The 72,089-nt window shown below is 36.2% G+C and overlaps 1 protein-coding gene across 1 annotated transcript; it reads left to right on the plus strand.

Annotated features, from left to right (window-relative positions):
* The first annotated feature begins 27,286 nt into the window (after positions 1 to 27,286).
* LOC103724200 lies at positions 27,287 to 36,465 on the plus strand. The gene is made up of 4 exons (XM_039133893.1): positions 27,287 to 27,465; positions 27,660 to 27,756; positions 30,996 to 31,176; positions 32,939 to 36,465. The coding sequence occupies exons 2-4, from the start codon at positions 27,667 to 27,669 to the stop codon at positions 33,142 to 33,144; spliced, it is 477 nt and encodes a 158-aa protein (XP_038989821.1). The 5' UTR covers positions 27,287 to 27,465; positions 27,660 to 27,666; the 3' UTR covers positions 33,145 to 36,465.
* Positions 36,466 to 72,089: the final 35,624 nt, after the last annotated feature.

Consider the following 72,089-nt stretch of genomic DNA (forward strand, 5'->3'; position numbering starts at 1 on the left):
AGGACCGGCTTCTGTTCCGCAGACGTGGGTGAATCTCTTAAGAAGATCTAATCCGGATTTTGGGAAGCTGGTGAGCTGGGAGTTGATCACGTTTGGCTTGATCCTTGGAAGCTTGTCCACGGATGCTGAGAAGTTGATCGCGAATGAGAGGAATCCGGACAAGAAGAAGGCTGGATTCGGCTGAGAGTGGTTCCGAAACAGAGGAATCCATGAAGCTCGGTGATATCTTGGGAGGATACTTGATTTATTCCATGGCTGAAGCAGGGGAAGCTGTTTCAAATTGCGGTGGTATGCTGCGAACGGGCTTCTTCAACGTGGATGAGATTCTGCCAATCCGGAAAACTTTGGGTTAGATATGCAGTTGAGCAGCTGAGAACGGCTGGGAACAGAGGATTATGCAAGACGCGGGCGTATGAGAGGATCTCGGAGGCTGGGATCTATCCGGAGAGATGTTGGATTGGTTCGGGAGGTAGGATGATATGGAATACGATCTGGTGATGCGGAACAGGGGAACTGGGACGCAATCCATGAAGATGGAAGCCGAGATTTGCTAGGAGGAATGGTTGTTGGCTCACGGAAGAAGGGGAAGATGGTTCTGAAGGTTAGATAGGATTTATCTTGGGCGGATAAGCTCGGGGAAGATAGGAACAGGGGATTCTTCCGTGGTCAATGGAATTAATCCATATGGGAGGGAATTTGGATTCGGTTGATAGTTGAGATGAAGCTTGCTTGGAACTCATTCGTGGATGATGACAGGAAGGCTGGGAACTAGCGGAATCTAGTTGGGATAATTGGTCGGTTTGGGAGGAAGGATTGCTGGGATTTGTGTTCATCCTGTGGGCAAAATCTAACGGAGCAGGGGATGAGAGTTGGTTCCGAAGCAGGAGATAAGCTTGTAATCCGAGATGCAGGGGATTTGATGCGGTCGTGGGATGAAGATAGATCACAAACGCAATCCGGAGAGAGAATCAACATGGAGGAGATGAGCTGGACTCTGCTCTGTTCCGAAGGCTGTGGACTTTGGAAAACAGGAGCTGGGAAGGACGTGGAGGAAAGCTTTGGGAGTTATCCGTGGGTGGTTGAAGTTCATTCGGTTTGGTTCTGAAGCAGAGACTTATCCATGAAGTTGGTCCGAATGGGATGTGAGGAAAAAAACTCCAGATGAGCATGGGACGTTGGCATGTTGACACGGAGAAATCCAGAAGAAGGAATCTACTCTTTGGACATGGGAGGGAAGGAACAGGGGAGATTGGGAATGGCTGAAGACACGTGGAACTTTTAGGAAAACTTTGAATGACTAATTGCGGATGTGATAAGGACTCAAATAATATAATGTGGGAGTTATGGGAGTGAAGTTTCAAACATAAAAGGTTGAACTCGATTGGATGTGAAAGGAATTGGGCTGAATCGGAAATCTGAGAGGGTCTGATTCACGGGGTGCATACGACTTTGTTGCCCAAGGTGACAAGCCAAGAGGGAGGGGGGTGAATTGATTTCTCTAAATTTTTACTATCTTAATTGACTCAATTGATAAGTGAGTGAAGTTAAGACAATACACAATGCAAACACACAAGAAGTATAGTGGTTCGGTGCTCTCCTAAGCACCTACATCCACTCCCCAAACGACCCCTTGGGAATTCACTATAATCTCGCGGATTATAGTTGGATTGCTTTCCGGGCTCACAATCCAAAAACCTTTACACTTTGGTTTTCCGGGATCACCAAAAACCTATGTTGGTTTTACGGGCTCACCAACGAACCTTCATAATTGGTTTTACGGGTTCATCAATAAACCTACACCGTTGGTTTTACAGGCTTACCAACAAACCTTTACAAGGTGATTAAAAAGAAAAAGAAAGTTGAAACTCCTAGATGAGCAAATATAACAATTATAAGCTACAAGGAAGAGTTTAGAATATAGTTATCGCTTGATAAGACTTCTCTCTTCCTTGTCAAGATTGCTTCACTCTTTTCAAAGATTGATGGAGCTCTTAATGTTGCTTAGAATCTGCTTTACCACTTTCTTTTGACTCTTGAGTGAAGCACTTGGATGAAGAAGATTAGGGCACTTGTCTTTCTTGTGTAAGCTTTGATATTTTGCAAAAGGATGCTTTCTCTAATGAATAGTATCATTTTAAATAGTTTCTCTCATCCATTGGACACCCTCCATTAGTTAGATTTCAAAAACTAGCCGTTACTTACTGTTGGGAGGACAAAAGTACTTCTGCAGAACTAGCCGTTATGCTTCTGCCCGTGCTGGGGTCGACCGAAACATTCCTGGGGTCGACTCAAATCACTGTTCATCAAACTTGGGGTTGACTCAACTTTCACTGGGGTCGACCCAACTTTCACTGGGGTCGACTCATGCTACATTGGGGTCGGCCCTCTCAGGAAGCACAGAACCTTATATTTCAGCCATTTTTCACTGGGGTCGACTCAACTCTTTTTGGATCGACTCAAGGTACAGTGGGGTCGACTCAAGTTTCATTGGGGTCGACCCTCTCAGGGATTCCAGAGACCCAGTTTTGAATGACACAACCTTGAGATCGACTCATGTTCAGTTGGGGTCGACTCAAGTTACATTGGGGTCGACCCTCTCAGAGATTCCAGAGACTTGTTTTCTTGAGGCTTGAAGATGGAGTCGACTCAAGCAAGCTTGGGGTCGACTCAACTAATGTTCATTCGTGCCATTTTTGCAGAAGTGTGCCTGATGGTTCCATGATGTGCCGGGGTCGACTCCATCAACCTTGAGGTCGACTCATTCCACACTTTGCTGCAAGTTAAGATTAGATTTATCCGTATAATCAATGAAATATACTTCAAGCAATTTTGAATGTATGCCATGATATTGCTACATACTCTTAATAATGAAAATTACTATTGTCCCCTTAAGAGTACGTTTCACTTAAAACTTAGCCGAATTAGAATTTAGAATTCACTATCTCTTTTTTATCGTAAATTTTATCTCATTATTAATCATTGAAAGACATCTTGATCTCATTCTTTTAATGTACCGAGAGTGTCGAACTCAGTAATGATGTATCAAATTAACCTGTAGTATTTAATTAGATATTTCCTTAATGATTGTGTTAATCATCAAAATACCACTATCATCCTCAATCTCTCCCTTTTTGATGATTACAAAATATTGAGTATGAGCAGATTGATACTTAACTTAAAATCAGTTTTGGAAGAGCTCAAGTTGCTGAATTTCAGCTTTTCAAATTTGAGAGTGAAGTCTCCCCCTTTTTCATCCAAATATTGCCAATTTGAACTTTTGATTTTCTCCCCCTTTCTTTTATATTTGGTTAAAGATAAAACTTTAAAAATTTGAGATAAAGCAAGAGTTTCAGATTATGTATCGAGGTATGAGAGGTATGTGCCAAATTCTGAAATTTGATTGAGAGTTTAGACTTTAACATTTTCATTGTTACATATCACTCCCCCTTAAGTGTATATTATCTCCTATTATAATTTTCAACCTTGTTTGTCAACTTATTGCAACTTCTTTCTTTCCTTGCTTCTCCCCCTTTTTGTTGTCATCAAATAGGTGCATGGCAATAGATAAGTAGACGCAGTAAATAATAAACAGTCAAGTTTTACTGATCAACATGGAACATTATAGTGCATTAACGCCAAAAATACAATGTTCTTCAATCAAAGTGCAAAGTACATGAACAACACAAAATACATATGAGAACTAGATAAATTCTAGGCACTAATCATAATGCTAACATCAGCCTAGGGGGTATCTAATGGTTGTGATCTAGTCCTCATCCTCCCAGCATAAGTGGCGAGGGAAGGTCGAACCTAATGGGACTGAGTCTGGCGTAGACCTCGCTGAGCTGGATGACTCTGTACCGAAACCTCTGACTCAGCTGCTCGGGGCACAGAGGGACCATGAGCCTCTCTCTCTCTGTAATGCTCCTACCTGCTCTCTGAGATCGCTAATCTCAGCAGTCATGATGTCCATCCTGCTCATCAACCCGTCAGAGATGGTCCTCGCCCGAGCTGACACAAGCTCAGTCATCCTACTCCAAAAATCCTCTGTGCACCCCGTGGGTACACATGACGATGAAGGTCCAGCCTCTAAAGGTGCTGTAGGATGATCCGCAGGTACCTCAGCCTCAGAGATGGGGTCTCCAATCTCTGGCACATCACTCTCTGGTGCATTATCCTCTGGTGCATGTATCCCTGCTCCTGCACACACCCACTGCCCGTTTACCTTCTCATAACCCATGCGAATTAGGGACCGTGCAGTGTAAGTTTCAGTGAATAGCAGATGCTTGGAGATCTCTCCCTCCACAAATATATCATGCTGTCGGAAGACCAGGGTGAGTATCATACCATAGGGCAGGAAAACTCTTGACTTACATATAGCCTCTCTCATTTGCCTGATCATCATAGCTGGGAGGTTCAAGGGAATGCCCTGAATAACGTGCTCCATAATGACCAAATCTCTCTTAGATATATGATCAAATCTCTCACTTTTCGAAAACAGAATCCGACCTATGAAGTTGTGCAACAACCTCATCTCAGCTGATAGGGAGCTCACTATCACATTCTCGGAATAGTCAAAATCATCGTTCTCAAAGATCAACTGTAGAGCTCTCAACTTGCTTTCCGGCCTTTCTGGAGTTGCACCTTCGTAGGGAAGATGAAGCAACTCACTCAAACTTTCTTCCGAAACCCTAACCCTTACACCTCGGACCTCAGATACAAGCCCTCCCATTCCAACTTTTAGGAAGGCATAGAACTCACAAACCAAGCCCGGGTGGGTCACCAAATCTAGGGAGCAAAGATACTCTCATCCCTGCCTTCGGATCCAATCCCCCAACCGGAGTCCTTCTTGATCCAAAAATTCGGAGTGGATCCTTCTCCCTGTGGTTACCGGTCTTCCCGCATATTTAGCAAGTTGAATTGAAGGGGAGGGAGGTGGAGGAGGCTCTGCACGTGTCTCACCTTGTGGAGGCACTGTAAACGAGTCCCTAGCATGCCTCTCAACAATGGTTGGCCGTGAGACTCTCCAGGATCGCTTAGCAATGGCTCGCTTGGGTCCCATTCCTTCCAAGATCTTGATCTAACGGCTTGGAGAAGCAATCTAGCACTATTTGGAGATGATTGGAAGAGATTGGAAAGTGGGAAATAGGGTTTTAGGAAGAGGACAAGATGAAATAGTACCCTAAAATAGCTCACGGGTCCCTCTTTAAAAACAGGGTCCCGCCGTTGGGTCGACCCCAGATTTTTCTTGGGTCGACTCAACGTCGAGCCGACCCCATTCTGGCTCGGGTCGGCCCCAGTTCAGAAAATTTTCTTTCTCTTTCTTTTCTTTTAAAAATTCTTCCTTGCCTCCAATCCTTACAAATTCTTTATGGGACACTGATATATGAGTAAGGAATCTATAGATGACTAGTTTGACTAATGTTTCATGGGTTTTTTGAAATGGGAGGAGAGTATCACGAGACAACTTGCTCCTTTTTATATCTCCTCAATCAAAAGGATCACATATGCCTAATTCCCTCCTAAGCATGCAAAATCTATCTTCACTTAAAGATTTTGTGAATATGTCTGCTAATTGTTTCTCAGTAAATACATGCTCAATACATATGTTCCCATTTTGCACATGATCTCTAATAAAATGATATCTTATTTCAATGTGTTTGGCTTTAGAGTGCTGAACCGGAATTTTAGTAAAATTAATGGCACTAGTATTATCACACTTTATAGGAATGTTGTCTAGTTTAATTCCATAGTCCTCTAGTTGTTGCTTGAGCCATAGTACTTGAGCACAACAACTCCCGACAGCTATATATTCGGCCTCAGCCGTTGACAGTGCTACCGAATTCTGCTTTTTGCTAAACCATGATACTAAGTTATTTCCTAAAAATTGACATGTTCCACTAGTGCTCTTCCTATCTAATTTGCAACCAGCAAAATCTGCATCAGAGTATGCAAGTAAATCTAGATAGGAGTCTCTAGAGTACCATAAACCTATGTTTGTAGTTGCTCTCAAATATCTAAGGATTTTTTTGACAGCACTTAGATGTGACTCCTTAGGATCTGATTGGTATCTAGCACATATTCCCACACTAAACACAATGTCTGGCCTACTAGCAGTAAGGTAAAGCAAAGATCCAATTAAGCCTCTATAAAGCTTTATATCTATACTTTTCCCTTTTTCATCTTTGTCTAGCTTACTAGTGGGATTCATTGGGGTGCCTATTTCCTTGTGATTTTCATTCCCAAACTTCTTTAATATTTTCTTTGTGTACTTAGTTTGATGAATGAAGATACCTTCCTTAGTTTGCTTGATTTGTAATCCGAGAAAGAAATTTAGTTCTTCCATCATACTCATCCCGAATTCTCCTTGCATTAATTTAGCAAACTCTTTGCATAGATTATCATTAGTGGCACCAAAAATTATGTCATCTACGTATATTTGAACTACTAGCAGATTTTTGTCTTTTCTTTTGAGAAAAAGTGTTTTATCTACATTTCTCCTACTGAAATCATTGTTCAGTAGAAATTTGCTTAGTCGATCATACCAAGCCCTAGATACTTGTTTCAATCCATATAATGCCTTATGTAATCTAAACACATGATTTGGCAATTCATGATTCTCAAAATCGGAAGGTTGCTCTACATATACTTCTTCCTCTATAGAACCATTTAAGAAGGCGCTTTTTACATCCATTTGATACAATGTGAAATCCATGAAGCATGCAAAGTTTAGAAGCAATCTAATAGCTTCTAATCTGGCTACGGGAGCAAATGTTTCCTCAAAATCTATCCCTTCTTCTTGATTGTATCCCTTAGCTACAAATCTAGCTTTATTTCTTATAACTATCCCATTTTCATCTAATTTATTTCTAAAGATCCATTTTGTTCCAATTACTGAGTTATGCTTTGGTCTCTCAGTTAATGTCCATACATTACTTCTTTTAAATTAATTTAATTCTTCTTGTATAGCATTTATCCAATTTATGTCTTTTTCAGCTTCTTCATAAGTCTTAGGTTCTAATTGTGAAACAAAAGTAAGATAATCATTTAAATTTCTAAGAGAGGATCGAGTTCTTACCCCTTGAGATGGATCACCAATGATTAAGTCTTGAGGGTGTCCATGTGCATACCTCCATTCCTTTGGCAAGTCTTGAGATTGTGGTAGCACGCATTCATTTTTCTTTTCTTGATTTGGCACGTCATCAAGATTCAATTTTTCAAAGTCAATAATTCCTGCATCATCATCAAGAATATTTTCTCTCCTAGGAGATTCACTATCAGACTCATCAAATATGATATTAACTGACTCTTCAACTACAAGAGTTCTTTTGTTGAATACTTTGTATGCACTGCTAGATGTAGAGTATCCTAAGAAGATACCTTCATCAGACTTGGCATCAAACTTACTTAGATCCTCCTTGCCATTATTTAAAATGAAACATCTACATCCAAATACTTTAAGATATTTAGCAGTTGGTTTCTTATTCTTCCAAAGTTCATAAGGAGTTTTCTTGGTTATAGGTCGTATTAAAACCCGATTTAGAATATGGCAAGCAATACTTATAGCTTCAGCCCAAAAGTACTTTGGAAGATTTGACTCGCACAACATTGTGCATGCCATTTCTGCCAAGGTCCTAATTTTTCTTTCAACAACCCCATTTTGTTGAAGCGTTCTAGGTGCTGAAAATTGATGTGAGATACCATTTTCATTACAAAATTCTTCAAAGTGTTGATTTTCGAATTCAGTTTCATGATCACTTCGAATTGCTATTAAGGTGAGCTTCTTTTCAGTTATGATGTTTTTATAGTATTTCAAGAATGCTAAAAATGCTTCATTCTTATGTGCAATAAATGAAACCCATGTATATCTTGAAAAATCATCTACTATAACCAGTACATACTTCTTCCCTCCTAGACTTACGGTTCTAGTGGATCCAAATAGATCCATGTGTATGAGTTCAAAAGGTCTAGTGGTTGATACTATATTCTTTGATTTGAATGATGTTTTTGTTTGCTTTCCTAATGAGCATGGTCTACAGATTTTGTCCTTTTCAAAGATCAATTTTGGCACATCCTTTATCAAATTCTTTTTGACTAGTTTTGATATTAAGTCCATACTAGCATGTCCTAGTCTACGATGCCAAAGCCAACTTATTTCATTTTTTCTTTCTTCATTAGTAATTAAACATAATCCATTTTTCTTGCCTAACTCATGAAGATCTACCATGTAAATATTTCTCAGCCTTTGTCCTATAAGTACAATGCTATTATCTTTAGCATTTGTGATTATGCATACTGAAGCTTCAAATGTGACTTTAAGACCTTTATCACAAAATTGACTTATACTAAGTAGGTTATGTTTCAGACCATTAACTAATAAAACATTTTCTATAAAGGTGGATGGAGTAATGTAAATTTTATCCTTTCCAATGATAAGTCCTTTTTCATTGTCTCCATAGGTTACCACTCCACCCTTCTTAGATTCCAAGATGAAAAATTGTTCTATGTCATCTGTCATGTATCTTGAACAGCCGCTATCTAGATACCATCATTTATCCATCTTATTAGCTACAAGACACTCCTGCAATCAAGATCAAGAATATGCTTTAGGTACCTAAACTATGTTGGGTCCTTTAGGGTTAGTACTTGATGTTCCTTTTGGAATCCAAATTTTTTTGGATTTTAGCTTATAATTATTACTCAATTTGTTGTAGCTAGACTTTCTATAGTTACACTTATATGCTTTATGTCCTAATTTATTGCAGCAATGACAAGTTATATTTTCATTTTTGGCTTTCACAAATATATTCTTTAAGTATTTTTGTTTTCTATTTGTTTTATATCCCAATCCAGCTTTATCGTATACAGCTTTTTGACTATCAAGAATCATATTTAATTTGGTTGAGCTAAGTGTAAATTTGTCCACTAAGGATTTATATTTTTTAGCATCTTCTTTTAACTTGACATTTTCAGCAATTTGACTTTTGGTTTCATTTGTAAATCTCCTACTTAATGTTTCATAGTCATTAGATAGTTTTTGCTTTTCTTGGATAAGATATTGATTTTCATCTTTTAGAACTTTATTTTTATTGATTAATTTCTTGTGTTCTTCCTTGAGTTCTAAAAATGCATCATGTAATTCTTCAACAGTAAAATCACATTCAAGTTCAGAATCTACCTCATCGTCATTGGCCATATGACAGATTTGGGCCGTCTCTTGTTGATCTTCCTCTTCCAAACTTGACTCCTCACTTTCACTCCATTCAGCCATGAAGTTCTTCTTCTTAAGTTTTCTTGCCATCCACTTCAATTCCGGACAATCTATCTTGAAATGCCCGGGCTTGTTACACTCATAGCAAATTAATGTTTTCTTTTCCTTTTCTTTGTCCTTACCCTTTTATTTGCTTGAGCTATCTTTGAGGAAGGGCTTTATTTTATGAAATTTCTTCTTTCCTCTCATGAACTTTCTGAATTTTCTTCCAAGCATAGCCATTCCTTCTTCATCATATTCCTCCTCATCATCAGATTCTTCTGATTCAGTTTTCTGTTTTGGAGTAGTAGACTTCAAGGCAATGGTCTTTCTTTTCTTGACCTCATCTTCTGAATTTTGCCTCATGGTCAACTCATGGGTCATGAGTGATCCTAGAAGTTCTTCTAATTGTAGTGTATTGAGGTCCTTTGCTTCTTTAATTGTTGTTACTTTGGCCTTCCAAACTCTTGGTAGAGACCTGAGAATTTTTCGCACTAAATCAGAGTTAGTATAAGACTTTCCTAAACTCTTTAGCCCATTTATGATTTCTGTGAATCGAGTAAACATTTCAGTTATGGACTCAGTGGACTCTATTTTAAACAACTCATACTTATGAACTAATATATTTATTTTTGACTCCTTGACTTGATTAGTTCCTTCATGTGTGACCTCCAGTTTATCCCAAATTTCTTTCACGGAGATACATGTAGATATTCTATTGAATTCACATATATCTAGTGAGCAGTAAAGTACATTAATTGCTTTTGCATTTAGTTGTGCTAGTCTTCTATCACTCTCATTCCAATCCATTTTTGGTTTTGGAATGATAGCGCCCTCTATACTGATTGTGAATGTGTGTGGTTCTCTAATTATAATATACCACAATTTATAGTCTAGAGCTTGAATGAATATCCTCATCCTAGCTTTCCAGTATGTGTAATTAGTGTCATTAAACAGAGGAGGTCTATTTGTGGATTGCCCCTCGCTCATAGAACATCCTACTTGGGTTGTCATGATCTTTGTCTCTTGATTGTGAGATCAACAAATACTATGTGAGCACATCGCTTTGATACCACTTGTTGCCCAAGGTGACAAGCCAAGAGGGGGGGTGAATTGGTTTCTCTAAATTTTTACTATCTTAATTGAGTCAATTGATGTGTGAATGAAGTTAAGACAATACCCAATGCAAACACACAAGAAGTATAGTAGTTTGGTGCTCTCCTAAGCACCTACGTCCACTCCCCAAGCGACCCCTTGAAAATTCACTATAATTCCGCAGATTACAGTTGGATTATTTTCCGGGCTCACAATCCAAAAATCTTTATATTTTGGTTTTTCGGAATCACCAAAAACCTATGTTGGTTTTACGGGTTCACCAACGAACCTTCACAATTGGTTTTACGGGTTCACCAATAAACCTACACCGTTGGTTTTACGGGTTCACCAATAAACTTTTACAAGGTGATTAAAAAGAAGAAGAAAGTTGAAACTCCTAGATGAGCAAATATAACAATTATAAGCTACAAGGAAGAGTTTAGAATATAGTTATCGCTTGATGAGACTTCTCTCTTTTTTGTCAAGATTGCTTCACTCTTCAAGGATTGATGGAGCTCTTAATGTTGCTTAGAATCTGCTTTACCACTTTCTTTTGACTCTTGAGTGAAGCACTTGGATGAAGAAGATTAGGGCACTTGTCTTTCTTGTGTAAGCTTTGATATTTTGCAAAAGGATGCTTTCTCTGATGAATAGTGTCACTTTAAATAGTGTTGCCCAAGGTGACAACCCAAGAGGGGGGGTGAATTGGGTTTTCTAAAAATTATGTTCCCTAATTTTTACTTTGAATAGAATGCAGCGGAATAATAAGATGTTATTTACTTAAGCTCTAGGCAATTACAAGTAAAGCAGTGGAAGATTAAGCTAGAGCAATTATACTATGGCTTTAGGGTGCAATTGATCTAACATTAACTTATAGTTGTATGATCAATTTTAATCTATGTGTATGGTAAGAATGGAGTGGAAGCTAAGCAAATCACTTATAACTCTATAGAAACAAATCTAGAGATATTACACAATCAAGCATGAATGGAAGGCATGAAATACAAGAGATAAAGCATCACAAACACAAAGATGTATAGTAGTTCGGTGCACCCCAGCACCTACATCCACTCCCCAAGACCTCTTGGGAATTTCACTATAATCCCTTAGATTACAGTCGGTTGTTTTACAAGCTCACAACCCAACTTGTTGTTTTGCGAGATCACAACGAACTCGGTCGGTTTTCACAGGCTCACCGACTAGAACCAACCGATTGTTTTCACGGGCTCACAATCCAACCCAGTTGGTTTTCCCAAAGGCTCACCAACCACAACCTTACAATGATTGTTTTCCGGGTTCACAATCAACCCGGTTGGTTTTCCCCAAAGGCTCACCAACCACAACCTTACAACGTTGGTTTTTCCCTTTGGCTCACCAACAAACCTTAACCCCTTGATTCAATCCCTTGATTGAATCAAGTTACAAGATATTAGAACAAGAGTTTAAATCAAATACAAGCTTCTCAAATAAGCAAATATAGCAAATGTAAATAAGTAAAGAAAAGAGAAGAAGCCCTCAAACTAATTTGTAGATGGAGGAACTCGGCTTCTTCTTCACTTGCCCCCTCTTCTGATTTTGCACGAAGTAGAGGATCTCCGAGGCAGCACACGGATGGAGAGGAAGCTTTGGGATTCACTTGGATGCTCTTCTTCTCTCTATTTTACTTTGAATGGCCCTTTTGTGCTTATGGAAGATTTTCCTTGTAATCTCTTTCAAATCTCTTCCCTAAATGTTTTCTCCCACTTCCATACCTTCTCCCCTAGCTCTCCTCTTGATTTTATAGCTTTAGAGGGAGTCCCAACAAAAATCTAGCCGTTAGAGACAAAAATAGAGCCGTTGGAATCAAGAAAAAACTAGCCGTTATGCCTCCCAGCGTGCTCGAGTCGACTCGGCTGAAGTAGGAGTCGACTCGGCTGAAACAGGAGTTGATCTGTGAATAGTAGTCTGCCGGCACTGTAGCTGGGAGTCGACTCCTGAAGTTGGGAGTCGACTCCTGAAGTTGGAAGTCGACTCGAGATCACTGTAGCGCAGAAAATCAACTCTCTGTCTTTTTGTTTGTTCTCAGTCGGAGTCGACTCGTAGAGTCCCGGAGTCGACTCGAGCACTGTTCCTTGAAACTCTAGAGTGCCAGAGTCGACTCGAAACTTCCAGGAGTCGACTCGAGGACTATTCTTTTGAATTTTTCTTTGAATTTGCTCCTTCAACTTGAATTCTTTGAACTTGAAGCTTGGGCCAATGAATTGTAGCTTTCTTCCAACTTTTCTTGAGAACTTTGGAGGCCTTCTTGTATTCTTCCAACTTGCTATGTTCCTTGCAAAATAAATATCTTTCTCCTTGCAACACAAACATTAGTATTTATACTTCAAGGTTTTGTGATCATCAAAATCAATCTTTGAATCAATCTTTGGGTCATCAGTCTCCCCCTTTTTGATGATGACAAAACTTGGAGTATATGCAATATAAAAGATATTGTTTTCTAGAAGTAATACATAGCAAAGTTGCATGAAGTAGAAAACATATATATTTAAGAAACATACTTCATGATAATGCTTTAGATTTAATCAACTTAAGATAATCAATATATGTCAATTCCAGCTGATTTGTATTCAATTCAAAACATAAAGCATTATGCTCACTTAAGATAATCAATATATGTCAATTCCAGCTGATTTGTATTCAATTCAAAACATAAAGCATTATGAGCATATACTTAGATATTTCTCCCCCTTTTTGACAACATCAAAAAGATAAGAAAACATTAAGCATAAAGATCAGATACTCATATATTTCTTTTCCTTATTGTACTCTGATTTGAATGTTAAATTATTGCAAGGATATGAATCATATAACGCAAGGCAATAATATTGGAATCAGATTAATGAGCACAGATCAGAGCCAATTAAGATAATTTCATAACAGAATACATTAAATGTGATTTCAAGAAGTTTTCTAATTTGATACCACAGATAGTTTTCTATTCAAGTGTAGGTGGAATCTTCCTTAGGTTAATCCAAGAAGTACTACAAATGATATTCAAAGAAAACACGGGTGGAAATCTAACCTCTCTTCAATAATAAGTATGAAAGCTTGTTCATTTAAGACCTTTTGCCCAATCTATTAAGTATTTTATCAAACATGAGAGCAATTTTAGTTAATTTTCAGAGTAAAAGATCAAAACTTATATATTTGAGAGACATATCATCATGTTGGATCATTAATTTTTAATGTCTTCAAAGTTCTTTTATTCCTTTAGAAAATAAGCACAATTTGATACATATATAAAAATATGAATTGGCACAGAATTGACGTTCTAAAGAGCAAGCTAATTAGGACTTATTAGTGAATTTCAAAATAAATTTTCTAAGAGATACTCAAGACCATTCAACACGTTATTCTCCCCCTTTGTCATTAAGTTAAAGGCTCTTAAGATCAACTTGCAATTTGGTTCATGATTTATGCATAAGATATACTAACCAAATAACACGCCTCAAGGTGTATCATAAAGGTTTTCAGATTTAAATTTCAGATGATACATATTGGAGAGTATTAGGATCACTTTTCATTTAGTATTCTTTCTCTCTCCTTTATAAATTTATGCAATTAAGTTCCATCAGACCTCTCCTTCTGAAATTTTCTTTCTCCCCCTCAATTGATCATTCCATCTAAGAGTTTTAAAATTTGAAGATAATGTTCAATAAAATCGTCAATCTCAAAAATATATTTTCTATAAGTTTCAGCTTATTTTCACAAGACTCAAGGTTTGAGATAAGACAACCTTTATAGAACTCATCTCAAGGTAATTAAAGCATGTCTTGCAATATAAGAAGGTTCATCAAAATCAATCCATAAAGTGCAAGGTATGCATCAAATTGAAGTGACTTTAGGATAAGATACTGAATATCTAAAGCTCCCCCTTAAAAGATGCATTCTTCTTTAATCTTTCTTTTCTTTTGTCGAATTTCAGATTTTAATGATAAACGTGAATAGAGCTGAAACTTTATGATATCAAGAATGTAGAGTGATCTAGAAATATTCACAATTTATAGTAATCACTCTTTTTAATCTTTTAAGAACAAGTTATGCTTTCTCCTAATCTTAGAGAAAATGTATGAAAATATTAATCAAAAGTAATTCATTTGAAGCTTAGTTTCTTTCAAAAGCATTTACATTTTCTTTCTTTTAGATCATTCACTCTATTGATGAAAGTCTTTAATGATATAGGAGAGAAAAAACATATAGATGATCATGGAAGTATATGTATTTATAGAACTCAATTTCTTAATCACAATTTTTCAGCAATGTATACATGAAACTCAATAAATTTTTAAATATTAAAATAAAGTCATATATTTTAAAAATATTTACTTGCAATCAAGATCATTGAAAGACACATCATTTAGACCAATATTGGTACATTTTAATGATAAGAAAAGATATGTTTCGGATGCGTATCGGAGCAATCAAAATAAATTCTGTTTTTCTTACATTAACATTTTATTTAGTAATCATATGGAGTTTGAGCTTTTATACAAAATCAAATTCTGAATTTCATAAAGATTTTCAATAGAGGCCTTTTAAGTCATAATTTGAGATATGTATCTTTCACATTGTGGCTCATCTTAAATTATTATGATTGAAAAATACATATTTCAATACCATTAAAGCACTTTCAGAATCTTTGTGTTTAATTTTGAGTTTCGATACAAAATAAAGGATATTTTAACAAGTATTAGGACATTATGTATCAAAGTTAGGCGAGTAGAAAGGTAGATCAAAATCAATTTATTTTCCCTAAATAGAGATATTCTTCTCTTCTCCTTTCTACAATTTTATTTAGCTTTCAGATTTTAACAATGATTGTGAATGACAAATCTGAAATTTCTTTTCAATAAAACTAAACAAAAGATGTTATGTAGCAATTCATGCATTCAATCAAATTGTCCAAGTATGAAACATTACAATATATTGAGAACCCATAAATCAAGACATCATACTATATGCAAAATATATTAAGTGTTAAGTCATGCATTAAAATAATAATAACAAGCATGTCAAGGATCAAAGTCAATTCTTTTCAAATACACTCCCCCTATTTAAATATCATCTTGCATTGACTTCATCCTTATGGTGTGTTTCCAAGTGACTAATAATTAGACTTGATTCTTCTTATATATTTTCATTTACTTTGTCTTTCATTTTCAACTTTCTTATGCTTTATATTCTATTTGCTCCCTATCCAGTGGAGTTGGGAAGGGGCACGAGGTACTACCACTAGCCTCCCTCTTGTGCCGTCCCTAATATGCCCTACACCGAATAGTTGGGTCAAATAGTGCCGGGTACTACCACTAGCCTCCCCATTGGCACCATCCCTATGATGAGCAATATAGAAGGATTAAAATGTTTGCTTCGAATTCTCCCTGTTTAAGTGTAATTAATTATGGATTTTATCCCTTCCAAATGTGCCAAATATATTATGCTTGTTTTGCTTTTTCTTAAGATTGGAGTATTTGCCTTTACTTAGATTTTACTTCTCTTGAATAATATCCATTTTCTTTTCTTTATCTCTCTCTCTTTTTGTTATTCTCAAGTAATTTACATGAAAGAGCAGAATAAAGAAATAATCTTATGTATCATATAAATGTATATCATGCAAACAACATATTCATTATGCTCAAGGATTCATAACTTCTCACAAGTTATTTTAATTCAAAATTTTAAGCATTTACTTGTATATTTCATGGTTATGATATAGGCAAAGAATTATTTTAGTTTAGGCAAACCATGAAACAATTTCTAAGAGCATAAGTCAATCAATATGTATAGAGCCATGATATCAAAAGTTAATAATTAAAGAACTTAATCATGCCATAATAAGACTTAAGTTGTTGACTTTGCTCAAGAAGTATCTAGAATTACCAATCCATTCTGCATTCTTCAGTCAAATACCTACTAGATTTCTTATGTATGAACCTTTGGCTGAAGAAGGTCCTCTCTCTTGTTTGCAAGTGAATGTTTATTGTATCTTACATGGAGATATCCTTCAAGTTGAGATCTCTCATTTTCTTGCTCAAGGATCCTGCATTATTAACAAACTCATTTTCTTTCTTGAAAGAAAGTCATTGGTTTCTTCAAGATACAAAACATTCATCCAACATATTTTTTTTTAACTAGATGACTCAATATAAGATATGACAATAGTTGAATATTGAGTCACTTTACGCTAGAGATTGCCTAAATATAAGCAAGCACATATCACTTGAACTAAAGAGATAGTTTCATTAACCAAGATGGTTCAAGGACAAGTATGTGAGGCAATAGGAAGTTTTATCAAGGTCAAATCAATTTCTCAAAAACGATTTAGTTTAGATTTTATTTGCTTAAGATAATTATTAATAAGACATGCTAGCTAAGTTTTAATCAACTTATCTTAAACAGTTGTTTCTATCAAAATTCAGATTATGATTTATTTGTTATCAATAAAATATGATTCATTAAACTTAGATTGAAGGCTTGCACAAGTGCACATAATGAGCATACAATCTGGTCTACTAGCTGTATGATAAAATAATTATTCTATCATGCTTCACTACAGCTTTAAAATAATAGATCTACTTTGCTCATCCTTTTCAAATTCTACAAGATGGGGTTATAGACATACCTTCTTCATGCCAATCTTCTATAAGAGTTTTCTTGTGGACTAACTTTGGTCAATGAAGATCCCCTTTCTTGTTTGTCTTAATTTGGAGTTTGAGAGAAGATGTTAATTCATTCATCATACGTATTTCAAACTCACCTTACATGAGCTCAGTAAAATCTTCATATAACTCTTCATTAGTAGAACCAAAAATGATGTCATCAATGCATATTTTGAGCAAATAAGATATCACAAATTCTTCTTTTTGATGTGTAGATTTATCACTATTACTTTCTATCAAAAAGGTTACTTAAGCTTTTATATTATGCTTTTGATGCTTGTTCCAAATTATATATTGCTTTATCATATTTGTAATGAGTGTTTTCAAATATGGTGGTTATTTAACATATATCTTCTTTAATAAAGTAAGCATATAGGAGTCCATTCTACACACTCATTTGATAGAATATAAAGCTCATAAAGCAATCAAATAATAATGGTGATCTTTACTTCTAATCATGCAAGAATCAAGATCTATTTCATCTTCTAAGCAAACAATTTTTCTTCATTAAATGTATTTCTGAAAAACTCAATTTGGTTATAATTATTAACAAGTTTTTAGATTGTTATATGTAAAAGATTAACCATATACATATATAATTTAATTTTAGTATTTTGATAATAAATCAGTAGTCTCATAAAGAATAAGATACCTTGATATTTTTGCACCTAAAAACTTTTCATTGAATACTCTATATGCATTGCTTGATGAATGATATCCAAGGGTAGACATATCTCTATCAGATTTGGCATTATTTTCATAAGAGTATATTAAGCATAACATGTACGACTGAAAAATGTGAAAGATATGCAATGGTTCATTTTTCATTTTTTCAGAAGATCAAAAGGAGTTTTCATCAAAAAATAGATCTAATAGAAATCATATGTATGACAAGCAGTGATGATAGCTTTTTTTTTTAAAATTATTTAAGTAGATGACTATCATACACAATTGTCTTTTTATTTCTTCAAGAATTCTATTAATCCTATTTTACTTATGGTGTCCTTGGTGCTGAAACAATTGTATTCAATATTATTTTCTATGCACAACTTGATAAAAAATTGGTTTTCAAGACTATCCCATGATACTTTTGCAAACCTTTTTCATTTGAACCCTTTTTGTGAGTTTGTGCCAATGCAGAAAATATTTCAATTTACGTGCCAAGAACAAAGCCAGTGTAAGCTTTTGAAAACTTAGTATTGGAAACAACATCATTAGATTTAGAAATTGATTTTGTTTGTTTCCTTAGTTAACATGCATAGCAAGCTTTGACCTTTTAGAAGATAATCTAAGTAAGGCAATGACAAGGTCTTTTGAGATTAAGTACATACTAGCATGAGTTGATTTTATATGCCAAAGATGGTTTCTTTAATCTTGGTATTCATAGTACATATATTCAAAAGCATACCAAGTACACATTATCATTTAAACAATAATGCCATGGATAAAAACTCTCAATCAAGCATATAGAGAATTCATAGAGTTATTCTTAATAAATTGTTTAATCATTTAGCAACTTATCCAATAGTGAGTAAAGTATACTATAAAATGAAATGATTTGATTATATTTCCAAAAGTATTTTCTATATCACAAAATTGATCAATACTAGCAATTCATATCAAATATTAAAGCAAAAATAATGATGAGATGCAAGGATTACTGATTTCATTATTATTATTATTTCATTTAAAATTACTTTTCATAAGTATGTTTTAAGTTTCATTTTTTTTGACGTGTGTCTAGAACACCCATTTGTATGAAAGTTCTATTTGTTCCATGGGTATCTTGGCACACCTATGTCTACATCCTCATATTTTTATTTTGGGTACCCAAGCTTGCTTGGGTCCTTGAGAGTCAGGACATATGGTTCCTTTTGGAACCCAAATTTGTTTAATTGTAATAACTTTACTACTTGATTTAATTATGTTAGAACGATAGGTAAAGTTGTTATGTCCATTCTTTTCATGTTCGAAATATGTTATCTTATTTAATGGTTTGCTTGATAAATTCAAAACATTTTTCTTTAGGGATTCATTGCTAAGTGAAGGAATCAAGCCAAATTTTGATTTATCAAAATCAGCATGTTGGCTTTCAAACATCATTTTTAATCTTTCTGAACTTACAGTGAACTTGTTAATAAGAGATTTCAGTTGGTTAACTTCTTTACTCAAGTTTTGGTTTGTTTTGATTAAGCTATGATTTTTCTGAATCAATTCTTCTGAATTTAACCTTAAGCTTTTATTTTCAGAATTTAGTTTGTCTTGTATTTCAGCAATAGAATTTCTTTCTTTTGAAATTTGCAAATTTAGCTTTTTAAGATTTTTATTTTTCATAGCTAATTTTCTACATTCACCATACAAATCATGGAAAGCATTTAAAAGTTCATCATAAGAAAATTCTTCATGAAATTCACTAGATTCAGATTTTACTTTATTTTCTAGTGCCATAAAACATAAGTTAGTTACCTCTTGTAGTTCATTGTTGCTTCTAGCTTTCTTGCTTTTTATCTCTTTCTTCCTTTCTTCTTGCTTCCTCTTCTTCTTTGACTTTAGGAAGCTTTTGAATTTTCTTGCTGTTATTTCTTCCTCGAGTCGACTCGAGTTTACTTGGAGTCGACTCGACTGACTTGAGAGTCGACTCGAGATCTTCGGAAGACGTCTCGTTCTCAGAGGCCTAAAAGATGATTCTCTGTCTTTTGAATTGTTCTGCCTCGGAGTCGACTCGGGCCTTGTCGGAGTCGACTCGGCTAACTTGGGAGTCGACTCGGAACTACTTGGAGTCGACTCGTTCACAGGGTCTTCAAGACTGTGTCTCTGCCTTTCAGACTGTTCTTCTCTAGGAGTCGACTCGGACAAACTGGGAGTCGACTCGGCTACTGTGGAGGATTCTGCAATCTCATTGTTAGTATGCAATTGAAGCACATGTGAGCTAATCTGAGATTTATCATAAATATTTTCTAAAGTATCCCAGATCTCCTTAGCAGATAAGCATGCAGAAATTTCATTAAACTTCGTTTCATGAATAGCACAATATAATATGTTCATAGCATTAGCATTCAATTGTGCTAAGTCCTTTTCATTAATAGTTTGAGAGAGTGTGTGAAGGTCATTTATTATGATTTTCCATAAATAATAGTTTTGTGATTGAATAAAAATGCGCATGCGTGCTTTCCAATATGTGTAGTCTATGCCATTAAACAGTGGAGGCCTATCAATTAACTGTCCCTCTCCTAGAAAACTATCTATTTGAGTTGTCATGATCTTTGGCTCTTGATCGTGAGATCAACAATTAATCTTGAGCACCTGCTCGGATACCACTTGTTGCCCAAGGTGACAACCCAAGAGGGGGGGTGAATTGGGTTTTCTAAAAATTATGTTCCCTAATTTTTACTTTGAATAGAATGCAGCGGAATAATAAGATGTTATTTACTTAAGCTCTAGGCAATTACAAGTAAAGCAGTGGAAGATTAAGCTAGAGCAATTATACTATGGCTTTAGGGTGCAATTGATCTAACATTAACTTATAGTTGTATGATCAATTTTAATCTATGTGTATGGTAAGAATGGAGTGGAAGCTAAGCAAATCACTTATAACTCTATAGAAACAAATCTAGAGATATTACACAATCAAGCATGAATGGAAGGCATGAAATACAAGAGATAAAGCATCACAAACACAAAGATGTATAGTGGTTCGGTGCACCCCAGCACCTACATCCACTCCCCAAGACCTCTTGGGAATTTCACTATAATCCCTTAGATTACAGTCGGTTGTTTTACAAGCTCACAACCCAACTTGTTGTTTTGCGAGATCACAACGAACTCGGTCGGTTTTCACAGGCTCACCGACTAGAACCAACCGATTGTTTTCATGGGCTCACAATCCAACCCAGTTGGTTTTCCCAAAGGCTCACCAACCACAACCTTACAATGATTGTTTTCCGGGTTCACAATCAACCCGGTTGGTTTTCCCCAAAGGCTCACCAACCACAACCTTACAACGTTGGTTTTTCCCTTTGGCTCACCAACAAACCTTAACCCCTTGATTCAATCCCTTGATTGAATCAAGTTACAAGATATTAGAACAAGAGTTTAAATCAAATACAAGCTTCTCAAATAAGCAAATATAGCAAATGTAAATAAGTAAAGAAAAGAGAAGAAGCCCTCAAACTAATTTGTAGATGGAGGAACTCGGCTTCTTCTTCACTTGCCCCCTCTTCTGATTTTGCACGAAGTAGAGGATCTCCGAGGCAGCACACGGATGGAGAGGAAGCTTTGGGATTCACTTGGATGCTCTTCTTCTCTCTATTTTACTTTGAATGGCCCTTTTGTGCTTATGGAAGATTTTCCTTGTAATCTCTTTCAAATCTCTTCCCTAAATGTTTTCTCCCACTTCCATACCTTCTCCCCTAGCTCTCCTCTTGATTTTATAGCTTTAGAGGGAGTCCCAACAAAAATCTAGCCGTTAGAGACAAAAATAGAGCCGTTGGAATCAAGAAAAAACTAGCCGTTATGCCTCCCAGCGTGCTCGAGTCGACTCGGCTGAAGTAGGAGTCGACTCGGCTGAAACAGGAGTTGATCTGTGAATAGTAGTCTGCCGGCACTGTAGCTGGGAGTCGACTCCTGAAGTTGGGAGTCGACTCGAGATCACTGTAGCGCAGAAAATCAACTCTCTGTCTTTTTGTTTGTTCTCAGTCGGAGTCGACTCGTAGAGTCCCGGAGTCGACTCGAGCACTGTTCCTTGAAACTCTAGAGTGCCAGAGTCGACTCGAAACTTCCAGGAGTCGACTCGAGGACTATTCTTTTGAATTTTTCTTTGAATTTGCTCCTTCAACTTGAATTCTTTGAACTTGAAGCTTGGGCCAATGAATTGTAGCTTTCTTCCAACTTTTCTTGAGAACTTTGGAGGCCTTCTTGTATTCTTCCAACTTGCTATGTTCCTTGCAAAATAAATATCTTTCTCCTTGCAACACAAACATTAGTATTTATACTTCAAGGTTTTGTGATCATCAAAATCAATCTTTGAATCAATCTTTGGGTCATCAAATAGTTTTCCTCATCCATTGGACACCCCCATTAGTTAGATTTCAAAAACTAGCCGTTACTTACTGTTGGGAGGATAAAAAGTACTTCTGCAGAACTAGCCGTTATGCTTCTGCCCGTGCTGGGGTCGACCCAAACTTTCCTGGGGTCGACTCAAACCACTGTTCATCAGACTTGGGGTCGACTCAACTTTCACTAGGGTCGACCCAACTTTCACTGGGGTCGACTCATGCTACATTGGGGTCGGCCCTCTCAGGAAATACAGAACCTTATATTTCAGCCGTTTTTCACTGAGGTTGACTCAACTCTTTTTGGGTCAACTCAAGGTACAGTGGGGTCGACTCAAGTTCCATTGGGGTCGACCCTCTCAGGGATTTCAGAGACCCAGTTTTGAATGACACAACCTTGGGGTCGACTCATGTTCTGTTGGGGTCGACTCAAGGTGGGGTCGACTCAAGTTACATTGGGGTCGACCCTCTTAGAGATTCCAGAGACTTGTTTTCTTGAGGCTTGAGAATGGGGTCGACTCAAGCAAGCTTGGGGTCGACTCAACTACTGTTCATTCATGCCATTTTTGCAGAAGTGTGCCTGATGGTTCCATGATGTGCCGAGGTCGACTCCATCAACCTTGAGGTCGACTCATTCCACACTTTGCTGCAACTTAAGGTTAGATTTATCCGTATAATCAATGAAATATACTTCAAGCAATTTTGAATGTATGCCATGATATTGCTACATACTCTTAACAATGGAAATTACTATTGTCCCCTTAAGAGTATGTTTCACTTGAAACTTTGCCGAATTAGAATTTAGAATTCACTATCTCTTTTTTTATCGTAAATTTATCTCATTATTAATAATTGAAATACATCTTGATCTCATTCTTTTAATGTACCGAGAGTGTCAAACTCAGTAATGATGTATCAAATTAACCTGTAGTATTTAATTAGATATTCCCTTAATGGTTGTGTTAATCATCAAAATACCACTATCATCCTCAAACTTGGGTTCAGAGATCATTTTAAATGAATTTGACTGGACCTGCACACATTAGACTCAATCAGTAAATAAATAAGTAAAACTCGAATTACCTTTAATAATTTATTAAAATGCAATGATGAAGATAACACATTTTTTTGGTTAAATTTATAAAATATGTGAATTAAAATAATGATAAGTGCTATGAAAAATAGTTAAATATATACATTATTTAGCACTTATCAGTCTCTAACGGCTAGATCTTTGCTCCCACGCTATCCAAAGTTATAAAATCAAGGAGAGAGCAAGGAGAGAAGGTAAGCAAGAGGGAGAGAACACATAGGGAAGAGATCTCAAAGAGATTTCAAGACAAACCTTCCAAAAGCACAAAAGGGCCATTCAAAGCAAAAGAGAGAGAAGAAGAGCATCTGAGTGAATTCCAATGCTTCCTCTCCAACTGTGTGCTGCCTCAGTGATCCTCTACCTCGTGCGAAATCAGAAGAGGGTCAAGTAAAGAAGAAGCCGAGTTCCTTCATTTGCAAAACTTGGTTGAGGGCTTCTTCTCTTTACTCTATTTGTTTATATTGTTATATCTGCTTGTTTAAGAAGCTTGTATTTGCTTTAAACTCTTGTTTTAATATTTTGTAACTTGATTCAATCAAGGGATTGAATCAAGGGGTCAAGGTTTGTTGGTGAGCCAAAAGAAAAACCAACGGTGTAAGGTTGTGGTTGGTGAACTGGAAAAAACCAACTGGATTTGATTGTGAATCTGGAAAAACAATCGAGTGGTTCTAGTCGGTGAGCCTGTGAAAATCAACCGAGTTCGTTGTGATCTCATGAAAACAACAAGTTAGGTTGTGAGCTTGTAAAATAACCGGTTGTAATCTGAGGGATTATAGTGAAATTCTCAAGAGATCTTGGGGAGTGGATGTAGGTGCTGGGGTGCACCGAACCACTATATGTTTGTTGTGTTTGTGATGCTTTCTTTCATTGTTTAATTACCTCACTTACTTACTTAGATAAATATCTAATTGAATTGCTTGCTTAACTCTTATCCGCGCATCCTTTAGTTGCAAGTATATTCAAATTGTTTAATCAAGTTTCATTTAATAAAACTGCATTAAGATACACTGTTTTGAAATGCTTGCTTGGGAAAATCTAGACTAATTGTTTATTGAGTCCGCTGCTTAATAGTTTTAATTTTGATCAGATTAGAATCAAACTGTTGCTAAGTTTAAATTCCACTGTGCATCTATACAACTTAGTTTAATTAATTGAAAAAGTTTAGAAGTAGTTGAAAAGTTTTAAAAGACCTAATTCATCCCTCCTCTTGGATTGTATCTACTGAGCAACAATATGAAATCCTCAAAGAACTACAATTTGATAAGCAATCATTTCTCTGCATTAAAATGCAATCACTCAATAAGTCAAACTAATAAACCTACTTTATGAGGCCTACAGAAGAAGTAGTTTCTAGTCCTGACATATTCTTTGGTAGGATTTGATGAGGTATTAAACATTTAGGTCGGACTCGAGTTCAAAAAAAATCTAAACTTGACCTCAAATAGTGTCGGGTTAGGGTTGATCTTTGACCTAAACTTTCTCACTTATTAGTAAATAAAAAATTCATGTTATTTTTCCAATTCATAGTTATGCTTTATATGATTATTTATATGTGTATGTAATTGTATATTTAATCTCATTAAATTAAGTATAGAGATATAATTTAAATTGATGAATGATTGACCCATCAATCTAACAAATATTCAATTAATAGGAGTATCTAGTCCTTTCTCTTACCCTAAACCTTCTATCCAAGTCGAAAAAACGAGTGCAAGGGAATATGGGTCTATGGTGGAGAGAATTAGAGGTTGGCAACGCATCTTCATGAATTCCAATTATATGGTACAACAATCTTACATGTACAGTGGATATGCAAGAAATTATATGCCATGACTGTTCTCTCTCTTGCTAAAAGAACTACATGCTCATTGTATGAGGCAAGGATATTAGGGTGGGAGGTTATTTTATGTAACAAAGTTTTTTTTCTTACTTTATAATTCTTATTAAAATATAATTTCTAGGTGTAAATTTCATTGATTCTAAATTTTACCTTGCAACATGAGATAAAAAAAAATTTTACATGTATATCCTCCTAAATATATGAAATTGCATGAATACTCTTATAAAATTACTATTTGCTTGTACATCCTTCTTTTTTTTCTTTTACTATATACTCGTACCATCTAACGTCGTTAAAAAATAAATGGTTTAAAACTAAAATAATTAAAATATTCTTATGGGTAGATATGTAGAAAAATGTTATGAGGGTATACATATAAATAGCAACTTTACAAGGGTATTAATATAATTTTTCATATTTAGAAGTGAATATATTTAAAAAATATATTAAAAAAAGATCAAAACTCGGCTAGAACTTGCTAAGTCTTTTATGATTCAGTTGGATTGACAAGTGAAAAAAGATTGCCACAGTATCAATTTTGCTTTAAGATCATGACTCGGTCATGTTGCAATATTAGATGATAATTTTGGTAATGCAATTCTCTATTTCTTTTTGATATAATTGTCATTATTAAATCTATGACACCTATATATTCTTTATCATTTTTAAAAGATTAGAGCATATTAAATTTAAAATAATTATAGATGCTTAGATCACTAAAATATTTTTTAGTGGTTTGTAAATGTTGAATAGTTGCTTGTTTTTAGGTGAGAATTTCGTAAAAGCAATATAATTCATTCTATAAGAGTTAATATTAACATGAGATCATTTGACATAATAACATTAATATTTTTTTGCCACTCTTTTTTAAGAACAACTGAATTATCTTTACTAAATTTTGATTATTTTTTATTAAATTTTTTAAGTGTATACCCTCCTACATATGTGTAATTGCATGAATAATCTAGCAAAGTTGCTATTTACATATGTATCCTTAAAAAGTTTTGTTTTTATGCCTCTACTTATAAGGATATTTCAGTCATTTCAAATTTAAATCATTTATTTTTTAACGATGTTAGATGGTATGGGTACATATATAAAAGAAAAAAAGAAAAAGAAGGATATACATACAAAATAAGAATTTTATGAGAGTATATATGTAAATAGTAATTTTACGAGAGTATTCATACAATTTTGTATATTATGGAGGGTATACATACAAAAAATCTACTAAAAAATGAGGCTTCACTTATTCGAGGCCAACCTCACGAGGATAGACTCCAACTTTTCTCGTTACGTAGAAGAAGATAATAGACATAATTACTATTTCTTCAATTAATACACTAAGATGTAATAAAATAATTATAATTTATAAATGATGATTGTCGGTGTGTTTTATAATTGTTAACTATAAATGTGTTAGAAGGACATATATTAATAAAATATATTTATTAATCATATAAAATTTATTATATAAAATATTACTATATTTATTAATATATTCCATAAAATATATTTATTAGTTCTATAAATTATTAATTTTTAATAAAATATTAATTCTTATTATATAATTAGTATTTTTATTTATAATTATAATATTCTATTTTTAATACTAATATTTATTTTTTATTAAAAAATAAAGCAAATAGTAGTAATATATTAACTAACTTCAGTATATAAATATAAAGTACAATAATATATTTTTACTGTAGTTTAAAATTATCATTGAATAAAATATGACAATAATATGATTAATAATCTATTATAATATAATATATCATAAATATAATATAATATAATATATATAATTTTGATATAATATATTAATGGTATATTGATATACCAATTTTTTCGTTGGACTGAGGGATATTTTTTGTTTTCATATTTCAGCCTAAGAGTGATCTTGAATAGCAAATCTCAAAATAGAGTATCCCATTATTGAGTTGGACAGTGATTTAAGAAATGTGGGTGATTTAGAATCACTTAGGATCACTACTGTGCAACCATATGTATTGATTTTGGAATAATTATATCATACCATACGCCCTCTAAATGTATCATTTCTTATAGTGTTACAAAAATTGGCTACTATAAAAATATAAATAGTAAATCAAAAGTACAGTATAACTTGTTTAATGAGGTCACATCCATCCATATGGCAAAATACTTAAAACAGATGTTAGGATTTCGGTGTGCCCATATGGATGAGACGGTTTGATGTCCAGGTGCATTCCACGTTTCCCCTCACAGGCGACCCACTGATTTCCGCCTGTGGAAACACACAGAACGATAAATTGTTCAATTGCCGCTGTTGATCGACACAAAGAAGGCAGGCTAGGGTTCTTTGAAGGATCGAAATCTCCAGCGAGGGGCAACGTGATCCCATTATTGTTCCTTAGATCCAGAAAAATAACTGGGAGGAGGAGAAGAACGAGTGGAAGGTGAGGACTAAATCGGTCCAGTTCCCCCAAAGAGGCAGGTCTGGATTTCGTTTGATGTGGATGGTCTCTTTTTCCTCTCTTTTTTCTCGGAAAAAAGAAAATTTTACTCTTATTCGCACTTGTTATAACCAGATCTTCCATCAACTGTAACAAATGTTATATGGATTGGCTGATTTAACTGTATATTTTTCCAGAATATATATGGAAATTGAAAAATTCAGCATCCGGAGTTCTGGCTGTGGCGCTTTACCATCCCAAATTTGGAGACAAAAGGTGGCGAATCGTTACCAAGTATAAAATCTTTGTATCTATAAGGATCAAGCTTTATACCAATGTTTTCTTGAAGATTTGGTTGGATTTTGGAAAGTTTGTGATAAAATAGTAGTATTTACCCATCAAAATAGTAAAATGGATGTTTGCTGCAAGTAGCACAAGCAGTGAAGGAAAAGCTAATGTAGATTTATGAAGTATCTATACTGGTTTGTCAAGTTTTTTTTCACAAATCTTATACATGGAAGATCTTGATAGGTATTATTAGATTTGATTTCTGAAGAAAAAAGATCATTTCTCAGGTACAAAATGATAATTTAAGATCAGTTCATGCATTGATTGTTTGAAGGTGCATGACTTAGTTCGTTTTGTGGTCTAAGACTTGCCAAATGTTTTCAAGATGCAGGTTTAGTCAGATTGGATGAACCGAAATACTATGATCTATTGATTAATATGGATCAGATTGTACAAGAATCACCTGATCTGAATTTTTAGTCATCCAAGTCTTAAATTGTTCAATGGTTGAGTTTATAGAATCCCTTGACTGGATTCTCCTTAACATACATGTTTAAGGTCATATTACATAATCATGACTCAGTTTGCTGTTTTGACGCCTTTAAGCATATTTTAACCCTAAAGCATTTGTAGAAACCATTTATACTTGGACCACTATTGACACATTATTGAACAATGGAAACCATTTTAATTTAGCCCTTGAAAATAGCCTTTCACTAACGTCTTCATGGACAAATGGTGTCATACACTTTTGCGGAAGTATAATAACAGAGTTTTATCTTGCATATATAAGCACACTTCCTTGCATTCATGGACTATGAACTATATAGATGTTTAGGGTTTTGTTACATTTATATAACTGCCAACTCGTCTAGTTCGTAAGTCATTGGGTTGTGGTGCCTAGTTACCTGGATTCAAATCCCATCTATATCCAGGGGGCTAGGCAAGGCGTAACCCCCTTAATTTTTATTAGGAAAAGAAAAAAGTTTGTTACTAAAGCCTTGGTCATTTGACCATATACTGAGTACTAGTAATTCTTTTCTTTCTCCTTTAGTTATATATTTATGTCAAAAACTTGTCATAGTGTGTCATAGTTAAACCTTGGTAATAGGTAAGGCGATAGATGCTTTACCTGAGTCACAATGTGGATTATTTTGGAGTGAAGATAGGTCATTTGTCACTTTATTTGAGTTCTAACCTAGTTGTTTTTTGTATATAGAAGGATTTTTGATGCAAGGGCCATTATGCTTGCAATAGTTTCCAATAAAGTTATCTAAAAAGGAAACATATACTAGAGGAGTAAAAAAATTCTTTATTATGTTCATGCAAATGTAGATACACTTGTATGAAGTTTTAGAAGAAAACAATTTGTGAGATGCACGTAGTGATAGATGGTGATTACTGCTGGTGTCCTTGACAAACTAATAATGCAATAAGAACTGGACTTTTACATTCTTAGGGTTGGAACTTCAGAAATGCATGCGTTGATAAATAAATGATATGCAATTACTGGCTATGTCAAACTGGATTCACAAAGACCGGTAATTTCCTTTAGCTTAGCTATGTTTTGCATGTTTTAGGTAAAACAAACAATTGAAACATACACACTATGCAGTATAGGATAAAAACAGGTTGAATACAGATCAAAAATTACTATTTCAACTTCCATTTCCACTTTTATTTCGGTGGATATCAGTTACAGCTATGGGGGTGTCAGTCTAATACCAAAATGTGTATCCATGTTTGTTCTAAATGGATATGGATACTGATAGGATATTAATGTATTTTGTTATGGCCAAGGTTTAAAGTTTCTGCTGAGACCAATCCATCTTGGCTGATACCGATCTGACCTAATTGAATTTTTTGGTTTCGGTCGGTTTTAGCCAGTTTCGGGTGGTTTCAGCTGAAACAGAATAAGCTGTTGTTTTATTTATTTTGGATAGTTTAACAATTAAGCATATTTAATGTTTTCTAGAATTTGTAAATACAATACAATTAAGCCATTCCTTATGGCTCTAATGCTATAGTAATGATGGGTGAGGTTCAATTTGATGGTGGATTAGATGTAATCTGTTCTTCCTATTGTTACTCCTATTCATGTTGTGATGAACGATGGCCACTTTTTTTTGTGTGATCTGCCTCTTAATGGTAACTCGTCTTGAATATAGATATATTGAATTAACTTTATGGTATTATATACTTGTTATGTTTGCTTGATTGACTGATATTTGTTATGTTACAGAATAGATTAGTACATTGATGTAATATATTTAATCCATTTAGCTTCAATATATTCAGCTTAAAAGTAGCCAAATCATATAAATTGTGATCTTAGAATGGTAAAAAAACTATTAGATGGTAGGCTATAGCTTCTAGATTTTTTATGTTTTGATTCATTATGTTTTTTTGATTCCTTTGACTTTTTCAATTGAAACTTCAAAAGTCAGAGTCAAATTGCCGAATTTCTGAAACAAAAACTCTACCTAAGGAATCAGTGCTGAAACTGAAACTGAGTTTAAAACCTTAGGTTGCACTTAGAAGCAGAATAATAAATCAAGAGTAGTTGGGTTAAGTAGAGTAAGTTGGAGGGGAAAAGGGAAGTTAAATTATTCCACCTTCTTGTTGGAGTAAGTTATGCGTAGGTTACGTTGGGTAAATGGGTTAGGAGGAGAAAAAGTAAACTGAGAAAAAGTAAACCATTTATGGTGTACCATTTTCGTTTAATATCCATTTTTCTTTTCCAAAAAGTTGTCTATTTCCAAGTGCTCAAATGATTACATTGTCGAAAAAAGGGGGAATAAGTGGGCAAGATACTTTTATTCCTCCTTATTCTGTGTCCAAACCATCCTAGTGTGGGCAAGCTTCATTGATAAACTATTCCAAGGATGTTCTTTCCTTCGTGCCTTTAGCATGCCACTTTGGAAAACTTCCTGAAGAAGTCATTAAAGGAGACTAAGTTACTCAACATCTTACTTTATTCTTTTATATTTTTGCCTGCATTACATTATTTGTTATGCTTTGATAATGAAATCTGATGAAAGGTTTTCTAATATCTGTTCTGTGTTTTTTATGTCAACTTCTATATCATATTTTCATGGCATACCTTTACCAGTCAGCAATAATCTAATTCTTAGGAACACATTTGTGGCTTTACACATCGAATTGATGAAGAGGACTTGTTAAAGGTCAAACATATCTAGCTCTTTCTTTCCTTTTAATTGATATTCTAGTTATCTGTTTTTCAGGATTCAAATGAAAACATTATGCATAATGAGCACCTAAAAGCTTGTGTTCTTTTTATGGATGCTGAAATTTCAAGGGCAAAATTATTTAGAGGTAGACCTCCAGATCTTATTGCAGGCACCATAAAAAACAGCTGCAACCTTAAGGCCCAAAGTCCGATCCCTACTCACCTTCACCCTAAAGGTAAGATCGGCAACAAAATTTACTTCGCTTTTGGTACATGTTAAGAATCTCGAAATAAATATTTTTGCTAGCTCTGCTTTTATATAGTTGTTAATTTTTAGTAAACATGCATGTGACTTGATTTTGACTCAATGAAGATGCAATTTAGGTCACATTGATTCAATCTGGGTCAATTTAATAATGTGAGTTGTATGTGAACCCAATTTGATCCTAGATAGATAGTTAGTGGATAAACTTCCATCTAGTTGGATGTTCTATTATGTTAAGCCTCAAATTGATCAAATTTGATTCATTGCATTTTGAAATTTTAGTAAATTGTGATGGTCTAAAATCTTTTTATTGCATGACAAAAGTTAACAATCATACTCTATTTCTTTTGCTTGTAATATAAGTATGTGCAAGCATTTTTTATAGTTTCTGATATGTTCAAAAGAAAATTTGTTGTGACCAACAGAATTTTTACATTGAAAGTTAAAATTTCAGTATTTTTGGCTGACTACATATTCCTCAAGACTAGAGCAAGGAAGTTTGTTCTTCTTTTTTTTCAGTAGGGGTGGGGAGCAAAATATAAAGAGGATATTTAGTTTATAATAAGTGACATATAAGCAACTTGAATGAATTTTACACTTTTAGTAATATGACCTAAAAGATTACGAAATAAATAAAATATAAGATCCCAATTTTCTAATGTCCGAATGACAACAAATAATACCCATATCCTGGCATCCACATACTAAAAACTTGAAATTTTAAGAAATATTTCGAAAAGGTTAAAGAAGGATATACAGGAGATGCAACCGACACTTAGTGAACGAGTGAACTTGAACAAAGAGAAAAGATATTATGTTGTGTGGAAACACTATAAAAATTTTATGTATAGAATTTTGAGAATTTGTCTAGGGAAGGAGATGTTACAATTTCTTGAGGGAGGAAAACTTTATGTGTTGTAGGGATTAGAATTTGGTTTAGCGCCTAAGGTCATATCTAACTTTATATGCTTTTGATTTTTGCTAGTATTGTTGTATTATAGAAAAATAATATCTTATATCTTATTTTATTTTCTAGTTAGAACTTCACCAAAACATGGAAATTAGAATTTAGAGGAATTGGGCTGCCAAAAGAGTTGAAAAGTTAAGCTAGAGACTAGTAGCATTACTTAGTAGAACTTAAGAAGGGTCCTCTTGGGAATTTAAACTCATCTGTTCAACAAATAACACCCATCATTGAGAGTGGCAAATTGATTGAGCATGAGGTGGGGGGTCCACATTTAAGGGAGAAATTCTCTAGGGGGGCCAACAATGGGACTTCATGAAGTGAACTTTAAGTAAGAATTTTCAGATTTCTTAGGGAATAATCCCCCGACCACCTAACTGTAATGTGGATCTATCTTGGTTACCCTTAGCTCTATTCTGTTCTCTTCCTTCAACCTGTCCCTTGGGCAAATACACGAACAACCATTGGCCTTGTAAGCTACCCCCCCCCCCCTTTTTTATTTGGTAAAAACGGCATTTCATATAGCTCTAAGCTACCCTTTTTTGCTTCTCTCTTCCGCTCATTCCCTTTCACCCAGCCTTGTCATGCGCCACAATTATGCAGTCTCTACTTGTTTGCCCACATCCAACCCTCTAATTCTTAACACCAACTTCCCCCTGACCTTAATACTACCACTACCATCCTCAATATTATCACCACTTGCTACCTCTAGTCTTTCACCTTCCCTCCACCAAATCACCTTAACACGTTAACTACTTTTTGCTTGCAGATCCCCAAGATAGCAGCTGTACAAGTTTATACAATAGAGATATCCATGAGAATGGTAACATGGAGGCTGACAATAATCCCAACTCCAAAGAGGTCCCCTTCTCCCATCTTCCAATTCTTCTAGCTCTTTTCTTCGATTTCTTAAGTGCCTCCCTCTTCTTGAAGCTCCTATTGAGTTTAATACCATGCTATGCAAAAAAGAGGTGAAGAGATTGAAGGATATTGAAATGGTCAATGGTAGACATAAGAAAAAGGGGCAAGGTTGTCCTTTTCTTGGTTTCGGATCAGATTGAGCATCCAGTTAAGTACCAGAATTTATGTCGTATTGGTTTCTAGATTTTATGGACTTATCCGGGACTTGGATTGTGTGGGGTCAACTACTTAAAGCATTGTGTTTGTTTTGGATTGACCATAATTCAACTTGAATTTAGCTCTAAAATCCTAGATAGATTATGACATTTAACTCTATTTTGGCCCATTAACACCATGATGTATAGTTCTACACTCCTATTTTCAGTTTTGTGAGAGTGTCATGAATTAGTTGTTCCACTAGTGGTACCACATCTTGTAGCCTATGTACTCCACTAGAGCATTGCAACATATATGGACTATCACCATCAGCATAGCAAGGCTTTGTGTGAGATTTGCCAATATAGAGCCATGCTAGTGCTTCGCCTGCACTGGCACTCTAGTGTGCCAGATGCTAGTCCATTCCTACTAGTTTGAAGGACCATTTAGTCCTTACAACAAAGGATATTGCAACATCACCTTCATTATGTTGTTATGGAGGGAAGACATTCCAACTCGGGGAATTATTGTGCTTATCTAGTGGGCATTTGCTTGCTATAAAGTTAAAGTATTTGTATCACATCCATGTGATTTAGGGGATAATTGGCCATATGGCACTTGGCATGCACTAGCATTTTAAAGATATGCAAATTGGCAAAAGGACTTGTAACTGGAATATGAAGATATCTTTTAATTGTTTTATATTAGTGTATAGACATATGAAACAAATATAGATATTTTAATCACTTTTTAGAAATCTAGGATCATAAATCATTCTAGATATCTATTATAATTGCCTATCATGGGGAATGCTTAATTTTAAGTAATTTGTCATTACAACCTAAAACTTATAACTACATTTACAAATTAATTGGCAAAAATAAGCTTAAAATTCATGATAGAGTCTATTAGGTGTTGTACGTATAATTTTAGTACCATACAATTTCATTTAACGACAACATTGTAAGAACTAAGCAGCCTACATACCATTAGTTACTTTAAGTAATAACATACAATTGATGTAAAAAACGATATTTTTTTGTCTTTACTTTTCCAATCTACAGATTGAGCCTTCAGATCTTGAAAAAGGTGAATTTTTTCAGATAATCTGAGTGGAATCAGAACTATCCAAGATGGGCATGAGTTTAAACTGAAAAGCAGGTTATGAGCTTGTATTGCCACATATTCTTTTGGTCCTAACTTCCAAATCATATAATTTTGATATGAATATGTATAGACTGTTATACATTAATACATCTAGAATGGAAGGTACAAAATGGTACAAAATTTTGTGCATCTTTGTTTTGTAGTAACATATCATTACGATAGGTTCCATTGCTACAGTACAATGTTATTTTAATCCTCACTATTCTCAGGGTTGAAAAGAATCTTTGAGTTTTGTGTGTACATGGAATGCAGGATACAAGTTTCCGATCAGATATAAAGGATGATGTACTATGTATAGAATAAGTATCCAATAACCTTGTGTGAAAACCCTGATGATGCGATGGTAGGGACATAGAATTTTTTTTGATTTTGATTGATGATCGCCCATGAATTTCACGTCTAAACATTCTTTACAACAAAGTTTCTCGTTCCCTACCGTAACATCTTGATATAGTGTTGGTATGCCTGATACGGGAATCGGTTTCTCATATCGATACTTGTTTACGTCCCCCGTACTATGTACTAGTTCTGTACCGGTACAGTATGCATTGGTACTGGCTGGTACGGCGTACCATGCTCTGCAATAATCTCCATGCCATTATAAAGGACTCTGGATAATCAAACTAGTAATGCTTTCATGGAAAGGCTTCTTCAATTTCCATTTTATAACTTTGAATATAAAGTTGGAAGCACTTGATTTGATTGGATATTTCAGAAATTGGAACACTCCAGCTTTATAGAGTTGTTATCTATGCCACCTAAGGGTTTAGCTATTGTATCACATTTAGATGTTAATTTTTACATCCTTTCTTTTCTCACCAGGTCACTTGGTAGTCTTTCCATATAAGCTTGCCTCATCTTGCGAGATTGGATTCCAATATCTTCAGCAAGATCTAAAGTCTCTCTTTCTCTTGTGCATGGGATTCTATTTCTGTCAATATCCAAGATCCCCATCATCTCTCTTGTTCACTAGCTTGCAAGATAGTGCTTTATAATAAATAGATATCTACCTTGAGATCAGCGATCTCAAGTTATCAGTGTGAAAAAGATACAAGATGGAGGGGAGATTCTTTGGGGTGGGTGGGTGTCTTTTGTGTGTTTATCCTAGGGAGGGGCTTGGTAGGATCTTCAACAGGTTGTAGAGTGAGTTTAAGATAGCAGGTGGATTTTGTGTGAGAAAAGGAGAGAAATTTTTGGATCTCGTAGGACATGCGGCTTTTATCCCAAGAGATGGAGGCCAGGTCATATGGAAAGGCTACTAGGTGACCCGGTGAGAGAAAGAAAGGCTATGAAAATTAACATCTAATGTCGTCCGATGGCTAAACTAACGGGCAGTATAGAAATTTATGACAGTTAGAGTTCCCAATCACTTCAGAGAAATCCTAGAGTAACATTAGTTTTTAACTTGGAGACAATGGCAAGTTTGCTTTATGATCATTTTCAATTTGTAGATCAGGGTATAGATTCATATTGCTTCATATAGGAAACCTATCGTGGATATCAGAGTGATTTATAGAAGTTAATATGAACCAATATGGACTAGTGGAGAAGCCATGGTGGGATGCACCCCAGTCCCAATGTTATTACTTGGGAACGTGATAAATGCTTCAGGATGTATGGTATGGTGTTTGCTATAGATTGATGCACGGGTCCTTGCCTCTGATATTAGCATGCATCATTTTGCTTGTAAATGCATTAAAGATGATAAGATGAGTACGATATTGTAGGTCAGGTATGGTACTTTACTCTTTATTTGTGCTTTGCTGATGTTCTCTTTGGGCTCCCCCTTCTTTGGCTTCTCTTTTCCTTTGTGTTTTGCACTCACTAGAAATTTTCATGCATGGAACACTTGTCTCTAGAACACAAAAGTTATTTTTAGGCTGCAAATTTGTTAATTTTCTTCTCATTCTTGAAAAAACATGTCTTCGTTTTTCCTTGATTGTTAATTCAAATTGGCATTCTAAGCGGACACATTTCCAAATTTCTATAACTAATGTTTCACCACTTTTCTTCTGCTAGCTGAACTTGCAGGAAATTGCCTTTGGGGCAAAATACTGATCGATTTATTTTGTTCATCATAGGAAAATTGTGGGGCCTTGACCATCAAACTGAGATGCTTTCAGTTCTTAATATTAACCCTGGCATTTTGGAGGTATGGTATGCCTTACTGTGGCATATTTCATATTAATCTTACTTTTTTTACTTATAGAGTGTCATTTATGGATTCTGCTAATTTGACAAGTTCATGGGACATTTCACAAGCCATCACTTTTGTTCATCAGCATGACATTAGCTGGGTTTCGAAGAATAATGTCTTGTATATGCCCAGCTATTGTCATACTGATGAGAATGGTATGCCACATCAGCTATCCCATGTAGTCCACCTAATATTTTTCATAATTACTTCTAGTAAGGTCATGGTGTTGATAATACTCAAATAATTCATTCCCATGAATCCATGTTGTTAGTTATGCAGAATACCTATTCCAGGAAGTACATTCTCACTAAATGTTTATGCAGATAAACTGTGTAAGATTCAGATATTTATGAACCCAATAGAAGTTCATGCTTATTACAAAGTTATATCTAATTAATGTGTAAAAAATGATGCATGTTTTTGTATATTTATTTTCTCTCTATTTATGTGATGTCTGAAATTTGCACATGCAAGCTAGAAAGCTGCATACTGTGTGCGGCATAAAATAAAAAAGCGTTTCCTATGACCAGATATTAAAGTAGAACTTGTATCCATATTGTGGATTCCACCTGAATTATGCTTTGATTAGACATTTATTGATGTAAATTAGAGTCTGAATTTAAATTGTTAAAATTGTTCTGACATTTAATATACTCTGTACTGTTATGAGGATAGATGCTGCAGTGGTTAAATGATCTTCTATGTATCAGTCTTTTTATAGCACTTTGCACTTTTATAAAGGAAATTGGGTTAGCCAAAGCCTTGTTTTCTGTGAGCTAATTATCCAGATTGTCTCATTTTATTATCTGCCTTCAAACAGTAAAAAGGTTGACTGTTCATGCCAAGGATTTTAAGTACCAGTCCAAACTGGCTGCATTGTAGCCTACCATAAGGTGCCAGTATTGTTGTGCCCCCTGGTATGGAGCCATAGGGGCACATGTTGTGCACCTCACTTTTACTGTGCTACACAGGCATCAGTGTTGTTACTTCAAACCTTAGTTCATCTAGTTTTTATACTGAAAATGCTAACATGTACTTCTTGAGAACTTGAATTTTGTTGTATTAGATGAGTACTAGCATACATACTGGGTTTGCTTTCAAATCTAATTAATACTAATTTATTGGTTTTTGGCTCTTTTTCCCCCCTCCGAGTTTATATCAGCAACACTAATCAACATTGGCTTTTATTGACATGGTCCCAGATTTTTTTAACCCTTTTACTCTGTTGTATTCTTTGCTCTCAATTTGAGAAATATGTCAAAACTTTTCTGGTGTAACTTGTTTTTGAATAGAGCAATATCATTTCTACTATAAGCTAGGTTGATGGTAGTATGATGTGCACATACAGCCTCTTATGCTTGGTAGTAAGGGACTATACCTAAACTTGTTAAACAATATTGCCTAGGCCAATCAAGTATGTTATGGTTAGATCACAGTCAGTCCACTCAATTGGAATGTATACCTAGATATTCCCTTCCCGCCCCACCTTGAAAAAATTCATGATTTGTAACTTTATTTACATGAGCAGATATTCCAAATTGGCCAAGCCACTATGCTGCGGCAAGTCTAGGATTTACAAATGTGTAACACCACTTCGTGCCTTTTTCTTAAATTTTTTATAACTCTATCATGTCAAACCAGCGTTACTTGTTTATGTATATTCTGACAACACTTGACCACAATTTTGTTGTAACTTGTAAGAATCACACCCTGGACCTGCATCAGATTTTGTTCAGTTGTCGACGAGTATGCCGAATAATATATGATTGTTTTCTGAATTAGTTTGTCTGCCTACATAGATTCTTTATATTCTGTTTGTTCTATATGCTACTTACATGTTTTGAGGTTGTTAATTTTTGCAGCGTTATTTTTTGGAGTAGAACTGCTTGACTCTACATTCTCGAAGCATGAATTCTATGGTGCGTTCATGTTCCCTATCTTACATTTTTCAACATTTATTAATCCTTTAATGATCAGTAATTTTTTTGATTGGAAGAGCTCATATCAAATGCAAGTGAATATATTTGCTCAAGAGATTGGAGCAAAAGAGAAGACCCCTTACGATACCTACTCATATGAGGATGTTCCAACATCATCACTGACTCATATTAAATGGTAATTACGCTTATTTACTACTGTGATGTAAAATTTCAATTTTTGTCATTTTCTTGTCTTCAATGAATTGCATATAAATATTATTTTTATTTTGCTTAACTATGGATTTCGTTGTCTCCAACTTTTGAATTCCGATAATATCCAACATACGACTCGGAATCTGATACATCTATGGATCCTACTCCATATGTGAGGTCATCATAGCTACATCGCGTCCTCTTGAACGATCTCAAGGACTCCGTCTCCTATATGCAATATATCTTTGCAGGCTCTACTAGCTAGTGTACCGTAGTTTCTATCCTATGTGATATATGCATAAACTGGGTCTCACTAGTGAATTGAAGACTGTGTTGCGCCTGTCTCATACACGATGGTCTCATGTCCTCCACTCCTTGTCCACCAGATCTATGATCAGCAGAGCTGTCATCATTGCTTTTCTTGGTCTCTAAATCTGAGTGAACTAACTCCTCCATGCCCTCCATCGGGGCTCAATTGTCTTTTCATTTTTTTTTGCTACGCTGAGCAGCTGCCTGCTTTTTCTTCATGAACCTCTCTACCTGGCTATGCTAGGAGGATGGATATCATCCTCTTAATTGAGTCGACTAGTTAGCGTGATGGCATCATCTAAGCAACTTTCTATCATATCTCTGAAGGATGTCTCAGATAAAGAGTCATGTGATGATCAGCTCCCAAGTGAACCTTGTGGTTGTGGCTGAGCAATTGAAAGTATGCGTAGAATGTTGTGATCTGCCTATTGCGTTGCATCCACGCTAGACTCGCTAGCTACAAAATTGGCCGATTATCAAGGCAATCCTGACTTATCAAGTTTTGACTTCTGCTGTTGGCCCATAAGCCATCCGATCATAGGATCATTCTCATCATCAACACAAGTGTTGTGGATGGGATCCGTGTACTTCAGCTCCACTTTCTTCTGAATGCACTTCAGCCTCAATCTCAAATTGTAGTGAATATATACAAGGTCGTTGAGGCGTTTCTATGTTAAACGGTTTTTTTGTTTGCTGTGGATAAGGGCTAAGGTGGACTAGCTGCGCCCACAGCCACTCGAAGCAACCATTTGTGAGAAGATCCAGATAGCTAGTCACTTAATATTTTTTGCGGACAAACCAAAATGAATTCACCATTCAGCTACAAAATGATTAAAAAAAATTATATATAAGATAGTATCATATTAATAACTAATGTTAGAAAATAGTTATCATTGATATATAATATATTTGGATTCATACTTTTCTTATTGTTGATAGCTACCATGACTCCAAAGCTGTTAGTGTCATTCCTAAGTATTTTTGTTTGTGAAAAAATCATGTTATAATATGCTTATTATTGAAGACACGAGTTAATTTACGCATGCCATTTAAGTTAACTTACCTCTTTTAGATATAGAGTTGTGATTTCTGAATCAGGCTCCATGTTGTAGATCACATTACATAGAGTAAGCAGAAGTTCGTCGTCTATATCGATTCAAGTACGGTGTACTGATACCTCAGGTTTAGGTAGTAAGTTGCAGTTAGAGTTCATAATTGTTTTAGTAAAATTATACAGGTATAGGAGCAGTCTAATTTTCAATGTTCTTTCTTACTTGTTAGATGCAAGTTACTATCCATTTGGTAGTCCCACCGCCGTTTAATGATGTCGATATAGTCTTGAGCATGCTTTGGATTGGCCTCCCTGATATGATTCTGTCCTTTTCATTATATGTTACAGGAAGCCCATCTGGGTTATCTCTCGCAGTCCATGATTCAAAGTACTTTCAACAATGGCTTGATAGTCTTCGCTATCTTTTAGGTGCATTGCAGAATGTCTACCTCATCGCCAGGTCCTGCACAATGCTCCCCTCGGTGTCGGCCCTTGTAAATTTGCTCTCCTGCCACTCGATGCTGACAAATGGCTGATGTAGGCCTGCTTTCTCTTAGGGATGCTATTAAGTGTAATGTAGTTAGTAACAAATTGTATCATAGTGAAAGGACTCATGTGTGGTTATAAATATATCTGGTGATGATTTGGTCTGTCTTCAGTCTGCTGCATCCTACGAATCTTCGCAATGTGCAAGATAAGATCGATACAATATATAGCACAAGATCCAGAAAATATGTAGTCACTGCTCCGTCAAAATCTCTCTGATGACCTTATATTGTGGCCTATTATTAATGATGACTTGTACGACATTCTCCTCTCATATCGATTTATCATCTCCATCAATCTGAGGATGTACATGGTATCGTACACTTGATCAGAAACATCAACTAACTTCTGGAAGAAAATCTTCGTATCACATTATATCAAGAAGTTGATAATGCTCTGCCTGGCAGGATTGGTCCAACCATCATCATCGTCAGTCCATATGTGGGCTACTTATTCTGCTATGTGGCAATCCACTTTTCTAGCTCCTTATTGTTGTCAAGAAGCTCACAGTCGATCCGAAATGGTTGATTTTGATGATGCAAAATAGTTGAGTCAAAAGTTGACTAATCTATTGCTTTGAGTTTAATTAATTAATTTTAGAAAATAAGAAGAAAGTCTTCAGCCACTGTCAAATGAAGATCATTCATCTAAAACTCCACATCAAGAAGCGAACTCCAAAAGCTATGAAAACATTCCTTGGAAGCTCAAAACATAAGACAAAATTTTTATTTTGGGCTACCCGAATAGTCGACCCCAAGCTTGTAACGAGTTGATCTTGGCACATTGTTGATGGCTGATGAACTTTCACAAATCGACTCCAACAGATTGCGAGTCGATTCTAGAACAGTCTTAGAAGATAGACAAAAAGTCAATAAATTATTAAATCAATGAGTCGACTCATGAAATACTCGAGCCAACTTAGGTCGAACAAGAGTCGACCCAAGAAAGATACAAGATGACCCTTGAATGGTCGTAGAGAAAAGACAGAAAGCTGAGAAAATCATCGCATTGGCGAGTCGATACATGAAATTTATGAGCCGACTCCAGTCAAACTAGGTCACCCCAGAAACAGTCGAGTCGACCTTTGAACAACCACAGTTGAAAGACAGGACAGTGAAACTTAGTCCGTTGAAGAGTCGACTTCTGAAAGCAATAAGTCAACTTCAGTCATCTGACGAGTCGACCTCTGAACTGAAAGAGCCGGCTTTACAAGTGCTATAGACGAAAGACAGAGCGCAGCAAAAGCAGAAGCAAGTTCTGAAAATCTCGAGGCGACCCTAGAAAATAGTGAGTCGACTTCTCTATGCCTAACAACTGTAATGGTTAGTTTTTCTGCAAGTCTAAACAACTGTCTTCCTCTCTCAACGACTCTATTACTTAACAGCTAGGAAAGTATTTCAACCTTCTTCAAAGAGTATGCATGTTTCGGAACACCAAAGGAAACAACAAACTCAAGCACCACAAAGATAAATCCATTAGAGCAAGAAAGAGTAAAAAAGAGAGCTTCAAAGAGAATATCATTTAAGAGCTTTTATTGTGAGTTGAAAGTTCATATCTTCAACATCAAAGAATTGGTAAAGCGCCTTCAAGAGCATTCAAAGTTAACTAACAGAGTCTAGCTCTATTTACTATTGTGTATTTATTGTTTTGGAGCCATATTCATTGAAAGTTGAGAAAAGGTCCATCCAAACTTGAAATTGAATTGTGTTGAGCCTAGGATAACTTCAGGAGAAGATTTTAATTAATTTTCTGAAAAATCAACTAGGTTGATTGTAAATCCGGAAAATATTAAGTTGTAGATTTTGGTTGATTGATCTGAAAAAATCAACTAGGTTCGGTTGTGAACCCGAAAACAACTAGGCTGTAATCTGGGTTTAGATTATAGTGAAATTCTCAAGAAGAAAGTCTTGAAGAGTGGATGTAGGTGCAAGGTTGGCACCGAATCACTATAAATCTCTTTTTTGCCTTGTTTTCTTGCTTTAATTTTCTGCATATTTACTTAAAGTTTATTTGTTGAAATCAATATTTATTTGTTAAGCATTTAATATGCTGCATTGTTAGCTAATGTTTTTGAAAAATCCAATTCATCCCCCTCTTCGACTGCATTGCTAGGCAACACTCACCATAGACGGCTTTCAGTCCTGGAGAATCGACAGCGAGATTGGTAGCCTGTATGGAGAAAATGGCAGACCTATAGTACGTGTTGTCTTTCACATTCGCTGGAATGTGGCTGAAGTGGAATCAGGATTCAATTGCTCACCATATATCTTTTTTTAATCCTTTTTTAGCATGGCGTCAATCCTCTGCTACTTCGAATTTTTTCTAGGAAGGCATGTAAATCTAAATCGTAGATAGTGGCTCTTGATGGAATCTCTCTAGAGGACTTTTTTTTGCTGCCAAAAATCCTCAGCATAGATGCAACATAGCCACCGTCTCTATTGATGGCCTCCGTAACTAAGATTTTTTTGAACTTTGGATCTGCCCTACTAGTTGCAGAATTAGAGCCCGATTTGTGTGATGGCCCAAATTGAGCTCTATGCCTGGTCACCTTATCCTATTACCACTGGTCTTCCAGGCTTGTTGGAGTGATAGCCTGGATCTGTGCTTCACCATTTGGAGCGAATGCCTCCGACACTCTAAAGTGATAGAAAGATAGCTCTACCGCTCGACGGTCTACCTTCACATTCTTCTTGGCAACTCTTTTCTTCACTACTTTGAAATCAGTGAGGTGCTTCTTCATCAGCTGTCGGATCTTCTGTGGGCATATTTCTGATAAATATGTCGGAATAACCACCGGTAAGGTGTTGCTTCAACCTGGTTATCCCTTCTTGAATTTTGTCTTGCACCAATTGCATCTCTAATAGTGCCAACTCGAGAGCATTTGTCCATGATCCCAACGAATGTCACTCTCTAGATCCTTCTTTTTACTTGATGGATTCATTTCTGTAGGTTTATCAAGCATGTCAGTTTATTAATTATTTAAAAAAAGTAAAATTTTGTTACAATGAAAAAATATGTTTTCTACTTTAGAAGTACTTTCGACATATCTAATACATAGTACTAGTTTTTCATATTTTTTGTAATATTTATATATTTTTAACAATTTTTAAATTTAAAAATATGTTTAAATATCATAAATTCAAAAAATAGGAGGAATTGAGATCGGAGAGAGGTATGGTACCTTATTTTGGGTTGGATTCTCTTTGAATCATTGAAATCAGGATATTTTGAGTGAATGAGGGGGGTGATATGAGAAAAATAAAAAGAAAGAGCCTGAGAAGGCTTCGAGTCCTTGAATCATTGAGAGGGGTAATTTGAGAAAAATAAAAAGGAAGATTCTGAGAAGGCTTCACTTCACTTAAATGGCCTTCGGGAAGCCTTCTTAGGCCTTCCCATCACTTAAAATAGGGGAGGGGACCTGAATCTATTCGAACTGGTGTGAACCGCTCGGTTCGGACAGGTTCGGAGTGGTTTGTTGGGAGGCCTGAACCGTCGGTTCGGGTCGGTTCGGTAGATCTTGACTTGGACTCATGCGGTCTTTGCTTACTATATCTTCTTATCGCTGAAGTTGTAGGAGTCCTCCCTAAATATTTTTCTCTATGGAGAAGACATGTAGAATATAGTGCCAAATTGATATGTTCAACGATTTACACGAGTTGACTTAAAATTCCCATATACCACTCCACTTAACTAATCTCTTCTATACACTAGGAAGCAACTTCCTAATCAGGCTCCATCTTATGGATGACATTGCATAGGGTGGATGGAAGTTCCTTGTCCATATCTATTCCCAGGATGTTGTGCTAGAACTTTGAGTTCAGATAGTAGGTTCTCAATGCATTTTGCAATTGGTTTAGTATAACATTGATACAGTCATATAATTAACAAGTATGTGAATGAACATTACCTAGTAGATGTAGATCCCCATGCATCTAATAATCCCACTTTGCCCAATGATATGAATGTACTCCAGCGCATGCTTGGGGTCTGCCTGTCGGATCTGGACCTTGGCAACTATCATCATATGGTAGAGGAAGCCTATTTTGGTCTTGCTATCCACAGCCTTTAGCACTTAGTATAAGGGCTTGGTAGCCTTCAAAAATTTTTTTGTCCACTACTAAAAGTACTAGCTTGTCACCAAGGACTCCACGTGACTCTTTCGACACTGGCGAACATTTGATATAGGCTAGCTTTCTTCTCTAGAATGCTATCAAGTGCAATATAATTTGTAGCAAAACAGGTGACTGCTAGCCTCAGTATCTCACCCTCTGTGTAGTTCCTTTTCAAAGCCATATCCTTGTGTGGATGTATATGAATTTAGTAATAGATTGGGCTATCTGGACGACCTGGTTGACTCTATGAATCTTCCTTATATCCATCAATATAAGATCAATGTAGTGCACAACATATGAGGTCTAGAAAATATGTGGTCACCGCTACATTAGAATCTCCCCAGAAGCTCTATATTGTGGCTAGTTATCTATGACCACCTACACGATATTCTACTCTCCTACCTAGTCTATAACTTCCTCTATCAATCTAAAGATGTAATGAGCATCATGTATCTAATCCAAAGCATCTATTGACTTGTGAAAAATTTATGTTTCTTAATATGACAAAAAATTAATGATGCTCTGCCTGTTGGAACATGTCCAACCATCATATAAAAGAGTCAAACCATAGGTACTCCACTTGCTTGGTGGAAGGCTATCCACTTCTCTAACTTCTTGTTGTCCAGAAACTCACCATATCTATTATTCGGCCTTGGAGGATCTACATCCTGATCGGCGCTCTCGATGGAGGCGATGGTAGACCATAATATGTTTTGTCTGACGCATGTGCAGGGATGTGGTTGAAGTGGAATCAGGATGCAATGGTATCAACGCTTTGCTAATAGAATCTCTGTTGGGAAAGGCCATTGGATCTACATCATGAATTGGGCCCCCAACAGAATCTCTCTGGAGGATTTTTTTCCTTTTCCTGTTGCCAATGGCTCCTAGCATGGATGCTATATGACTGCTGGCTTTGCCGACGACCTCCCTGACTAAGAAAGTCTTATAATTTGGATCTACCCTATTAGCCTCAGAACCAGAGCTTAACTCATACTATGAGGAGCCAAATCAAGCGCTATGCCTGGCAATCTCGTTCAACTGCCACTGGTTATTTAGGCTTACCAGCATGGTAGCTTGAATTTGTGCCTCCTTGTCATCCATTACGACTCCTCATAGTCCTTTGACTCCTTGGAATGGTATGATGGAGCCTTCGATGTCTTGTACTCCACCTCTTCTCTCTTCTTAGCTCCTTATTACATGGCTACTTTGAAATCAGCTAAGTGCTTCTTCATAAGCTAGCGATCTTCTGCAGGCATTTTTGACAAGCAGACATGTCGAGGTAACCACCAGCCAGATGTTGCTTCATCTTGGTTGTCTCTCTACCTTGATTTGTGTCGCACCACACTTGCACCTCCAGTAGTGTCGGTTTGAAAGCATGATTCTATGATCCCAACCAATGTCATACCCTGGCTTCTTCTTCGTTGCTAGATCCATCTCTCCAAGTTTACGGACATATCAAATGTTTTAATACTAATTACCAATTAGCTAATTAATTATTTGAAAATTAGTGAAATTACATTATGATTAAAAACTCACCAAATTAATCTAGAAAGCACTTTGGATTATCCATATGTAATACAAATTTTTAATGATTTTTAGACTTTGTTATTTTTTAATAAATCTTATATAATAAATTGATATTTAATTAGAAAATATCTAATTTTTTTATTCAAAATATTATAGAATCTACCAAAGATGCTAGATACATTTTAATCTTAGATTATCATTATCTAATTAATTATTTAAAAATTAGTAAAATTTTTATATAATTAAAAATCAGTTTTCTAATTTAAAAAAATACTTCTAAATTATCTATACATGATACTAATTTTTCATAATTTTATAATATTTAAATATTTTTTTAATGTTTTTTATTTGAAAAATATTTTAAATATAAAATATTTGGAAAATTAATTTGACATTCATAATTAGTGTTCCATCTTATTAGGGATGCTACATATATTTTTCTCAACCTATGAATATGCACAAAAGTCCAAATTTGGGCTTATGCTTCTATATGTATGATCATGCCCAAACTTAAATAAAGTGATGCCAATTTTGGTAGAGAGTAGCATGTACGTTCCTAAACATCCTACTAATTTGCAGTAATCTTTTAACTGTTATTTTATTTTTTTATTAATTTTGGCTGAAATTTATTGATTTCTGTGGTTTTGTCTAATTTTAACCAGAGTTGATAAACTAGCTATGGATGCTTTTTTTAATTATGATTTTGGTGTATATAACTATATTGGATTCATTGCTTTGTTTAAGTACAGAGGCTATGTAGTATAATTTTCATTCATTTTTCTTTCTTTTTCCCGAGTTAAAAATAAGATAGGTAATGAATATGACCTTGATGGGACAAGGTATTAGAAGCATATTATAAAGACTAATTTGAACAATTAGATCCGAGATGTTTCAAGAATACAATATTTGTTTCATGTAAAATAAATAGCATTCTTGAACTGCATACATATAATTAAGTAGGCACTTTGAAGTTCTAAGGATTTGATGTAGTTGTAAGTTCTGCAAGAAAAATGAAGAAAAATATTTGCATGTGTTAGGTAGTACAAGGCTTTATAATTGGTATATCATGAACTTTCTGACATATGAAGTTCAAGGAGATTTTATATTATATATAGTATAACATGTTCACAGTCACTCTTATGCAATAATAGCTTTAGCTTAAGATTGCGGAATTACAATTGAGGAATCTATATGATACTAAATACAAAATTCTTATCTAATTGCTTTGCTAATTTTATTTTCTTCTATTTTTCAAGAACAAATATTCTCAATTTATCTGGGACTTGGAGCAAAACTTCCAAAACCACTAAAACTACTAACATGGGAAGTCCACAAACTGGCCAGAACCAAAACTAAAACTGCCTTGCAAGAATCTTATTCATCTCACAAATTGTGGCATTGTTCTTGGAAGTGATCAAGAGGAGTAATTTGAGATTGTGTTTATCTCTTTCTTTCCTTCTAATACTTTAGCTATTTGATTTTCAGTATTCAAATTAAACAATATGCACAACAAATACTTGAGTGCTTGTTTTCTTGATGCAGATATTAGCTAAAATTCAAGGGCTAATTTATTTAGAAGTAGACCCGAGCCTTATTGGTGGCACCATCCCAAGCAGCTACAACACTGGGGCTTAGAGTTTGATCCTACTCACCTATGTCTGGAAGGTAATATTTGGCAACATATTACTTATTTTGCTTTTGGCATATTACTCACCTGCATCCAACAGGCTTCCACTATCTAAAGTCCGATCATGCTAGCCCTACTCCTGTGATTCCTTTGGTCTTGTGCATTTGTATATAATTTCTTTGGGCTGCTGGTTCTTGAAAATGGCGATTCATTAAATTCTGTTACAGTGTTCCCAACAATGAAATGATGAATTTAATTTCTCATTCCTTTATGACTGTAATGAAAACAACTAACCTCATGCAACCAATTCAATATGAATCATGTTATAATTCATTCCTTAGTATTTTGCACTATCGTGCTGAATTGGCAGACTTTGATTTTATGTTATTATACAGATGTTATTAAGCAGATTGGTAGTTGCACAGTTTTTTAGCCAGTTAGTAGGAGAAAGTTGAGAGAATAGAGGGATCATGTGACATCATGTAACTGTCTTTATCGTGCAATTATTGGACTGACCAAAGCTGAGCATTATGATGCCACATTATGGAGCATCGGACATCCACAATGCCCATAATGAGAAGCATTGCTTTGCAATGCTTATTTCAATGTGTAAATGATAATTATAAGCCAACCATAGATACTGGGATTGTTTTTTATGTTTCTATTTCTTTTTTCAATTATATATAGTTTGCATGGTTCTTGCCTGGGCGCAAATCCATCTTTTATTTAAGAATTTTTTCTGTCACTACATTGTTATGGTTTTGAATCTCAATTGTAGAACCATGGGGGGCCAATCAATCACCAAGGTCCATGATGGAGAAGACTAGCTGGTGAGCAAAGCCTTCTACAAGTGTGGCCTACACGAGGGCAATTAAGAGACTAGATTAATCAGCAAAATCTACTAATTTGTTGTTTGTAGATTACCATCATTATGAAAATTTCATATGCAACATGCTAGTTTTGGTTTCTACTTTGTGTAGCAGTACAAATTGGTCAGCTTCCTAAGTGATTTTCCTGTTATGGTACATGGTATCCAGATCTTTTGATGTCACTGAGGACAAGAGATGCATTCATTTTTTTCTCCTCAACCACACTTTTCTTCCTACATCTACTTATTAATGGGTGTCCTCTTATAGGTTATAAACTCGGTCCCTAATTCTTCCTCTAGCAACTAGATTTTTAATTCTATTATGCAATTTTCATGTTTTCTCCTAGTTTTGTCACCTGTTGATAACTCATGGCTGGCCCTTGTCTTAAAATTGATTTTCCTTAGCAATCTCATCATATCCATTTTACAGAGTACACACAGAACAGTTAACTACATGATCTTGGACTGAAAACCATCTAATCCTGATGGAGTGGAAACTATTCAATACTACCCTGAAACATTCCAATCTTCGGGCCAATCAGCCCCGTCTTTTCAATTTACATCTTCAGTAGTTTAACCGGGTAAAGTAACCCCATCTTTTCCGGTCCAAGAGAAGGGGGATGATCTGACCCAAGCTTGTTGATTCTCCTAGGAGTAGATTATATTTTTCAAACCAAAGTATACACCTGAAGTCAGTCTTGGTAGCTAAACTGAAAAATTTGCAACTGTTAGATACATCCATTTTTTCTTAATCAGTATATTTTTCAGTAATTTGTTCACATTCTTCTAATTTGGACGGCTTTTGATGCATTGGAAATCTCTCTGATGAGATTTTGTTGGTTAATCTTTCTAAAAAGCAACATTGGAGATTCCATCACCCGTCACCATCCAAGAACATCTCTTAAAGCTTTTTCTTTGAAGGTGTCAATTGATTTTTCTTTTTTCTTCCATTCAGAGTTGCATAATGAAGACTTTCTATAGAAAATTATTTCAAAAATACTTGTAAGCAATAAGGGATAAGCATACTTCAAGGGCGCATACTTCAAGGGCGCAATACAAAGGAGAGTTTTACGGTGCATTTTGAAAGATTAATATAAAAAAAATGAAAGGACGATTGAATGGAATTAGTCTCCTAAAAAGGAGCGGACTAAACTCTGGGCGCACAAGTGCGGAATTCTTACTGTACCTTTAATTAAAAATCTTTATGGGTGCAATCGTTTACGGGAACAAAACCGTAAGAATTGCGTTATTCTTATCATCTGAAGCACACTTGTAAGCAAAAAGGTTGAAATATATTAAATTACTAAAACTTTCCGTACAGCATAGCTGAAATGGAGGTTCAGGATAGAGTAAATCTAATGCGAATATATATATTTAGGATACAATGCGGCTGCAAAGTTCTTAGTCATGTTCTAAGCAGCAAATTTGACCAATCTAAGGGACAAGTTTTCTTGCTTAGCCCGAACCCGCCAGTCGCTAGCTTTGCTATCTGAGGATGTTAAATGAGAGACTTCATGACAAGAGGAGCTTGAGTTCCAAGTAGCTATTCTCGGAGATGAGGTAAAACCAATTACAAACACCTATGATAATCTCTAGGACGAGATTCAGTTGATCGAGCGCCTGATTACTTCTCTAGAAATCTAGCTGATTGAAGCTCATCATAAGTTGAAGGCTCTGGAGGTGACTCAAGCTGAGCAAGAGAGGAATGGCAAGGAGAAGTTTAAAACTTGGGACAAAGCATGGGCTTGGCTCTATGACTATATTTCCCAGCTTCCAAAACTTTTTTCCAGAATGGACAAATCTGATGAGAAGGCTAAGGAACTACAACATGAATAGGAACAAATCAATATATCTAGGAATCTATAAGCTCCCTTATCTTGTAAACCTTGGCTTTCATATTAGATCATTATATTGGCTGTTTGACAGAAAATAATACATCTACGACAAATGAATATAGTTTCTAAAGGCCAATCATTATTATCAATTACTTTATTTGTACTCTCGCTTTAGGACTAAACCAGAATTCTCATCTTAGTCCTTCAACTAACATTTGCATAGTATGAGAACTCATTTCATATGTAGTCAATATGAGGATTCTTGGTAGACTAAATCTGATTTCTAGGTCCAACAAACCCTATCCAATATATATCAACACAGTGTTGCTCCCTAGCAGTGTGAATCTAACTTGCATGATAGCCGGAGAGATAATGGTGTATCTATTGATGTGGTTGCTCCACAAACCTTGTGATGGAGGTAGATGTATTGTAGGGTGATAGCATTGCTACCTTCCATCTGTTACGATTAGAGGATTAGTAGAGACTTGTATCAGCATTACTCCACTAACATTTTTTCCAACAGCAATTTGCAAATCACGATGGCTAAATCCTACCTTGGGTTCAATTATCAACCTCATATCAATCGAGCCATCCGTGACTACTCGTTCTGTCTAACTTGATCCTACATTCACTTGTGGGTGCCTTCCTTATTGCCTTGGTCTGAAAATCTCGATGGCTCTCTATGGTGGTCTTCGATCTTGTCCATCTTGTAGACCATAAATTAAAAGTTAGGATTCTTGAAAATCTTGACATTCTTATACTATAAAAATTAATAGGTCGATATTTCAACCATAGGGGCATGATCGACCAAGTTCAACATAAGATACATTGGAGCATGTTGTAGTGCTTGATATTGATTATAAATGATAGAGACAAGCCTCTTGACTTGCTTCGCAATAAAAGTTATTGATGCCTTATGTCGCGCCACAAATGACCTCAACATAGTGGCCACTTGACTGATAACTACTTTCAATAGATCCTGTTGGCTTTCATCCATATAGAACTTGAATTGTATGATTATGTATTATAGAGGACCAGCTAGCCAATGAATCAACTCTATCCGAGGAACATGCCTTTCGAAGCTAGGTTCCCAAGGAGGACTAGAGCTATTCTAGAAGGGGCGAAGGAGTTTGTCCAATTGACCAAGCCTTGGAACTCTAAAATTCTTTGACATGGTGTTGTAGACTCCCTAATAGTCCTGACTACTGAGCATCATTTCTCCTTTGCAGCACATCTCAATAGCTACCTATACAATACTATTTAGCATGCCAAAAAGATGTGTTGGCACTGGATTATCCATAGGGTGGAATGATGTGTATGCTCCTGGCTGGATCATGCACATACACAGGCATGCCACTAGTATTAAAAATTGGAAAAAGGTTAAAGTGTTGGTAGCATGGGTCCTAATTCCTTGAGTTCCAAGGATATTTACTACCGAGACACCTCCTGCGTGGTAGAGGAGGTAGCTTTGGCCAGGGCTATGAATCTATGCTAACAACTATGGTCTAGAGATAAACTAAGATGAAGCAAGGTAAATAAAGCAAGATAATTAAAGGTAAACGTAAAAACAAAGTAAAAAAAAAGATATAAAAAACGATAGATGTTCGATTTGCCAAAGGGTCTCCTTTTTATAGTTATAGTCTACTATTTATACATCATGTTGTAAATGGTTCGATGACCACTTGCTTCTGGTGGTGACACCAATCCAGGCTTGACTTCCACTTCTTTGATAGTTCTAGTAATAGGTGCTAACCATTCTCCATTCTCTATGTTCTGATAAGTATTATGTCCTATGTCGCGTCACGATTCCGTCTGCTAGGCAAATGATGGAGAACTCCATAGTTCACCATATCTGATCGACCTCAAGCTCAATATGGTTAGTCTTTGCTGAGTCTATCTTCAACAGATATTTGGTCTAGCCGATGCTTTCTTTACTCAGCCTATAAGGTATAATGTAGTTCCAGTGTTGAACCATTCCCCAACTTACGCGGTTTGTTCCACAAATGGAATTCGAGGGTGTCAAGGCTTTGGCTTCTTAATTATCATTTCATTCTATCAATGTTGGGTGCTTGACTTAAGACCCTGTTGACCTCCTAATGGATTTTGATGAATACAAAACACTAGAGTATAATTCCCCTTATATTAACAATTTACTTGAGCATTTCAGGTGTTTATCTAAGAATATTGTTAAGAATTGTCGAGGCATGTTCCCATATTTTTCAGAGGATTTATTGAAGATTTTTGAGATGAAGAAAACAGATCAGGGACAGCCGAGACGTCTCCGGTTTATCCCAGAGACGTCTCCGGCACGAATAGGAAGAATTGGCACGTTTGGAGACGTCCCCGGCACCTGGCGAGGCGTCTCGCGGGGTCGGAGTCGACTCTCTCAGTAGCGGAGTCGACTCTCTCAGTGGCGGCAGAAAGGCTGATTTCAAGAGATGCGCGCGAGTCGTCTCCGAAGGACGCGGAGTCGTCCCCACGCATAAAAAGCAAACTTCCCGAGACGTCCCCAGAAAGCGCGGAATCGACTCTCTTAGGAGATTCCAGAGGACTTGTTTTTCGGTGATATAACAGCGGAGTCGTCCCCAAGGCAGCGGAGTCGTCCCCATGCAAAAAGTGCAAACAAGCCGAGACGTCCCCGTAAAGTACAGAGACGACCCTCTCAGAAAAACAGAAAAACAAGGATTCAAACAATACAATTCCAGAGTCGTCCACGTAAAGTGCCGAGTCGACCCCAAACAAAGTGAAAAGTAAATTTATACAGCCGAGACGTCTCGCGTTGAAGCGGAGACGTCTCCGGAGCGCCTGGGACGCGACTGACACCTTTTTGCAGGATGTTTTGAATTTCAAATCTCTTTAACTTTATCTCTAACGGCTATATTTGCTTTTTGGGCTATAAAAGGGACCTCTTAAGTGCTTCTCAACAACTTCTCACCAACCCAACACAAGATCATTCAAGAGAGAAGCAAGAGAGAGAGGTTCAAGGGAGTTAGTGCATTCAAGTGAAGAAATCAAGTGCCTTCAAGCTTCCCAACTGATTTCAAGCTCAACTACTCTCTTCCGCTCGGAATTCAAAGCTCACACTCAAGCCAACGCGATCCACATCGGAAGAACCATCATCTCCCACGCTTCCAACGGCTAAAAGGGTTCTTCCGGGTTCTATTGCTTATCATTGTTATATTTGCTTATTTAGAGCTTTTAAATCCTTGTAAAACTTTTTCAATATTGTGATTGTTCCAGTCAAGGGACTTGGAACAAGGGATAGGCGTCCCAAGCCTAAGTTAAAATTGGGGGATTGTAGGGTTCGTTGTTAGCCCGGGGTAAAACAACGAGTTGGGTAGTTCACTCGAAAAACTACCGGATTGTAGGGTTCGTTGTTAGCCCGGGGCAAAACAACGAGTTGGGTAGTTCACTCTAAAAACTACCGGATTATAGGGTTCGTTGTTAGCCCCGGTGTAAAACAACGAGTTGGGTAGTGCACTCGCAAAACTACCGGACTGTAATCGCTGATTATAGTGGAAATTCCCAAAGGTGTTTGGGGAGTGGATGTAGGAGCAGTGGAAGCTCCGAACCACTATAAACTTTTGTGTTTGCGATTGACTGTGGTTACAACTTTAGTTTCACTTTTGCACATACACTTGTGTGTTTTCTTTTAATCAGACAAAAAGTTTTTAAAATACCCAATTCACCCCCCTCTTGGGTTGTATCTACTGGGCAACAAGTGGTATCAGAGCAGGTGCTCTTCTATAAATTATAGTCTTAACCGACTAGAGCTAAAGATTATGACAACCCCACATAACATATTATTTGCCGAGGGACTTTCCATAAACAGACCTCCACTGTTTGATGGAACATATTATATTCAATGGAAAGCTAGAATGAAAATTTTTGTTCAATCACAAAACTATAAAATATGGAATATCATTATAGATGGACCTCACACGTCAAAAAAAATTGAAACTTAAAATATACTTATGAAAAGTAATTAAAAATAATAATAATGAAATCAGTAACCCTTGCATCTCATCATTATTTTTGCTTTAGTATTTGATTAAAATATGAATTGCAAGTATTGATCAACTTTGTGATATGGAAAATACTTTTGGAAATATAATCAAATCACTTCATTTTATAGTATGATTTACTCACTATCGGATAAGTTACTAAGAATAACTCTATGAATTCTCTATATGCTTGATTGAGAGTTTTTATCCATGGCATTGTTGTTTATCGATCATAAATATGAAAATGTGCACTTGGTATGCCTTTGAATATATGCACTATGAATACCAAGATTAAAGAAACCATCCTTGGGATATAAAATCAACTCATGCTAGTATGTACTTAATCTCAAAAGATCTTGTCATTGGTTTACTTAGATTATCTTTTGCAAGGTCAAAGTTTGCTATGCATATTAACTAAGGAAACAAACAAAAACCAATCTCTAAATCTAAAGATGTTGTTTCCAACACTAAGTTTTCAAAAGCTTACATTGGCTTTGTTCTTGGCACTCAAATTGAAATATTTTCTACATTGGCACAAACTCACAAAAAGGGTTCAAATGAAAAAGGTTTGCAAACTATGAAAATAACGAAGTATCATGGCATAGTTTTGAAAACCAATTTTGTATTAAGTTGTGCATAGAAAATAATATTGAATACAATTGCTTCTGCACCAAGAACACCATAAGTAAAATAGGATTAATAGAATCCTTGAAGAAATGAAAAAGGCAATGTTGTATGATAGTCATCTACTTAAAACTTTTTTTTGTTAAAAGCTATCATCATTGCTTGTCATATATATGGTGTCTATTAGGTCTATTTTTGATGAAAACTCCATTTGATCATGTGAAAAATAGAAAATGAACTATTGCATATCTTTCATATTTTTCAGTCGTACATGTTATGCTTGATATGTTCTTATGAAAATAATGCCAAATCTGATAAAGATACTTCTATCTTTGGGTATCATTCATCAAGCAATGCATATAGAATATTCAATGAAAAGATCCTAGTTGTAGAAATATCAATTCATTTTATGAGACTAATGATCTTTCATCAAGTCACTAAAATCAGATTATATATGTATATGTTGATCTTTTTTCTTACATATTGTGGAGTGATTGATTAAAACCCCATTTGATTTTGATGAGCTCAAAGCATTTGAGTATATCTTTTAATTACTAATGAATTCAATTGAGTGTTTCAGTGAAAATCCTGTCTAAGTGTCCCAAGACTTGGTTCATAATTGTTGGATAAGTTAAGGAGTCTGTTTGAACCAATGTCTGAGACTCGAGTCGACTCCCGAGTATCACGAGTCGACTCCAAGCGTATCAAGTTCACTGGCACGAGCTCGAGTCGACTCCAGATGAGTACGAGTCGACTCCGACTGAGAATAGACAGAAGAACAGAAAGGATCAACTCAGAACCTGTCAACGAGTCGACTCCTGAAGTGCGCGAGTCGACTCCAATGTTCACCAAGTCGACTCCAAAGAAAGTAAGAGTCGACTCCAAGCAGTCACAGGCAGAAAAGTCAGAGAGCAGTTTTCGGGTCTGAGATTCGAGTCGACTCCAGTGGAACGCGAGTCGACTCCAAAGAAAGCAAGAGTCGACTCTCAGCGGTACACAAAGAAAGTCAGAGACCATTTTATGGACTCTGAGATTCGAGTCGACTCCCGCAATACGCGAGTCGACTCCAAGACACCACGACCCCAAGACAGACAGAAAACCAAGTTACTGCCTCTGAGATTCGAGTCGACTCCCAGACAGCTCGAGTCGACTCCAAGACAGCTTCACGTCAAAAGGCAGAAGACCAACTTTCGGAAACTGAGAGCCGAGTCGACTCCAAGGAAGTTCGAGTCAACTCCAAGACTGGATGAGCCAAAAGACAGAGGATCGGAAGTTCGGGCTCTGAGATTCGAGTCGACTCCCAGGACAGTCGAGTCGACTCGAGTGGACAAAATTCAAAATTGGATCCACGGACTTCAGTGGATGAGCCGACTCCAAAATTGCCAAGTCAGCTCCAGAAGTTGACGAGTCGACTCCAGGTCAAGACGAGTCGACTCCCAGTCGTGAAGGCAACTTTAATTCAAATTTGGAACAGTTGCCGAGTCGACTCCGGAAAAGCTTGAGTCGACTCCCGCTACAGCCGAGTCGACTCCTGATCGCGCGAGTCGACTCCAACCCACCAACGGTCATATTGTCAGGCTGCGCAGAGTGTTCAGAACGGGCAGAAAAAGCACTCTAACGGCTAGTTTCCGTGGGGGTTGGCTTAAATAGCCACAGAGGACTGTAGCAAGGCACAGAACAGCCATTCCACTCCAACTAATCAAGCATTCAAGCTCTGCAAGGTGCTCATCAACGAAAAAGGGAAGATCTGCATTTACTGCTCCACCTACATCTTCCCAGCAATTAAAGCCTTCTCCTCCAGCATTCAAGTCGACTACACATTCAAGAGGAGACCGGAGTTCAAGAAGCCTTACCTCTTCTTCAGCTTAAAAGCGTTTGAGGGCTTCTAAACTCCTCTTTGATTATATTGTTTTATATCTGCTTTTGAGAAGCTTATTTTCTGTTTTCTCTCTACTACTTGTATTTACTTGGTTCAATCGGGGGATTGAATCAAGGGGATTAAGGTTTGTTGGTGAGCTAAGATAAACCAACGTGTGTAAGGGTTTGATTGTGATCCCGGGAAACAATCAGGGTTGGTTCTAGTCGGTGAGCCTGGAAAAACCGACCGAGTTCGTTGTGAGCTCGTAAACAACAAGTTTGGTTGTGAGCTTGCAAAACAACCGACTGTAATCCAAGGGGGTTATAGTGAATTCCCAAGTGAGACTTGGGGAGTGGACGTAGGAGCAAGGGTTAGCTCCGAACCACTATAAAACTTGGTGTTTGTGTTGGATTGTCTCTTCTTCTTCCCCTCACATCACTCACAGCACTTAGCATAAATTAAATAACTTGCAAAAGTTTTTAATTAATCAACCACATCGTTTTAAATATCTAAATTAATTTAAAAACCCAATTCACCCCCCCCCCCCCTCTTGGGTTGTCTATCTGGGCAACAAGTGGTATCAGAGCCTAAACTCTTCCACCCAAGAGTAAAAGATCGAAATGACAACCCCATTTGGATCTTCCCACATTGAGGGTCAGTCCACCCAAAGACCCCCATTTTTTAATGGGTCTGACTACTCATATTGGAAGGCTAGGATGAGAATATTCATCCAAGCCCAAGACTATGAGATGTGGACTATTGTAGTAAATGGGCCATACATCCCATCCATATATGTAGAAGGTGTCAAGGTACCCAAACTAGAAACGGATTGGGATGAACATGACATGAGGAAGGCACAACTTAATTCCAAAGCTATGAATGTACTCTATTGTGCCTTAGATAGAAATGAATTCAATAGGGTTTCAACTTGCAATTCTGCAAAAGAAATTTGGGACAGACTTGAAGTGACCCATGAGGGCACGAATCAAGTCAAGGAATCCAAAATAAACATCTTGGTTCATAAATATGAACTATTTAAAATGGATTCAAATGAAACAATCACATGCATGTTCACTAGGTTTACTGATATTGTCAATGGCCTAAAAAGCCTTGGCAAGAACTATACTAACAGTGAGCTTGTCAGGAAAATCCTTCGGTGTCTACCAAGGTCGTGGGAAGCTAAAGTGACGGCAATCCAAGAAGCCAAGGACTTGAAACAAGTTACCACTTGAGGAGCTTCTTGGATCCCTTATGACGCACGAGCTCACCATGAAACAACACAACGAGGAAGAGTTCTCCCATAAGAAAAAGGTAATAGCTTAAAATCTACTTCATCTAACAAAGACTTATCTTGCAGTAGCAGCAGTGAAGAAGAAGAACATGAGGAAGATGATGGTGAGGCGCTTCTTATGCGTAAGTTCAAGAAATTCATCAACCACAAGAAGGCGTATCATCAAAGGAGAGGCCCCTCAAATTCCTATCGAAAGGATAAGGGTAAAGAAAGGGAAAATGAGGGGATAGGATGTTACGAGTGCAAGAAGCCGGGTCACATAAGAGCAGAGTGCCCCTTACTGAAGAAGGGGAGTAAATACAAGAAGAAGAAGGCTCTTGTCACTACACTATCCGACTCCGACTCATCATCCTCCTCATCAGATGATGAACAAGAAGAGAAGGCCAATTTCTGCTTCATGGCCAACGAAAACGAGGTAACTTCCGATACGCATCTTGATTTTTCTTTTGATGAACTTTATGATGCTTTTAATGAATTAATGGTAGAATATAAGGCTATAAATCTTAAGAATAAAGAACTAAAAATAGCTAATCAATCACACCTACATAAATACGATAAATTAGTTAAGGATAAGGATTTAATCACCAAAGAAAATATAGAACTTAAAACAAGCAACCAACTTTTAACTCAAAAGACTAACACCTTAACTAAAGATAATGAAAAACTAACTAAGGAATTTTCAGAACTTAAAAAATATAAACAAACCTTAGATAAGGATCTTACAAAAGAACTTAATGATCTAAAAGCTGAAAATCAAATACTAACTAAAGAACTTAACAAATACAAACCCTTAGTTGAAAAATTTACATATAGTTCTGAAAAATTAAACATGATACTAAATAGTCAACGAGCCGTATTTAATAAAGCGGGTTTAGGGTATAAACCAAGAAATAAACAAAAACTTCTTAGTAACTTCTTTGTTAAAGCTGGAGAAACTAAAACTAAGAAAATAACTTGCTTTTGCTGTGGTACAGTAGGTCATAAAGCAAATGTGTGTAATTTTAGGAAAAGTATAACTAAAAGAAAAGTTAAAAGGGTATGGGTTCCAAAAGGAACCAACTTGACTAACCATGAAGGACCCAAGAAAACTTGGGTACCTAAGATGACATGATTTGTTTGTGTAGGAGTGTCTTGCAGCCAAGGTCAACAAAAACTGCTGGTATTTGGATAGTGGCTGCTCAAGGCACATGACGGGTGATAAAGATCAATTTTTCACCCTTGAAGCTAAGAAGGGAGGTGCTGTGACTTTTGGAGACAACAACCAAGGTCACATCATTGGTATTGGTAAAGTTCAAATCACCCCTTCTACTTTTATAGATAATGTTAGATATGTTGATGGTCTTAAGCATAACTTGTTAAGCATTAGTCAATTATGTGATAAAGGATATGATGTTATGTTTAAACCATCACTATGCATTATAACAAATCCTAATGATAATAGTTTAGTTTTTAAAGGGATTAGGCGTGGAAATGTATATGTTGTAGACCTAGAAGATCTTGCAAAACATAACCAATGTTTAGTTGTTAATGAAACTAAAGAAAATGATGCTAGTTGGTTATGGCACCGTAAGTTAGGTCATGCAAGCATGGACACAATAACTAAACTAGTTAAAAGAGACTCCGTGATAGGTTTGCCAAATTAAAATTTGAAAAGAACAAAATATGTGAAGCATGTCAATTTGGCAAACAATCTAGGAACTCATTTAAATCCATAAAATTGTGTCTCTACTTCTAAACCTTTAGAATTATTACACATGGATCTATTCGATCCAACTAGAACAACAAGCCTAGGTGGAAATAAATATGGTCTAGTCATTGTAGATGATTATTCTAGGGTACACATGGGTCATGTTCCTAGCACATAAGGATCAAGCATTTTCTGTCTTTAAGAAATTCCATAAAGAAGTAACCAATGCTAGAGATAACTCAGTAATAGCTATTAGAAGTGACCATGGTACGAATTCGAAAATCAGTCATTTGAGGAGTTTTGTAGTAAAAGGGGATAACCCATAATTTTTCAGCACCTAGGGACACCACAACAAAATGGAGTTGTGGAAAGAAAAAATAGAACACTAGAAGAAATGGCTAGAACTATGTTATGTGAAAGTAACCTCCCTAAGTACTTTTGGGGAGAAGCCATTAATACTTCTTGCCATATATTAAATAGAGTTTTGTTAAGACCCATTATAAAGAAAACACCTTATGAACTTTGGAAAAACAGAAAACCAAAAGTTAAATTACTTTCATGTTTTTGGATGTAGGTGTTTTGTTCATAATAATGGGAAAGATAATCTAGGTAAATTTGACTCTAAATCGGATGAAGGAAATATTCTTAGGTTATTCTACAACTAGTAAAGCCTATAGAGTCTTTAATAAAAGAACCTTAGTTATAGAAGAATCTATACATGTTGTTTTTGATGACTCTAGTGACATCTTCGTCTAGTAAGAAGATTAATTTGATGATGATGCTTTGAAATACTTGAAGAAAAGATAGATGAGATGGGATTTCAAGATAAAAATCAAAAGTTGATTGAAGGAGAATCATCAAGCCAAGAGGGTATTGTGGATCATGGGCTAACTAAAGCTTGGAGGTATGCTCATGGGCATCCTAAGGAACTAATTACTAGATGATCCATCTCAACCCGTTAGGACCTAGAGCATCCCTTAGGAATTTGCAATAACCATCTAGCTTTTTGTTTCACACTTTGAGCCCAAACATATAGAAGAAGCCGAAAATGATGTAAATTGGAATAAATGCATGCAAGAAGAACTAAACCAATTTACTAGAAACAAAGTGTGGAATCTAGTAGAGAGACCTTCTGAATATCCAATTATAGGTACTAAATGGATATATAAAATAAGCTAGATGAAATGGAATTGTTATAAGGAATAAGGCTAGACTAGTAGCAAAAAGTTACATAATCAAGAAGAAGGCATAGATTTTGATGAAACCTTTGCTCCCGTAGCTAGACTTGAGGCTATTAGATTATTATTAGCATATGCATGCTCTAAGGACTTCAAACTATATCAAATGGATGTAAAAGTGCTTTTTTAAATGGGTATATTAATGAGGAGGTATATGTAGAACAACCTCCTGGTTTTGAAAATCATCAATATCCCAATCATGTATATAAACTAGACAAAGCACTTTATGGTTTAAAACAAGCACCTAGAGCATGGTATGAGAGGCTTAGCAAATTCCTATTAGAACATGAATTCTCTAGGGGAAATGTAGATACAACATTATTTCTGAAAAAGCAAAATAAGGATATGTTATTAGTACAGATTTATGTTGATGATATCATTTTCGGTGCTACTAACAATCGCCTCTGCGAAGAGTTTGCTGATTTGATGCAGAGTGAGTTTGAGATGAGCATGATGGGAGAGCTGAACTACTTCCTCGGGCTTCAAATCAAACAGTCTGAAGGAGGCATCTTCATCAATCAAGCTAAATATATAAGGAGATGCTCAAGAAGTTTGATATGGAGGGAAACAAATCAATCAGCACCCCATGAGCTCATCATGCAAATTAGACCAGATGAATCAGGTAAATCTGTAGATCAAAAACTTTATAGAGGTATGATAGGATCTTTACTGTATCTTACTGCAAGTAGACCTGATATTATGTTTAGTGTGTGCATGTGTGCTAGATATCAGGCTAATCCTAAAGAAACACACCTAGCTGCAGTTAAGAGAATTTTTAAATACTTAATAGGAACTAAGAACATAGGGCTATGGTACTCTAAAGAATCTAGCCTAAACTTAATAGGATCACAGATCAGACTTCGTGGATGTAAGCTTGATAGAAAAAGTACCAGCGGGTCGTGTCAATTTCTAGGAGAAAACCTAATCTCATGGTTTAGCAAGAAACAAAACTCGGTTGCATTATCCACTGCAGAAGCTGAATATGTTGCAGCCGGGAGTTGTTGTGCTCAAATCTTATGGATTAAACAACAATTAGAAGATTATGGCATTAAACAAGATAAAATCCCATTAATTGTGATAATACAAGTGCCATAAATCTAACTAAAAATCCAATTCAACATCAAGAACTAAACACATTGAGATAAGACATCACTTCATAAGAGATCATGTATTGAATGGTGATGTGTCACTCCAATTTGTTTGTACTGATAATCAATTAGCAGATATTTTTACAAAACCCCTAAGTGAAGAGAGGTTTAGTGTGCTTAGAGGGGATTAGGAGTGATTGATCCATCCTAGTGAGTTTCCACTAGATTAATTGATTTTGATGATTAGAATGAGGTTAAAATAGAGTTTCTATTCAATGATCATCAAATCAGTCCTTAATTAGGTGATTTTCCCTCATTTGGCACGATTATAGCATGATTTTTAGGTGCGTGCCAAGGTTAGAGACGACTCGAGTAAGTTTCAGAGCCGGCTCCTAAGGGGGAGTCGACTCGCGCATTTGCGGGAGTCGACTCGAAAGGCCTACAGCGCATAAGGAGAGTCGACTCGCGCATATTCTGGAGTCGACTCGAGGTCGAGTCGACTCGCGACTCAGGGGAGTCGACTCGCAGTCGGGATCCGACTTTTTAACCCTAGGTTTGTCGTTTCGCAAACACTTTTCTCTCAAGCCGCCACTGTTCAAAAAGCCCTAGAGCCGACTCCTAGGTCATCCCCGATCGTCTCCAACCCTTTTTCCGTCGATTTTTCACCGGTTCTTAGTTTCGTCCGTTCCTAGGTCGTTCCGGTCCGTCCCGAGCTTCCTCCGTCGACCTTCTCCGTCCTTTAGGTTTTTCTTCCCGTTTAGGTCAAGATGCCTCGTAAGACCGTGTTAGGAAGAGGTCCCGTCCCGAGGCCGGTCCCGAGCGGCGCTCCAAGGCGCGGCACGATCCCGCAGGCAACCACCTCCGGCTCGTTCCCCGCCTAGGGCGGTTCCGTTAGGCCATTGGCCGGGAAGGCTCACCGGGAGGTATGTCGATTTCGACTATCTCTCCCGGGAAGGGTTCACCATAGGTGATAGGCTTAGAGCCCAGGGCTAGAGTACTTCCTCACCTTGGACCTTCCCACTATCCTGGCCTAGTTCAAGAGTTTTACGTACCGTCCATCGGGGAGATGGAGGTATCGAGGGCACAGTAGGTGTCCCTGTGTGTCACGGAGGATCTTATTGCCCATCCTCACCTTCCATTAGTAGGGGTGGCTCCCACACCCTGAGGATAGAGTTGAGGCCCTTACGGTCGTTTCGGGCATCCACCTCAGTCCCCCTAGACGAGGTATCTGCTAGCTCACTTCCTATTGAAGTGAGAATCCTTTGAGCATTCTGTCCAGGTCCATCTTCCCTAAGACAGGGAGATTTGATTTTGTAATGAGAGGGACCTAGCTATTATGTCTATATCTTCAGGACACCCGAACAACTTCCCAAACTCATATATATATGTGTGAGCCCCTAGATAGACCTAGGCTCCCTCCCATACGGGATGATATTCACTCTTCTTTTAGGCAGTACGAGATTCCCATTCCTGAGAGGGAACCCTCTCGTGCTTGCGATGGACTGATCGCTTGCGGGGACTACAGGATGGGGTTTCGGAAGAGAGAAGGGATCTGGGTTAGGAAGTCCACTCTCACCTCAGACCACCAGACCTCACCCAGTCCTGAGCCAGATTCAGACTACCCAGACCTTCCAGACCATCCAGACCTTCCATCCACTCCTCCTGCTCCTACCACCTCCGCCGGACCTTCCTCCTCGCACCACCCTCTATGGAGGTCCGGATTGATCCTGAGCAGCTCCGGGAGCTGCGGCAGGAGATAGTCCGAGAGGTGAGGGATGAGCTGCTTCGGGAGCTCCGAGGTGCGGTGCCTGCTCCCACTCCTGCACCCGTATCTTCTCAGTTGGTCCCTTCCTTGACAGCCGTGACTGACATGACGGCTCATGTACGGGAAGAGATCTACAATGTCCGGAGTTTGGTCCAGGCCCAGTTCCACAGCATGAGTGAGGTCACGAGCACCACTCGACAGATGCGAGAGGAGATAGGTCGTGACATGCACACCACCACCGAGGGGGCCGAGCGCTTGTCGAATGTACTCATCGACAAGCTGGACGCACTTCAGACATCGTGACTGGGCTTCAGGCGTCGGTGACAGAGCTCTCCACTACACATAGCAGAGCCACCACGTCTATTATCACGCAGCTCGGACATGTCAGATGCAGTCACCCTCCTCATGGAGCAGAGCCGATTGAGAGGAGGAGCACCATCCTCGAGAGGAGCCACATCCTCGAGAGGAGGAGCCCTCGAGAGGGGAGATACATCCTCGAGGGGGGATCTTCATCCTCGAGGACATAGATGTTTTTGTTTTGTTTTGTATTGTTTTGCTTTACTTATTGTATGCTCAAATGTATTCACATTCATATCAATACAATGAGTAGACATCTTATCTTCATTTCTGTGCCATTGATGATTGGTTGTGCCATTTGTGCCATTGATTGTGTGATTACCTCCTTTTTGATATGATGACAAAAAGGGGGAGAAATATGTATAAAATATGTAAAAGGGGAGAAATATGAAAAATATGTAAAAGAAAATATGTAAAAGAAATAATAAAAAGATAAACTCTTAAAACACACACAAATTTGTTCTAAGTGGATTCGGTACCTCGAGGCTCATTATCTCTCTTTTGGGGCTCCTAATGGAGTAATCTCCAGAATCTATTCAAGGGATATTCGGAGATTAGCTGAATCCTACTCAAGAACAAATTGACAGATTTTCCCTCTAAAAACAAAAAATTCAGTTCAAAAACTTCAAAGCATTAAAAGGAAATTCAGAGAATCAAAACATAGTTGAATGCATATGTTGAGGGGGAGAATCTGAATTTTAATCAAGCTAAATCATTAATGACATATAAGCCAAACAATTGATTGCATAATATGAAGGCTTATATAATTCCAAATGAAAGGGGGAGCTTTAACTCCGAAATTTAATGTTTCACTCCTTTCAAACTTGGATAAATTAAATTACAGACATTTGAATTCATTTATGGATTTTATTCATTATTTATTGAGCAATTCATTTTACATATACTCAAAGTTTTGTCATCATCAAAAAGGGGGAGATTGTGGAGTGATTGATTAAAACCCCATTTGATTTTGATGAGCTCAAAGCATTTGAGTATATCTTGTGATTACTAATGAATTCAATTGAGTGTTTCAGTGAAAATCCTGTCCAAGTGTCTCTAGACTTGGTTCATAGTTTTGGATAAGTTAAGAAGTCTGCTGAACCAAAGTCTGAGACTCGAGTCGACTCCCGAGTATCACGAGTCGACTCCAAGCGTATCAAGTTCACTGGCACGAGCTCGAGTCGACTCCAGATCAGTACGAGTCGACTCCGACTGAGAACAGACAGAAGAACAGAAAGCAACTCAGAACCTGTCAACGAGTCGACTCCTAAGTGCGCGAGACTCCAATGTTCAACGAGTCGACTCCAGAGTAAGAGTCGACTCCAAGAGTCACACAGAAAAGTCAGAGAGCAGTTTTCGGGTCTGAGATTCGAGTCGACTCCAGTGGAACAGTCGAGTCGACTCCAAAGAAAGCAAGAGTCGACTCTCAGCGGTACACAAAGAAAGTCAGAGACTTTTATGGACTCTGAGATTCGAGTCGACTCCCGCAATACGCGAGTCGACTCCAAGACACCACGACCCAAGACAGACAGAAACCAAGTTACTGCCTCTGAGATTCGAGTCGACTCCAGACAGCTCGAGTCGACTCCAAGACAGCTTCACGTCAAAAGGCAGAAGACCAACTTTCGGAAACTGAGAGCCGAGTCGACTCCAAGGAAGTTCGAGTCGACTCCAAGACTGGATGAGCCAAAAGACAGAGATCGGGAGTTCGGGCTCTGAGATTCGAGTCGACTCCCAGGACAGTCGAGTCGACTCGAGTGGACAAAATTCAAAATTGGATCCACGGACTTCAGTGGATGAGCCGACTCCAAAATTGCCAGTCAGCTCCAGAAGTTGACGAGTCGACTCCAGGTCAAGACGAGTCGACTCCCAGTCATGAAGGCAACTTTAATTCAAATTTGGAACAGTTGCCGAGTCGACTCCGGAAAAGCTTGAGTCGACTCCCGCTACAGCCGAGTCGACTCCTGATCGCGCGAGTCGACTCCAACCCACCAACGGTCATATTGTCAGGCTGCGCAGAGTGTTCAGAACGGCAGAAAAAGCACTCTAACGGCTAGTTTCCATGGGGGTTGGCTTAAATAGCCACAGAGGACTGTAGCAAGGCACAGAACAGATTCCACTCCAACTAATCAAGCATTCAAGCTCTGCAAGTGCTCTCAACGAAAAAGGGAAGATCTGCATTTACTGCTCCACCTACATCTTCCAGCAATTAAAGCTTCTCCTCCAGCATTCAAGTCGACTACACATTCAAGAGAGACCGGAGTTCAAGAAGCCTACCTCTTCAGCTTAAAAGCGTTTGAGGGCTTCTAAACTCCTCTTTGATTATATTGTTTTATCTGCTTTTGAGAAGCTTATTTTCTGTTTCTCTACTACTTGTATTTACTTGGTTCAATCGGGGGATTGAATCAAGGGGATTAAGGTTGTTGGTGAGCCAAGTTAAAACCAACGTGTGTAAGGGTTTGATTGTGATCCCGGAAAAACAATCGGGTTGGTTCTAGTCGGTGAGCCTGGGAAAACCGACCGAGTTCGTTGTGAGCTCGTAAAACAACAAGTTTGGTTGTGAGCTTGCAAAACAACCGGCTGTAATCCAAGGGGGTTATAGTGAATTCCCAAGTGAGACTTGGGGAGTGGACGTAGGAGCAAGGGTTAGCTCCGAACCACTATAAAACTTGGTGTTTGTGTTGGATTGTCTCTTCTTCTTCCCCTCACATCACTCACAGCACTTAGCATAAATTAAATAACTTGCAAAAGTTTTTAATTAATCAACCACATCGTTTTAAATATCTAAATTAATTTAAAAATCTAATTCACCCCCCCTTGGGTTGTCTATCTGGGCAACACATATAACAATCTAAAACTAAAATACCTTAAGAAGAATGAACAAGATTAGAATTGGTCAAGTTAAACTAAATCATTTTTAAAAGAAAGAGAATTTGAAATCTTGTCGATAAAATCTGAAAACTTGTTAATAATTAGAACCAAATCGAGTTTTCAGAAATGCACTTAATGAAGAAAAATTGGTGACTACTAAAAGATTCAATCAAGAAAAGATGAATTAGATCTTGATGAAATTCTTGCATGATTAGAAGTAAAGATCACCATTATCATTTGCTTGCTTCATGAGCTTTATAGTCTGTCAAATGAATGTGTAGAAAACACTCATTACAAATATGATAAAGCAATATGTGATTTGGAACATGCACCAACATACATGACATAAAAGTTTGAGTAACTTTTTGATAGAAAGTAATAGTGATAAATCTATGCATTAAAAAGAAGAATTTGTGATATCTTATTTGCTCAAAGTATACATTGATGATATCACTTTTTGGTTCTACAAACGAGGATTTATATGAAGATTTTACTAAGCTCATGCAAGGTGAGTTTGAAAAATATACGATGAATGAATTAACATCTTCTCTCAAACTCCAAATTAAGAGAAACAAGAAAGAGGATCTTCATTGACCAAAGTTAGTCCACAAGAAAACTCTTATAGAAGATTGGCATGAAGAAGGTATTCTATGACCTCATCTTGTAGAATTTCAAAAGAATGAGCAAGGTAAATCTATTGTTTTTAAAGCTGTATTGAAGCATGATAGAATACTTATTTTATCATACAGCTAGTAGACCAGATTGTATGCTCATTATGTGCAAGATTTCAATCTAACTCTAATGAATCATAATTTATTGATAACAAATAAATCATAATCTGAATTTTGATAGAAACAACTGTTTAAGATAAGTTGATTAAAACTTAGCTAGCGTGTCTTATTGATAATTATCTTAAGCAAATAAAATCTAAACTAAATTGATTTTGAAAATAAGAAATTGATCTGACCTTGATAAATCTTCCTATTGCCTCACATGCTTGTCCTTGAACCATCTTGGTTAATGAAACTATCTCTTTAGTTCAAGTGATATGTGCTTGCTTATACTTAGGCAATCTCTTGAGTAAAGTGACTCAACATTCAACTAGTGTCATATCTTGTATTGAGTCATCTAGTTAAAAATATGGTAGATGAATGTTTTGTATCTTGAAGAAACTAATGACTTTCTTTCAAGAAAGAAAAGGAGTTTGCAGGATCCTTGAGCAAGAAAATGAGAGATTTCAACTTGAAGGACACCTCCATAAAAGGTACAATCAACATTCACATGCAAACAAGAGAGAGGATTTCTTCAGCCAAAAGGTTACACATAAGAAATCTAGTAGGTATTTGACTTGAAGAATGCAGAATGATTCGGTAATTTTAGATACCTCTCTCATAAATTAGCTGAGCAAAGTCATTAACTTAAATCTTACTATGGCATGATTAAAGTCTTTAATTATTAATTTCTTGATATCATGTCTATATATGTATTGATTGACTTGTGCTTTTAGAAATTGTTTCATGGTTTGCCCAAACTAAAATATATCTTTACCTATGTCATAACCATGAACTACACAAGTTTATGCTTAAAATTTTGATTTAAAATGACTTGTGAGAAGCTATGAATTCTTGAGCATAATGAAAATGTGTTTGCATGATATACCTCTATATGATACATTTGATTATTTCTTTATTCTGCTCTTTCAAGTAAATTACTTGAGAATAACAAAAAGAAAGAGAGATAAAGAAAAGATAATGGATATTATTCAAGAGAAGTAAAATCTAAGTAAAGGCAAATACTCCAATCTTAAGAAAAAGCAAAACAAGCGTAATATATTCAGCACATTTGTAAGACTTGTATGAGCATTCTTTTGGAAGGATAAAATCCGTAATGAATTATACTTAAATAGAGGGAGTTTAAAGTAAATATTTTAACCTTTCTATATTGCTCATCATAGGGATGGTGCCAATGGGGAGGCTAGTGGTAGTACCCGGCACTATTTCACCCAACTATTCGGTGTAGGGATATTAGGGACGGCACAAGAGGGAGGCTAGTGGTAGTACCTCGTGCCCCTTCCAACTCCACCGGATAGGGAGCAAATAGAGTATAGAGCATAAGAAAGTAAAAATGAATGACAAAGTAAATGAAAGTATATAAGAAGAATCAAGTCAAGCTTTAATCACTTGAAAACACATTTCAAAGATGAAATCAGTGCAAAATTATATTTAAATAGGGGGAGTTTATTTGAAAAGAATTGATTTTGATCCTTGACATTCTTTTTCTTATTATTTTAATGCATGACTTAACACATAATATATTTTGTATGTGGCATGATGTCTTGAATTATGAGTTCTCAATATTTTGTAATGCTCCATGCTTGGATAATTTGATTGAATGTTTGAAATACTATATGAAGTTATTTTATGGTATTATTGAAAAGAAATTTTAAATTTGTCGTTCACAATCATCTTTGAAATCTGAAAGTTGAATAAATTTGTAAAAAGGAGAAGAGAAGTATATCTCTAATTAGGCAAAATGAATTGATTTTGTTTTATCTTTCAACTTGCCTAACCTTGGTATATAATGTTCTAATTCATACCAAAACTCAACATAAATACAAATATTCTGAATATGCTCTTATATGTTTAAAATATGTGTTTTCAATAGTAATGATTTAAGATGAGCTACAATGTGGAAGATACATATCTCAAATTATGATTTTGAAAGCCTCTATTGAAAATCTTTATGAAATTCAGAATCTGATTTTGTATAAAAGCTTAAACTCAATATGATTTATAGATAAAAACTACAGTTTAAGAAAAATAGAGAAATTCTGATGCCTTGATAATATTGGTCCAAATGATGAAAATTTTTTTTCTAAATATATGATTTTATTTTGATATTAAAAGATTTATTGTGCTTCATGTATACATTGCTGAAAAACTATGATTAAGAATTTGAGCTCTATAAATATATATATACCTCAATGGTAATCTATATGTTTTTCTCTCCTACATTCTTAAAGACTTCCATCAGAATATATATAGAGTGAATGATCTTAAAGCTAGAAATATTTCAGCTCACTCAAACGATTCTAAAAGAAAGAAAATGTAAATGCTTTTGAAAGAAACTGAGCTTCAAATGAATCATTTTCTGATTAATATTTCTATACATTTTCTCTAAGATTAAGAGAAAGCATAACTTGTTCTTGAAGGATTAGAAAGAGTAATTGCTACAAATTTTGAATAATATTAGATTACTCTACATTCTCGATATCATAGAAAAGAATGATTAAAGAAGAATGCATCTTTTGAGGGGAGCTTTAGATATTCAGTATCTCATACCTTGATTTTTATGGATTGATTTTGATGAACCTCCTTATATTGCAAGACTTGCCTTAATTATATAATAAGTTTATACCTTGTGATGAGTTCTATAAAGGTTGTCTTATCTCAAACATTGAGTCTTATGAAAATAAGCTGAAACTTATAGAAAATATATTTTTTTTTGAGATTGACAATTTTATTGAACATTATCTTCAAATTTTAAACTCTTAAATGGAATGATCAATTGAGGGGAAGAAAGAAAATCTCAAAAGGAGAGATCTTATGGAACTTAATCGCATAAATCTATAACTAAAGGAGAGAGAAAGCATACTAAACGAAAAGTGATCCTAATGCTCTCCAATATGTATCATCTGAAATTTAAATCTGAAAATCTTTATGATACACCTTGAGGCTTATTATTTGGTTAATATATCTTATGTATAAATCATGAACCAAATTGCAATTCAAACAGTTGATCTTAAGAGCCTCTAACTTAATGAAAAAGGGGGAGAATAATGTGTTGAATTTTCTTGAGTATCTCTTAGAAAACCAATTTTTGGAATTTACTGATGAGTTCTTATTGGCTTGTTCTCTAGAACTTCAATTTTTATGCCAATTCATTATTATATGTACCAAAATGTGTTTCCTTTTTAAAGGATTAAAGTCTTTATAAGAACCTTCAAAGCTTTGAATTTTATGTATGCTCTAAGATATATCATAAATTGCATGAATTCATGTTTTTGGCATTTATGCCACAATATTTTTACACCATAAAAGAACTTTGCAATCATACTTAATATACTGCTCTTATACTCTGAAAATTAGTTAAATTGCTCTCATGTTGATAAAATACTTAATATATTGGGCAAAAGATCTTAAATGAACAAGCTTTCATACTTATTATTGAAGAGAGGTTAGATTTCCATTCGTGCTTTCCTTGAATATCATTTGTGGTACTTCTTGAATTAACTTAAGAAAGATTCCATCTACACTTGAGTTGAAAACTATCCTTGGAATCACATTAGATGTGCTCTCATCATAATTTGCTCTGAAATTATCCGAAATGGCTCTGATCTATGCTCATTTATCTTTTTCTAACATTATTGCCTTGAGCATTCTTATCTTTGTGCTTAATGTTTCACTATCTTTTTGATGTTGTCAAAAAGGGGGAGAAATATCTGAGTATATGCTCATAATGCTTTATGTGTTGCACTCCAAGTTTTGTCAAAAAGGGGGAGTAGAACCAATATGGAATGCAAAATACTTGAAATTTTAATTAGAATCAACAAAATGAAAGATAAAATTAAATAATATTGGCTTTAAGACAATTGTCCTTCTGGAAAAGAAAAGGGGAGTCAAAAGTATTTGGTTTTTTAATTGTTGTTAG

Source organism: Phoenix dactylifera, chromosome 14 (genome assembly GCF_009389715.1).
Source record: "Phoenix dactylifera cultivar Barhee BC4 chromosome 14, palm_55x_up_171113_PBpolish2nd_filt_p, whole genome shotgun sequence".
Classification (NCBI taxonomy): domain Eukaryota; kingdom Viridiplantae; phylum Streptophyta; class Magnoliopsida; order Arecales; family Arecaceae; genus Phoenix; species Phoenix dactylifera.

Coding starts and splice junctions, on each gene's coding strand:
- LOC103724200 (XM_039133893.1), top strand. CDS start 27,667: ATGGAAATTGAAAAATTCAGCATCCGGAGTTCTGGCTGTGGCGCTTTA. Junction 27,757..30,995: donor AGGTGGCGAATCGTTACCAA/GTATAAAATCTT, acceptor TCTGTTTTTCAG/GATTCAAATGAAAACATTAT. Junction 31,177..32,938: donor TACTCACCTTCACCCTAAAG/GTAAGATCGGCA, acceptor TTTTGCTTGCAG/ATCCCCAAGATAGCAGCTGT.